The 60,948-nt window shown below is 40.0% G+C and overlaps 1 protein-coding gene across 2 annotated transcripts; it reads right to left on the reverse strand.

Annotated features, from left to right (window-relative positions):
- Nucleotides 1-20,192: 20,192 nt before the first annotated feature.
- Nucleotides 20,193-54,045, reverse strand: Abcg2 (ATP binding cassette subfamily G member 2 (Junior blood group)). Of its 2 annotated transcripts, none has more exons than XM_035448937.1 (15): nucleotides 53,849-54,045; nucleotides 47,352-47,411; nucleotides 46,159-46,273; nucleotides 45,479-45,631; nucleotides 42,625-42,782; nucleotides 39,752-39,903; nucleotides 37,910-38,014; nucleotides 35,271-35,509; nucleotides 31,859-31,941; nucleotides 28,494-28,583; nucleotides 27,430-27,554; nucleotides 26,251-26,405; nucleotides 22,934-23,023; nucleotides 22,034-22,128; nucleotides 20,193-20,370 (listed from the first exon to the last, which is right to left on the reverse strand). In XM_035448937.1, the coding sequence occupies exons 1-15, from the start codon at nucleotides 54,043-54,045 to the stop codon at nucleotides 20,223-20,225; spliced, it is 1,965 nt and encodes a 654-aa protein (XP_035304828.1). In that variant the 3' UTR covers nucleotides 20,193-20,222. The 2 variants fall into 2 exon arrangements, with proteins under 2 accessions (XP_035304828.1, XP_035304827.1); XM_035448936.1 differs by having other exon boundaries at nucleotides 35,271-35,524.
- Nucleotides 54,046-60,948: the final 6,903 nt, after the last annotated feature.

Here is a 60,948-nt window from a genome sequence, read left to right on the forward strand (position 1 = left end):
GTAGGCAGCTGAGTGGTGACTTGGACAGACTCTTGGAGTCCTTTGCCCCATCTGTAGAAAATCAAAGGAGGAGAGATAGAGAAGTTTTGAGTGAAGGTTGCCTTTTCCCTACCCTCATGCCTTACTCCACCAGATGGGTATTTCCTGTCTGTCAACAAGAAACAGCCAGGACACTCTAGTTTGTCCCTGGAGAAACCAGACTGAGTAGCGACATTTCCACACCTTACCTATGGTGCAATCCCCTACCACTCCCAAATACTTCCTTTAGTAAATCATACAATCTCTGAGAGAAACAAGAAGCTCTGTTTACCTATGTGATGGGTGCTGCTCTGCTCCAGCTGCACATGACCTAGTGGTCAGTCACAGAACCGGGGACAGAGCCAGATGCACAAAGGAGATGGCTAGACTTCAGCCTGTTAGCCTGTTTTACTAGGGGATGCCCAGGAGCCAGGAGGTACCCTGGCTTCATTCTGGGACCCATCCTCCTACCAGTTCAGAAACAGTCATTGTCAGAAATCAGTTGACAATTGAAACCAGCTCCCAAATATGATCACAGAAAACAAGTTTAAATATTGGGGATTCCCTCACAATCTTATAGCTATAAAAAGCTTGGGCAGCTCCACTTCTCTGGCTTTGCCCTCCAAGGCACACAAAACTTATCTCATAGACTCAGGCCAGCTCTGCCCCACAGCTGATATTGTCTTTGGCAGTTATCCCTCAGCCCTGGAATGTCTGCAGCTTTTATGGCACTCAAACCACTGCCATATGGAAGACTTTACATAGTACCATCTTTAGCTGTCCGTTAAACGTGTAGCCCTTTACTCCCTCTGGACCATAGCCCCTGTGTTGACTCTGAGGAATACATCTCAGATTCCAGAAGATTCATCTCAATGACATTGGTCTCATTAACACAGGTTTGCCTCTGATGCCCATCACTTTCCCTAAACTCCAGGGCCTACAGGGAACGGTGAGCAGGCCAAAGACCTTTGGAGGAGACAATTGCTGGCATACGTGTGACCTTTCCATGAATCTAGCATCACCCAGATGAAGAATGTTCATGTGCCCTTTCAGACTTTGGCAGCAAGGGTTCAAGTTCCTTCTGAGCCCGTTTTTATGTCACTGTTAGTTCTGCCTATTTTTCAACAGAAATTGGCTATTGATACCCACCTTTCCTATTACATCTCACTGCACAGTTAATACTGCAACAAGCAACACTTGAAGAACTAGATATCACACCCTTTGTAACCATAAAAAGAGAGAACCTAGAAGGAAAAATCACCCAGGTGTTCACAACACAAGCAGTCTGCTGAATTTCTATAACTAATGTTCTCCTTTGTTGCCTCTGGTAGCTTCACTGAAAGCAGTTCCTTTATGGCTATATACTTGATAGAAATTGACAAGTGTATAGGAAACACAGGGACCCACACCAGCAAGAAGCCAGTCCACCTAACAATCAACCCATGACAGAATCTGCTCACAGGTGAGGAGATATTCTACCTCTAATTGGTAGTTCCCACTAAAGGCTTTATATATATACTCCAGTTTATATGCAGGGCAGGTTTATATTCCTTTCTTTAGTCCTGTGGATAAAAGATCCCAATGGGTAAGAATGTAGTCTAGGGGAGCTTTTCCTGACAACTCCCCATCTGTAGGACAGAAGAAAATACAGTGGAACATCTTCTAAATCTTCTGCCTTCCTCTGCAGAGCATCCTCTGAGATGGGCATGGGTACCTGTATCCTCTCCTTTCTCATCAATAACCATGAAAAAAGGAAGAACCTGTAAAGAATATTTGGTTTATGAGACTCTCACTATCCTGTGAGCTTAATGACTTTCTAATCTTATCTCGACTATCTAATCTCCACCATTGAGTAGGGTCTCTGGAGGAAATTATCCCTTTGACCCTGTCCTCCAAATGTAGAAGCCATTATGATAAGTATTAATAGTAAATAATTACACATGTACTCACACACATACACTCGCAGAGGATATAGAATGACCTTTTACCTAACCCTACTTACGTCATAGGAACCAGAAAGTGAAAATATAAGTGCACTGGGAAAGAAACAAAAACAGTCAGAAGGGAGAACAACAGCCATGGAGATTCTGGGCAGAACGAGCAGGCCCCATGGAGCCCACATTTCCAGTCCCTCAGTCAAGTGGGGCAATCCTTCCTCGACTCTAGCTATTTACTGTCAGAAGCTTGTCTGGTACCTAGCTCAGGGATACTCAAATCGTGCCAGGGATGCAACCCAGGGCCTCTTGCATGTTTAGGAATGCTTCCTACTCCTGAATCTCACCCACAGCCCCACAGTCAGCATTTCCTCACCCCCTATCATCCCAGAGGTCTTCAGAGGCCAGCGTCTCCTGTAAATTGTCTCCAGCAGAGTGCTCTGCACATACAGCAGGGACAAGGGAGAGCCTGAACTGGAGAAGGAGTGTGTGCATGAAGGGCATTTGTCATTCATTCCAATCCAGCTAAGGGAGACCACTGCCTCAGAGTTCACATATGGTCACAACTCTTTGAGGCAAAACATTCATATCCTCTCCCCTTGACTGCTGTAAGAAAGAGCGAGGAAAAGCTTCCAGAAGCCACATAGCTTCTAGATAAACAGCTGAAGCTCCCCAGGGATGCCAGCCCCCAGGGAAGATGTTGTACAGAGATAGAACTTTCCCCCACTCTGGTAATTCATAGCTGCCTCCATTTGAATGTATGACACTTCTCATCTTGAATTCAGAACAAACTTGCTGTCACTTCCTTTGCTCTACACAGGAAGACTACTTTGGGTTTTGCCTGAATGCTAGAGTGGCTCAAGAAACAAAGCTGAGCAAGCCTTCCCTTCCCTGAGTAGACCTCCTGATTCCACACTTAGCTAATCACAATTCAAGGCTCAGATGTAGGGAAGGAAGCTATCGGGCAGAGGAATGGCTTTCTCATAGATCTTTCCCAGGTATACTGACTGAAAGTGTGTCGTCTCCTGTCCTTCCTCCTCAGAAAGATAATTGATCCTTGGGGCCTCTTCTTGGGGTTCTTGGAAACTACCACTTTGGTTCTCAAGGAGAAACTTTCCAGACATGAAAGATCAAATCACCCTGCTCCATCACAGCCTGAGATCCTGCTGTCCCTGCTCCCACTTGGGCTGGGTAGGCCATGATCAGTTGTTTTCTGAATTTTGACAAGCTGTGGCTTCCTATAATGGTCTCCATCTGCTGCCAAGAGAAGCTTATTTGAAGAAGTGTGAAAGATACCCACCTGTGGTTATAATAATAAGTATTTAGAATTTGGTTAGGAACTGTATTGGTTTGGTAAGATCCATGACCTCACTAGCCTCAGATAGTTGCCTAGTATCTAAGTTAGGGTTACTAAGACTGTGATAAAACACCATGGCTAAATGCAACTTAGGGAGGAAGGGGCTTACAATTCTTTCATCTTGCGATTCTTTTTTCTTCAATTTATTTATTCTTCTCTCATATCCTGACCACAGGTTTCCCTCCCTCCAGTCTTCCCAGTCCCTCCCCCTCACTGCCCCTCTCCCCCAGATCCACTCCTCCATTTCTCTTCAGAAAAGAGCAGGCCTCCCAGGAACATCAAAACATGACATAACAAGTTACAATAAGCCTAGGTATATAGCCCCATATCAAGGCTGGATTAGTAGGAGGAAAAGGGTCCCAAAGTCTGAGACAGCTCCTGCTCCCACTGTTAGGAGTCCCACAAGTACACCAAGCTCTACAACCATAACATTTGTGCAGACGACTTAGATCAGACCCATACAGTCTCCCAGATCTCTGTGAGCCCACTTGAGTCCTGGTCAGTTGACTCTGTGGGCCGTGTTCTTGTGGTATCCTTGACCCCTCTGGCTCCTCCAGTCCTTCCCCCCACTCCTCCACAGGACCCCCAGGGCTCTGCCTATTCCTAGGCTGTGGGACTGTGGATCTGCTCCCATCAGTTGCTCGATTAAATCTCTCTGGTCTCTCTGATGATCATTATGTCCCAGCACATCTGCAGGCATGACAAACTCTAGGATGGAGGCTTTGTGGTTTGGTGTTCCAATCTTTCCTCTTGAGGCTTTGTCTGTTTACAGAGGTGGCTGGTTTAGGTTCCAGATCTTCCATTACTAGGAATCTTCCCTAGTGTCACCCTCATAGGCTCCATGGAGTTTCTATTTTGCACCCCAAATGACACAAATTCCAGTCATCTCTCCCAGTGTTCTATCCCACCTGCCCCCATCTGATCCCACCTGTTCACATCCCCACCCTCCCCCAGTCCACCCAGGAGAACTCTATTTGCCCTTCCCAAGATGATTTCTAGCCCCTCCCTCCCGCCCCCCACCAGCACCTGTCCCAAGCCCTCTATGTTACTTAACCTCTCTGAGTCTGGGGATTGTAGCATGATTATCCTTTACTTTAAAGCTAATATCCACTTATAAGTGAGTACATACCATGTTTATCTTTTGGGGTCTGGGTTACCTCACTTGGGATGATTTTTAGTTCCATCCATTTGCCTGCAAATGTCATGATGACATTGTTTTAACAACTGAGTATTAGTCCATTGTGTGAATACAACACATTTTCTTTATCCATTTTTCTGTTGAGGGACATCTAGTTTGTTTCCAGGTTCTGGTTATTATGAGTAAAGCTGCTATGAACATAGTTGAGCAATGTTGGATGGGGTATATATTGGGGATATTCCCAGGAGTGGTATAGCTGAGTCTTGAGATCAATTTACAATTTTTGGAGGAATCACAATATTGATTTCCAAAGTGGCTGTACAAGTTTGCATTTCCACCACAATGGAGGCGTGTTCTCCTTGCTCCACATCATTGCCAGCATGAACTGTCACTGTTTTTTTTTTTTTTTTTATCTTAGTATTAAGATGGAATTTCAAAGTCACTTTGATTTGCATTTTCCTGGTGGCTACTGATGTTGAATATCTAAGTGTTTCTTGGCCATTTGAGATTCCTTTGTTGAGAAGTCTCTGTTTAGATCTGTACCCTATTTTTGAATTGACGTTAAGGCCCACTCAACAGACGAGAAATCATGCTGGGCACTGAAAACCTAGCCAGCTTCCCTGGGCTAGTGAGCTTATGGATGCTAGAAAAGAATCTACATATGCTACTTTGCAAGACAAATTCCTTACTACATTCTAAATCTTTTCCTTCTACACACAGATAAGCATAGCTGCCACCCAATCATCAAAGAAGCCTCTTTTTTTTTTTTTAAATAGCAAATGGACACCACACAGAGATCAGGGATAGTGGAGGGCCCACCGCCAACAGATACATCTATGTCTCTGCTCCTGTGTCTATGGCTCGGGAAAAATTGAGGAAGAGGGGTTTTAAAGACGGTCAGATCCAGAAGACCAGGAAGTCTGAAGTGAAACAATCTTTCCTAGAAACAGGTGAATAAGCAAGACCAGAACAGTGGCAATATCAAAGGACATACTAACATGAAATGGGGAAAATTTTATGGGGTGCCACACCTAGTCAAGAACCATAGGTAACTAATGATTGCTGGGAAAAAGGTCATTAGCCTCTTCCAGGGATGAGTCACTGTACTGGTTATCCATCACAGAGTAGTCAGCCTTGAGACCACATACACACAAATAACAAAAATGGACTAAACAGGCTGTATTAATTAATGTGTATACATACATAAAACACACACACACACATATATGTATGTAACAATAGCAATCAAAGCAAACAGGACTATCAACTTGGGAGTTAAGACATGGGAGAGGTTGGAAGAAAGAGAGGGAGGAAGTGATGTAATTCTATGCATTAAAAACATATTAAAAAGCAAAATTAAATAGCTCACTGATTTCCAAAAGGTTAAAAAATTACCCTTTGGAGAAAGTTTAATGTTATCAACTTAGTAAATAGCATTAAATGTATAATTCCATAAGGTGTCAAATTTTCATGAATATTCTATAATTTTTTCCTCAGGAACTGCTGATTCTTTTACCAACTACAGAAAATATTTCATGCTTTTGATAGACTCTACTGAGTATACATTAAAATAATTCATGATCTCTGATAATGCAATATAATTAAGAAGACTAGAACACCTCACCAAAACTGTGACAGCAGCTCCTGGAGCATACTGCATACTAAAGGAAGGAAAAGTTGAATGCACAGTACCTTTTGGCATTAACCTGTTAGATGGTCACCTGGTCTTCTAGGAAGGATCAAAATAAGAAATCTCTTTAAAATATGAGCTAACATTATATTTAAATGATTAAAAATATGAAACAGTTTCTTTGGTGAAGAGGACTGTAGGCTGGTAATCCTTTGCTCTATATCTAAAATTCATATATGAGTGAGTACATATCATGTTTGTCTTTTTGTGACTGGGTTACTTCACTCGGCATAGTTTCTTCTAGTTCCATCCATTTGCCTGTGAATTTCAAGATTCCATTGCTTTTTTCTGCTGAGTAGTACTCCATTGTGTAAATGTACCACAATTTCTCTATCCATTCTTTGGTTGAGGGGCATCTAGGTTGCTTCCAGGTTCTGGCTATTACAAATAATGCTGCTATGAACATCATTGAACAGATATCCTTGCTGTATGAATGTGCTTCTTTTGGGTATATGCCTAGGAGTGGAATTGTTGGATCTTGTGGTAGACTCATTCCCATTTTCTTGAGGAGTCACCATACTCATTTCCAGAGTGGCTGTACAAGTTGGCACTCCCACCAGCAGTGGAGGAGTGTTCTTCTTTCTCCACATCCTCTCCAGCATAAATTGTCATTGGTGTTTTTGATTTTGGCCATTCTGAAAGGAGTAAGATGGTATCTCAGAGTTGTTTTGATTTGCATTTCCCTGATGGCTAAGGATGTTGAACATTTTCTTATATGTCTTTCAGGCATTTTAGATTCCTCTATTGAGAATTGTCTATTTAGTTCTGTACCCCACTTTTTAATTGGATTGTTTGGTGTTTTGGAGACTAGCCTCTTTAGTTCTTTGTATGTTTTGGAGATCAGTCCTCTGTAAGATGTAGGGTTGGTGAATATTTTTTCCCAGTCCTTGGGCTGCCGTTTTGTCTTGCTGACTGTGTCCTTTGCCTTACAGAAGTTTCTTAGTTTCAGGAGGTCCCATTTATCAATTGTTGATCTCAGTGTCTGTGCTACTGGTGTAATGTTCAGGAAGCAGTCTCCTGTACCAATTAATTCAAGGGTATTTCCCACTTTATCTTCTAATAGGTTCAGTGTGGCTGGGTTATAGTTGAGGTCTTTGATCCATTTGACTTAAGTTTTGTGCAGGGTGAAAGGCTTGGGTCTATCTGTAGTCTCTACATGTTTGCATCCAGTTATGCCAGCACCATTTGTTGAAGATGTTCTCTTTGTTCCATCATATAAATTTGGATTGTTTGTCAAAAATCAGGTGTTCGTTGGTGTGTGGGTTAATATCAGGATTTTCAACTCTATTCCATTGGTCTACCTGTCTATTTTTGTGCCAATACCAAGGTGTTTTCAGGACTATAGCTCTGTAATAGACCTTGAAGTCAGGGACGGTGATGCCTCCAGAAGTTCTTTTATTGTATAGGGTTGTTTTGGCTATCCTGGGTCTTTTGTTTCTCCATATAAAGTTGAGAATTGTTCTTTCAATGTCAGTGAAGAATTGTGTTGGGATTTTGATGGGGACTGCATTGAATCTGTAGATTGTTTTTGGCAAGATTGCCATTTTTACTATGTTGATCCTACCTATCCAAGAGCATGGGAGATCTTTCCATTTTCTGGTATCTTAATTTCTTTCTTTAGAGACTCAAAATTCTTACGGTACAGGTCTTTCATTTTTTTGGTTAGTGTTATCCCAGGTATTTTATGTTGTTTGTGGCAATTGTAAAAGGTGATGTTTCTCTGATTTCTTTCTCCACCACTGTTCCATTGGTATATAGTAGGGCTACAGATTTTTTTTTTTTTTTGAGTTAATCTTGTATCCTGCCACTTTGCTAAAGGTGTTTATCAGCTGCCTGGGCCAGCATGGGACTGATCCAGACCCCTGAACATGGATGTTAATGAGGAGGCCTCTGCATTCCAAGGGGCCCCTGATAGTGGATTAGTATTTTTCCCTGATATAAGAAAGGACTTTGAGAGCCCATCCCATGTCTCAGCCTGGACACATGGGGGAGGGCCTAGGCCCAGCCCAGGATGATGTGGTGGACTTTAGGGAGCCCCTGTTGAGGGCCCTACCCAGCCTGGGGAGTGGAGGGTGGATGGAGTGGGGGACAAGTGGGAGGTGGGGGGAGGGGAGGAAGAGGGAGGAGGGATTGACATGTGAAGCAAGCTTGTTCCTAATTTGCACTAATAAAAAAATTACAAAAAAATATGAAACAGTTCGCAAAGAATAGCTTTGGGAAATGTAATATGCATTCTCTGGTGACTACCAGTACTCCCCAGAACCCCAAATGCCCATGAACCTTAACTCTAGAGATGTAGTGTGTGGTCAGTCAACATTGTTAATGCAACTTTTGATTATTTATCCTGACCACTGTCTTACATCTTTGGACAATGTGAATTCACCATGGAATTAAATATGCAGCAAGGGTATTTGTCTTTGTTTATTTATCACAGTCCGGTCTTTGAACTTGAGGACAAAACAAACCCAAAACACATACAAAATAAAATTTTCCACGCTTTATTTTATGCCAATTTGTTTTCTAACTTGATAAAACATTTGTTTTCCACTGGATCAAAGCCTAAGTTTAAAAGGTTTAAACCAATCTTCCAAGTCTCATGGTGAGTTCAAAATAAAAAATGCTTTATCAAGGCCAGGGCAAGGGCCTATTTGATTTTGATCTCTGGCCTTTGAACACGATCAAGTGAACTCTGCCCAACCTTTACACACACAAGAGTAACTCAGTAACTTTTCATCACCACCAGGATATCCTGTGCACAACTAATTTTTCATATATACAAATGGGGTGTGTGTGTATGCATGTTCCATATGTATGAGTACGCATATGTACACGTTTGGAGTCTGAGGTTGATGTTAGGTGTCTTCCCCAATCACTGGATACCTCTATACACTCAGGCGAGATTTGGCGAGTCTTGCTAGCCAGCTAGCCCCAGGGATTCTGTCTCTGCCTCTGGCCTGCTGGGATTACAGGCACTGCCATGACTGCCCAGCTTCTGTGAGGGTTCTAGGAATCCAAACTCTGGTCTTGCATAGGAAGCCCTTTATCAGTAGCGATATCCCCAGCCCAAATATTTATTATGTTTTGAAGTATGCTGTGTCATGATTCTCACACCAACCTGCAATAAATATGTGAGGCATTTTATCTTATCTATGACCACTTTATTTTCCTTTCCCTCTCAGGTTTATGCCCATTTCCCTCAGAATGACTCATTCCCATTGTGTTAATTTTCAATATATTAGAAATGTCTTTTGTTTGTTTTTATCTTTTTAAATTATTCTTCTCTCAAACATCTCAACCACACCCTCCTTTCCTCCACTCCTCCCAATCTCTCCACCACCACCCCTCTCCTCCAGTTCCACTGCTCCTTTCAGAAAAGAACAGGCCTCCCAGAGCTATCAACCACACATGGCGTAACAAGATGCAATAAGACTAGGCACAGACCCTCATATCAAGGCTGAATGAGGCAACCCAGCAGGAGGAAAAAGATCTCAGGGGTAGGCAAAAACGGTCAGAGACACCCCCATGCCTGCTAGGGGTTCCACAAAAACCCCAAGTATACTATATAAGCACACTTATATTAATACATAAAGACACTTTTCTCTTTAAGCTATAAAGGCAAATTTGTTCTTTATTACGTAGTTCTAATAAGGTACTCTGAAAATTGTGTTATATTTTATGGTATCAAGTTAATTATTTTACTTACCACTTCATCATTAAATAGTTGGTTGTAATACCTTTATTTCAAAAATAATTCCCATACTAACTTTTCACTATCCTTTCTCTGGGTTGTAAAAGTGATTGGAACATGTAGACATTGATAACGCAGCCCATCACAGTCAGGGAGAAACTCAAGCAGGGACAGAGGCTGGAACCATGGAGGAAAGCTATGTAAAAGCTTGCTTCTATCAGCTTCCTTTGTACATTTCCCAGGAGTACCTTCCTGGGACACGGGTGGTGCAGAGTAGGTTGAACACGACTAACAGTGGCCTGGGCCTTCCTACATCATCATAAATCAAGTCCTGCCCCCAGACAGTCCTATAACCCCATTTGATGGAGGAATCCCCTTGATGAATATTCCCTCCAAACCAGTGACTCTAGCTGGCACTCTAGCTTCCTGCTCAGGCTGCCATGTCCTAACTGCCCTGTGTTTATGGACACTCCGTCTAGAAACCAAAGCCAAAATGAATGTGCTCTTCTTCCAGTTGCCCTTGGTCATATTTCATCACAGCGATAACAAAGTAACTGATCCAAGTAGGATGAATGCTTTCATCCACTGCCTAGACTTCAATCAGGTTATGTTCTTTCTGTTGATTTTGAAGGTGTCTTTATGATTATGTGTTAATCCTACATCACTTTTGGACTCTTTTAGTATCTTTTATCCATCTGGTGAATTTGTCAATGCATCCTTCCTACATAATGCATATCTTACATAATAAAGTCCATCTAGTTTTTTGCCTTGTTGGGTTTTGGAGGGTAACATAGACCCACAGCAGATCACAAGGTTCACTTTCATCAGCTCATAGTTTTTATCTTTCACATTCCATTCACATGGGTATTTTTCTTCATACAATCAGCCAATTTTGCCACATTATTGAGTCAGTAACTTTCCTTAGTAGTTCATGGTGCCACTGCTGTGTATCACGTGTATGCACATTTGGTTGGACTTTGTCTTCATAATTGAACTATTGTTTCAAATAATAATTTTCATTATATAGCTTATGTAATTATCTCACAGTAAGGTGATACCTATCTTAGTCTAATGTTTGTTTTGGCTGTTTTTTTTCTTGTGTGTGTGTGAGTGTGTGAACCTGTTTTTCCATAAAATTGTTAGAACAAGTTTATGAGTTTCTGTAGAGGGGTGTTGGCCCATCAAAATTTAACTAGAATTATGTTAAATTATTGGTTTAGGAAAAGCTGACATCCCAAACACAACAGCTCTCTTACTCAAATTAGAAATTCTTACAAATCTTATACATTTGTTAATACAAGTGGTTTTAGTGTAATTAAGCTTTCAATACTATTTTATGATTCTGTGGATATGATGAGCATACTCGTGTCTTCCATGTTATTATAGTTGACTGTTGCTATTATTAAGAAAAAAAATCACAATTTTCTCATAAATTAACTATAAAACCAGCACATTTGTTGAGTGTCATAGCCATCTCTATGTTTTGACTGCTGAAGTAATCTGTAAAGCAACCCATCTGTATAGAAGGACAGCACTGTTAGGGATTAATAGTCATAGCAGACAAGTGTCTGAGTGGTCCTAGTGGGAATGTGTTTCAGCTTGTGTTCATTTGAGAGAATAGACAAAGCAAGGGTGTGGTTCATATGGAAGCTAACACTAGGAAACTGCAGTAAGAAAGAATGAGACAGGAAAGGAGGAAATGCCCAGGCATAGGTGAGCTGACATTGCCTTTATGGGCAGAAGGGGTCCCATTGCTAGTGACAGCAGGAAGGAATGCTTCAATAAGTTCCATCAGAAAAATATAAGGTTGAAACATGTTTTCCTGTCCCTGTTGGCTGGCAGGCATTAACCACTGCAGTTCCAGATTACAGTTTGAAAACTGAGTTATTTTTATCTTTGGAGAGCGCGTAAGTGTGGAGAAGTGGAGAGCTGTGCGGTATAGGCCCAAGGTGGGATGCTGTCAGGATGGTTTCAGCTCACATGGGACTCTCCACCACAACTGCAGCGAAAATATATAAGTAGACCCTTGCTTTTGCGGCTTTAGCATCTCTAATCTAGCAAAGCAAGAAAAGTATAAAAATTTCAAGAAATATTAATGGAAATGATAGTTGGATTCGTGGATCATACTATCCCAAACACTGAGGGCAGTGTTTGGATTAATATACGTTTTTTTTATGCGTTACACAAAGGAATAGAAAAAATACTTTAAGCTTTAAAGGTGGTAATTGTATTTGTCCCAACTCCTTTGGTATGAAGAGACAAAATTCAGCTTAGACAATCAATACAAACAATTTTCTGTGCAGTTAATGCCTCTGTTAGGACCTGCATCCCAAGACAGCAATAGCCTCTGCAGACACCAAGGGCAAACACGCACTGCACATTATCTGTATTGAGCTGTTCCAGGCCACACTGAGAGCTCAGCACAACCCTGCTGCTGACAGAGTTATCTGCTGACAGCCTCAGCTACAGAAGAAACATTTGTATCCTCCACCCCTTCCACCTTGATAACTCTGTTCTAGAGCCCAGTGAAATAGTCAAACAGCATCTCACAAATGAGTGATATTTCTCAAATGTGAGTACATGCTACTGATAATAATAAAGTTAAAACATGTACAATATTAAGGGTGGCTTCAAAGACAAGGGAAGAGGTACATACTATTCCTCATCAATGTCTCAGTTTCCCAAACACCCAGTTTTTCTTCCCCTTGTTTTTTCCTTCCCCAGTACACCATGGGACTTCCACAGCAACACCCTCACTTGATAAACCCAGAAGAGCAACTGGACTAAAAATGAAGAGTAACTAGCAAGCATTTATTCCTGTGGTTTCTTTTATGTAAAATTTACTTGTCCATCATTATAGACAAGTGCTAAAAGCCAAGAAGATAAGAATAAAACTACCAAAAATATATACAGTGAATTTCTCTAACATCTTGTTTTTTACTTTATAGAAATAGGCTCAAATTTTAAACTTCCATATTTACATCATGTGTTACTTACACCATTAAATAAAACTATACAATAGGCAACTATAGCATAGAAGTATAATAAGTTAGATTTGAATTCTGATTCCTTAAAAGAGTAACTTTGGTATTTGTACACTGCTGGAACAGAGGCAAAGAAGGGAGTTACAATATTGACAATTTTCAGTTTTTCTTGGTATTTATATTTTGTGTATAAAGTATAGACAAATATTTCTTTCTAAAATTTCTACCTTATTTATATTCAGGAAACTGTGGGCAACACATTATTACACACACAAAAAAATCAGGATATATTCCAAGCTGGAAAAATTGTTTGGTCTTGGTACTCATGTAGTAATCAGAAAAATGAGATGCCAAAATTATTGAAACATTCCTGGATGTTCAAAGACTAAAATACAGACCTCTGTCTCCAGAGTGAATATGATAACAATATGGCAGAATGTCAGTGATGAGTTAATAATCTTCCAACATGATCAAAGATTCAGGGGTTCTTCTCAAATGCATTTGCTTTTAAAAGGGTGAATTGTTAAGTGTGGGTCTACTTAGAAAGGAGACCAAGAAAAGTTGAGATCTCAAATTAACAACTTACTGATTCCCCTCTCCAGAAGCTAGAAGAGCAAGACAGTCCCAAACATAATGAATTGCAAGAAATAATAAAGATTAGGAAAGAAATCAATAAAAGAGAGACTAAAATAATAATATACAAAATCAATCAAAGAGTTGACTTTTTTGAAAAAGTAAGACTGACAAACCTTTCGCCAATCTGAAAAAAAATAAAGAGGGAGAAGACCCAAATAAATAAAATTGGGGCCAAAAATGAATATTATCACAATAGGCCCCAATGAAATCCAGAATATGATTAGAGAATTCTTCGAAAACTTAAGGTATAAAAAGCTAATTTCTAAATGCAGGTGGCACACTGAAAATAAAAACAAAAGGAATAAAGAACTCAAACTTATTACTAGCAATTAGGTCAAAGCTGTAATCAGTCTCCACACAAAGAAAAATCTGGAACCAGATAGATTCACTGCTGAATTCTAGTGAACGTTCAAAGAACTGATACAAATCTTTCCGAATTTGTTCCATAAACTATAAAGAGAAGGAACACTACTAAATTCATTCTATGAAGTCAGTGGTGTCCTGCTGCCCAAAACAAGACAGATACAACAACAACAACATAAAATTATAGAATAACATAGATACAAAAATTATAAACAAAGCACTTGAGGACCACATTTAGAAGATTATATATCATGACCAGGTGAGATTCATCCCAATGATACAAAGCTGGTTCAGTATATATAAATCCATAAATGTAAAATACCATATAAACAAATTCAAGGCAGAAAGTATACTACTATACCGATTGATACTGAAACAGTACTTAGTAAGTTCATCTTGCTAGCATGATAAAGAAGACATTAGGGACAGATTAATTACACCTCAAAATAATAAACACTATACTCAACAAATCTACCCCTAATATTGTACTAAGTGGAGATGAGCTGAGATCATTTCCATAAAAATCAAGAAAGAGACAGAGATGCCCACTCTCCCCTCTCCTATTGAACACACTGCTCCAAGTTTTAGCTATTATCAATTAAATAAGAAAAAGACTATTCATATAAAAATAGGAAAGGAAGGCAAATCATCCTTATTTGCAGATGACTTTCTTTTATTCCTAAAAGATCCTGTAGAATCTACTAGAACAGTCTTAGATCTAAAGAATACGTATAATAAAGTTGCAGGATCAATACAAAAATCAATATAAAGCCGGGCGTTGGTGGCACATGCCTTTAATCCCAGCACTCGGGAGGCAGAGGCAGGTGGATCTCTGTGAGTTCGAGGCCAGCCTGGTCTCCAGAGCGAGTACCAGGATAGGCTCCAAAGATACACAGAGAAACCCTGTCTTGAAAAAAAAAAATCAATATCAAAGGGATTAGCCCTCATATATACTAACAATGAACTCTCAGAGAAAAAAATTAGGTGAAATATCTTATTCATAGCAATTCTAAGAAAAATAAAGTATCCAGTAATAAACCTAACCAAAAAAAAAAAAAAAAAAGGGAATGATCTACAATGAAAACTTCAAGGCATGAAAAGGGAAACCAAAGCAAACAACAGATAATAGAAATACTTTCCATGCTTCTGGATTGGCTGAATTAGTATTGTGAATATGGCTGTATTAATAAAAATAATCTACAGATTCAATACAATACCCATCAAAATTTCAGCACCATACTTCCTAGATTGAGAAAAAACAATTCAAGAATTCACACAGAACCACAAAAGACCATGAATAGTCAGAGGCATTCTAAGGAGATTTAAAACAAAAATAAACAAACAACAACGAAACAGGTGGAGAGGTGTTAAAATACCTACCTCAAGTTAAGCTATAGAGCTATAGTGACCAAGAGAGTCTGGTATTGGCATAAAACAAAAAGACCAATCAAACAGATCAGGAGGCCTGTAAATAAACTGACAAGGGTAGGACATTGTGACAGGGGTGGCAAAAACATGCAGCAGAAAATACAATCCATTCAACAGTGTTTGCTATCTAAAGAAGAATAAAATTAGATCCGTACCTTCATCTTGCACAAAAATCAACTCAAAGTAGATTAAGGACCTCAATTCAAAAGCCCCAACTCTGAAACTGCTGGGGACATTATGGAACACTCTTTACGATTTTGGGGTAGGCAAAACCTTTCTGAGTAGAACTCCAATAGCCAGTAACTGGCCCCAAGAACTAATGGATGGGACTACATGAAATTTAAAGTTTCTCCACAACAAAAGAAACTATCAATAAACACAGTACAGGCTGGTAGAAAATCTTTACCAGCTCCACTTCAAACAAGGGGCTAATAGCTAGAATTTACAAAGAACTGCAAAAATTCACACCAAGGAAACAAAACTGACAGTCAACTTTAATTCCAGCACTCGAGAAGCAGAGGCAGGCAGACCTTTGTGAGGCCATCCTGGTCTACAGAATGAGTTCCAGGACAGCCAGGGCTACACAGAAAAACCCCATCTCAAAAAACTAAAAAGAAAAGAAACACAAATGGCTAATAAATATGTGTTATCCAACACCTCTAGATTTTAGGGAAAAACAAATTTACCCTAGTCAGAATGGCTATAATCAATAGAACAGACAATAAATGCTGGAACAGATATGGGGAAAGAGAAATCCTCATTCACTGCTAGTGGTAATGAAAATTAATCCAGCCATTAGGCAAATCAGTTTGGAAGTTCCTCACAATAACACAAATGGAACTACCACATGATACAGATATACCATTCCTGGGTAAATAATGAAAGAACTGCATACCTTGCTACAGAGATATTTGTACATCATGCTTACTATTGTCCTGTTCACGATGGCAAGGGAATGGAATGGGCCTAAGTGTCTATCAACAAATGAATGGATAATGAAGTTGTGTTACTTATACATAATATGGTATCATTCAGCTGTAATGAAAATGAAATTAGGAAATTAGCAAGACTATTGATGGAACTAGAATGGATACTATTAAGCAAGCAATCCAAACACAGAAAGAAAAACTTTGTGTTTTCTCTCACATGTGGACCCTGGCCTATAATGTGTTCATTTATGTAAACAGGTCTAAAAGTGGGTAAAGTTTAAAAATTTCAAGGGATCAAGAGAGGGTAATACTAGGTGATGAGCAAGGATGGGGTATGGGCAAAAGGACTCATTAAAGTGGATAGAAACCTATTTTTTTTTCTATTTTCAATTATGTAAGTTTTTTTCAATGATGGAGATATAACTCAAACTTTCTGTGTACTGAAGCAGAAACAACTCTTTTTGTATTCTAAAACAATTCAATATGTGTCATCCCTTTAACACAGTAACTGTGAAAGTTTAATTTTACTTCCTTTTAATTCCATTGCCCAATAAGAATTAGCCATGACTAGTCACTGAATATATCTGTCACACTGACACACTTTAAAAAGCAACTTTTAAAAAAATGTTGAGATTTGGATTGCTACAAACCACAAGATCACTCAGTAATTATACAGCCATCATCTCATGAGACAACCCATGAAAATTAAGAATTCTTTTTGAAGATTAAACCAATATGAGAGTTGTATTTGGCATTAGAGTCTTGTGAATAAAAGAGGCTGTTTCTTGCTGTAGATCCTTCTAGTAGCTTATTCCTTTCTATAACAAACTTGGGATTTACTTTCCATAGTTCAGCACTATCTGATCATATACAGGGCATCATTTCTCCTAGGCATTTGGGATTACTGATTATACTCCCTAGCTATGTGTGAAACCTGTTCTCCATTACCAGGTCTTAGTTTACTGATTATATTGCTTAGTTATGTGTGAGAGCTGTGTCCCATTATCAGGTCCTTGTTCCTTGCAATTTCAGAGATCTGCCTTCCTGCAATTATCCTTATTGACAGGCATTTGGTCAGGCAAAAGCATTCCATCCGAGACATTCCCAGATATCCAAGGACATAGAATAACTACATGCCCAAGTGATGCATAGTTGCCCAGATAGAAAAAAAAAATAAGCATGGCCTAGCTTTACCTCACTTGGCAGATAGAGAATAAATAACCTAACAACCTAAACTAACCCTGCACTAAAAGATTCTCAAACTTCTTGCATTTACTTCATCCCAGTTTGTTAACACAAGATCTTAGCTCAGAGATTTACTACTCCCTCCTGTTTCCCCATTTGCTCGTCCTCAGGAAAAAGTAAACTTTCCTGAAGGCCTGTGCCTCTGCTGAGGCCAGAACACTGGAAGGTGCCAGGTTCCTGTCTTGTGCAAATTAAACTTAGATCTTTTTTTTTTTTTTTGATTTACAGCCCCAAGCAATTGGTGTTAAAAGCTTCTCCTAGCAGTGCAGTTTATTGCTGTGTGTAAATCTTATCTGCCTTGCTGACCCTGAGAAACTCAAGCCTCATATTGTACTGCAAAAAGAATTACTGTTGCAAATGTGTATATATAGAGGTGCCCCCAAGAAATGCAGGAGAAGAGAAGAGATAGAAGAATAAATATGCAGAATGGCAATCTCAAGTGAGTCAGTTCTTTCCCTCAGACCCCCTTAGTTTTTTTCCCCCTCTCCAGCTATAGAGTCTTAACTGGACCCTCTAAGGGATCCCCAAAAGGGGGCTGGTAACCCATAACGGATCCTAATATTGGATGTAAGACCCTACTGCTGAAGACCCAGTGCACTTTGGAGACAGGACTTGAGGGTAGTCAGCTGCAACAGACATAGAAACCTGCTCCCTAACTAACGACTATCTCATAGTATCTCAAGGTATCCCCAAGGCAGGATTTAAGAGCCACTTAATAGAAGGGAATTCACACTTGATGTTCTAATCCTAGTCAACTACCTGCTGCTGATGAGGTCATGGAACCTAAAGGAGAATCCACTATTGCCGCATTATTAAACCAGTGGAATTCCCACCCTCATGAAAGAACTATTATTTTGCTGCAGATGGAGACTATTATATAAAGCCCCAAATGGTTGGAATGCAGAGGCTAACTGACTGTACACATCCCTAACTGATACATTTACAACACAAGCTCTACATCAAGTGATAAGGGGAGCACTGTAGAAGAGAGGGCAGGCAGACTTTAAGAGCGAGAGGACCGTGACATCTGCTATGATATTGTATCGTCTATATATGACAGGGAAGTTGAACCCTTGAAATCTCAACAATATGGTTGCCTAAACAAGACCCGCATGATGACACCACCAGTTGACACCATCATGGATAGGGAAAATCTGACAAGGCGCCATTTCTACATGAAGAAGTGTAGGCAATTAATGGCTACTAAAAGATAGACAAACAGCCTTCTGCAGGGATGAGCTCCCTAATAAATGGTCAACCCTAAATACATATGTATAGGAACAATACCAAATGGACAGCAGGTTACATTTGTGTAACTTTTTCAAAGGTCATAAGGTAGTGAGGGAGTAGAGGGGGCACGGGAGGACTCGGAGGAGGGGGGATGGAGTTGGAAATGATATAAGTATAGCACTCGTCATGTATGGAATTCTCAAAAAATAACAATGAAATGAATGCAAAAAAAAGTATTCAAGGGGATGGGTTTTGTGAACTTACATTTTCTCTTGCTTAAAATTACATCAAATCACTCTACTATAGTGTCATTTAACATGCAAATTATGTTATAGCAATAAAGTATGCTTAAATGAAAATAATGCAAATGCAAAGTAAGAAGGGAAGTTCCGCATGCGTGTGACCATGTGTGTACATAAAACTGAACTGCATGAATGTTCTGGTATGTAAGTGTTGGTACAGAAACAAGCCACGGAGACAGAGGAGGTGTGGCTGGCAGGAGGGCATGAGGAACTCCTGTGTTTTGACTGCATCCCATTTCCAGAGCAGTAACAGTGGCCGTGTGTATGTATGCAGTTTACGTGGTTCTCTGAACTGTACCTTGTGATACCTTGCTTTTTAATTAAAAGGAAATTAAAAAAACACTCATATTAATTGGTAAATACTTGCGTGGTACTGGTAAACGTTAGAATGACATAAAGCTCATTGGCATGCGATGAACAAGTGGGATGAACATGTACAGGAATGTATATAAATAGTTACTAAGTCATAGTCTATAATTTCCAGGGCTGGAAATGACTGGGAGTGGTGCGCTTTCTATGGAGCAGCAGGGCAGATGCAGGGCCTGGCATCTGTGTCTTGATAATGTTTCTCGGGAGACTCTGATGTTCAGATTATATCCATGAGCTAAACCAAAGATGGTAAGGGACCGTTCAGGACTACGATGTTCCAGAAATGACACAGGGCCGTATCATAAGACCTCTGCCGTCTACTACACCTATAGCTCAAAGCCCCCAGTCAGTTAAGGTAATTATGCATTCTACCAGTAAGTTTATCAAATACAGTGTTTTCTATGATCATTGACTTTCTCTAACCCTGGAGAAAAAAGGGTTTTCCTGACATAAATTTCAGAGTTCTAATACAGCTTTATTAGTTATCACATAGCAGACCATAAATTCACAGCCCACTAAAGGGCCACTGAACTCTCTGATTGTCTCTCTTACTGTTATTAGAATACAGGGTCCAAGCCTTGAATGACAACCCTGCTTCTGTGTACCAGGTGCCAGGGTTGGTTACCAGGGTGTGCCACCACGCCTGGCTTCTGCGTTATCACCTTTAAAGACTACATGAGTGGCATGTCAGCAGTATTTAGAATTCAACTCTCCTTTTTCAGGTCAGTAAATCTGACTGGATTTTCTCCTCATGATTACTATTTGATGAGCTCGATATGTAATAATAATGTCCTTAGCTTTCAGTGTTATTTTATGTACATCAAAATATCTGTGAAGAAAGAAACAAAGAACACTGGATACATCAAAATGCCCACATTTAATAAGGATACACTAGAACAGTAAAGGAGAATTTAAGAATACTTTTTAAGAAGTAACAATTTTACATAGGCAATTGTGAGGAAGATGATGATCATACAAGCCAGAGCCACATGATTCTTCCACAGTCCCCAAGGTGACAGCTCTATTCCCTGACTTTCCAAGTACGCATCACCAGTGCACCTGAAATTTCAACATACAAAAGCAATTAAGTTCATTCCCAGAACCTGTCAAGTACTAATCAGTATATTAAGTATTTTTGTCACAGAAAACCCATTGGTTAGCCAAATCAACACTCTCCCTTACAATTTACTAGATTCTATGCTCAGCAACTTGGATATAATTATGTTAAGTTGATCCCTAAAACGATCCAAAGGAGTGTAACTGTTAAGTAGCTTAACAAACTTGGTCAAGTTAACATGTTCTCACTATGAGCTAAGTTTCTTGCCTCCTCAGACTCATTTATTTTAAACCTATAACGCTGCTGTCTAGAAAGGGAAGAAACACTCATCGGGTGCCTGTTCATTTACTCATTACTCAGGCGAGCACCTCAGCTGTAGCTATGCCAGGTTCAGTCCTTCCCTTAGAGTTTGCTTGCCCACAAAGTAAAGGAAACAGGTCGGAAAGCTACACCCGGCAAGAGGGGAGCAACAGGTTTCAGGCAGAGTCACGCCTGGCAGCCTTCACACTGCAGACACTCAGCCAGAGACAGCCTTAGAGAGCAGGTAGGGCACAGCGGAAGGAGGGCCCTAGCAGCGGGCCCACCCGATGCCGCTCCAATTCCTGTGCAAGCTGCTTCCAAAACAGCCATTCCCTCCCTTTGCTTTATGAGCATGAGCCGTATGTGAGCATGATGCCTGCCATGGCTCCCCCTTCTGTGGCACCGCGTTTCCTGTCTACTCCCTCCTGACCAGTAGGCTGACTGGGGCTTTGTGTTAGAAAGATGCCACACCCAGCTCAAACCCAAATGAAGTGGGCAGGCAAAGAACAGCACTCAAGGGAAGACCCTTCCTTGGAAAGTTGTCCGTCAACAAGCCAAAATAGAAAATCATCCTATCGCTAGCAATTATTTTTACAACTGAACATTCAGGAGAGATTTGGGAGACTAGTATTCTTTGCTTTCATTAATCTTTAGATAAAAAAAAAATCAGACCATTAATAATTACCATAAAAGAATTAACATTTTAAAATAAGGTCATTTAATTTATTAGAACCCGAATTCCATTTTAATTCTTGAGTGCATCCTCTTATAGTGAGAGTTTCAATTTGGTTTAAAAGAGTATGCATGCACACACGCACACGCACACACACACACACACACACACACACACAGAGGCACACACACATGCACACAAGCCCACGTGCATGCAAACTGGCAGTCTTGAGTTACATAGTGTTCCCAAAGGCAGTGGGCAGAAAGTGGCACCAGGGTCAGAACGATCAGTAACTCCCTTCTTGGAATGATCTCACTGTCCTCCTGCTTACTGCTGTCTTCCACTCTGGGCTCTGGATAATAATCCATTCCAGCTCAAAGACCACAAGTCCCTTCTAAACTATCAAAGTAGCCCATTTACAACCCAAAAGTTCTGAAAAGCTAAGATTCAAACCCAATAAAAAAATAACAAAGGGATCTTTTAAAACATCTCAATCAATACACAGGAAACATTTTTTTTCACATTAAATATGGTTTTAATTGTTACAGATTATAGGAGCTGTTCAACATGGTCACATGAACTAGTATATGAGGGTTCCCTTTACAGACTCATCCCACCTCTAAGCCCAGCAGCTGTTTTACAGCACAGCACAGTAAGACACAAACATACTGTGACACTGAACACAAACTTACATTGTAAAGCCGCTATTATCACCACAGGTGTTATTGCCAGATCCGTTGGTTCCTGAACAGAAGTTTTGTCCCAAGAATTCATTATACTGCAAAGCCTAGAATACACACAAGATCATAGCAGTGTCAATAGTATTAAATTCCAAAATGTTTCCAAAAAATTATCCCAATCATATGCTCAAATTTAATCTTTATTGTTCTTTCTAAAAGCATTGCAAGCTGCACATGCACAAACTTCTTTCTTCTCTTTTTCAAACACCAAACCAGGCAATCAAGAAACTTAGGGTTGGGATGTAACTTCCAACTGGCCAAGAGGGACAACTCATGACTACCCCAGAGCACCCTCATCCCAATTTTATAATCCAGAAATCTATAATGAAAATGATATAATAATGCTCAGTGAACACTGTTTATTTTTAGTAACATTCTTTTCATAAAAAGCAATAATTATGGAAATCAGAAACGTCATTATTCTGAATTAAGACACAGCCATTTTCTTTGTATTTGATTCGTTGCTAAAGCCAATAGGGCTGCTGAGTATTACAGTCTATTTCTCTCTAGATTTCAGTTCCGATATAAACTATGGATTATAGTCCCCACCCTCTCCTATACTTCCTTACAATGTTTTTCATCAACTAGTTAACATTTCTCCTTTATGTGATCACTCCCCACTCTTCACACCCCTCCAATAATGGGGTGACTATGGAAAAGCCAAGATGACTCTTTGACCTTCCAATAACAAAGACTAATAGGAAATTATTACCCACCATTCCATTATTTATGGAAGGAAACTGGATGGGACAGGTTCATACTTGTGGCTAAGGGTATTACAAGGTTAGGCTTAATCCCACCATTCCTAGCTTAGGAATCCAGCACAATGACAGACAAGCAAGGGCAACTTACTGTGTAGCCGTATCGAGGAATGCTAAAGTACTGAAGCCAGGACAACCAAGCCGCAATGGTTTTGAGATTCACCAAAAGACCAGAAAAAATCTGTAAGATGCAAAACCTGTAAGTTAGAACCAGTCCAGTGATTTAGAGCTTTAAATAAGACCTCCTTTAAGGCCTTGCAAGTAGACAAGCATGATGGTGCATGCCTGTAATCAAACCTAGGGAGGCTGAGACAGAGGGATCACAAGTTCAAAGCCAGCCTGGGATACCTGGCACAACTACCTTAAAAACAAAAACAAAAAAAAACAAAAGCCTCCCCCACAAATAACCTGCATCTGCTAAACATCACTGCTAAGGCCAAGGCAGTATGAAAACTTTGCAGTTATTGTACCTCCTCAAAGTCTTGTTTAAGCATGTGAGTATAATACTTCTGTAGTGGCTATTAATGGCATTAAGGGAAGAATAATAAACATATAACTAGTATTATAGAGTTAATTTATTTGATGATTCCTAATGGTTTAGAATTTGTCTTCAACTTCTGTGTAACTGCAATGGAAGATCAGGAAACAGAATCATTCCTTGGTCTTCCATGGTTATTGATTGGATGGTTCCAGGCCGCCAACGCACAAACTAAATTCTGCAGATGCACATTTCTCTTATTTTTAAGATGACCCAGCATTTTAATATAACCTACACATGGCTTTTGTGCTTTTTAAAAGGATTTATTTGTTTTTATTTTATGTGACTATTTTGTCTGTATGTAAGTACACTGCATGCATGCCTGATCTCCACAGAGGCCAGAGAGGGTGTCAGATCTCCAGCAACTGAAATTGGTGACATTAGTGACAGATGTAAACCACCATGTGAGTGCTGGGCATCAAACCTAGATCTTCACCAAGAGCAGCCAGTGCTCTTAACTGCTAAACCATCTCTCCCGCCCAGCCTTTATACTCAAAACAGACACATCACAAATGTTCAAAGACCGTCTGCAGAGGGACTAAAATGTTTGCTACAACACAAATGCTAAATAAACAGCTGGTATACTCTATTATTTATGAATAAAGGAACGAATGGATGAAACGGTATCCCTATGTAGTTCTGGCTGGTCTAGAATTTCCTATGTAGATGAGGATGGCCTCAAACTTGGAGTAGTCCTCGACTCTGCCTCCTAAATGCTAGGATTATAGATACATGCTGCCATTCCGGGGTTATGCTGTTCTTTAAGGAATAATGGCATGGGGGAAGGTGACATGCATAGCCAAGAAAAATGTACCTTTTTTTTTTTCAGTTGCATCTTTTGATATGCACATGGGAGGCAGACTGTTCTATGATTCTAACTATGCCACCCATGTGCACACCTCCTAATAATCTTGAAAATACAGAACACACTAGAATTAATACAAAATGACATGTTGCTATACATCCAGATGAGATTTGTGACTTACAATGGATTATATGCTACAGTCAGGAGTTTAGGAACTATTTTAGGCTCAGAATACAGGTATAAAATAATCTCCAATTTAGAGCAGATAAGAGCATGATGTGGTGATGTGCAGCAGAAAACACAACTAATACCTCCATCTAAGCTTGCCTATGGGGCTAAGGATGGCTAAGTAGCCAAGAGCAATTACCTCTCTAGTAGAGGACTGAGTTTGGTTCTCAGCACCCGTATTAGGTGGCTAACAACCACAACTACTCTAGCTCCAGAGTGTCTGGCACTTGTCTTATGGCCTTTGAGGTCACTGCACTCATGTATATATTCCATACAGATACACATATGTATAGATAATTTAAAAAATCAAAATAAATTAAAAAAAAAAGTCTGACCCTAAAGCAGAACCTCAGTGGAGATGCCAGGAATTGACTGTTCAATATTAAAAATAGGCACAATGAGGTTCTCATGGAATGTGTTCTGTCATACTAAGAGAGCTGGGATATGTATGCAAGACAACGACAGTGCTGTTGTCTGTGTGTGCATATGTAGAACTGCACTAACCAAGTACTGATTATTTGATGTGCCATCTCTGAGTGAATACAGATTGACGATTGGCTTTAAAGTCCTATTTATAAACACTTACATAGTCACTAGTCCAAACAGAAATTAAAACATAATTTTGTACTTGTTTAAAGTACAATTTATTGGATGAGACTATAAACAAGGATGATCATTTTCTAAATAATAGATACACTGGTAGGTTCAAAATTCAAAAATGAAAGAACTAAAGCTTAGCAAGACTTCAGCTAATGATGTCTCACTGACAGACAGCCCCCTGTAGTGAAGAGGACTGTGCAGTCTATGTGCTAGCTCTTCCTACTTAGTGATGCAGGAGAAAAAACTCAGAAGTTGGTCCTCCTGATTTATCACTTCAGTGCAAAATTGAGACATAGACAAGACTAGGAGTGAGCAAACATTACACAAGCAATGTGAAGTAAGTAGGCAGCTACTAAAGGTAGGTAGACCTTAAAAGTTTCTTCCTTTTCTTCTTAAAGACATGGTCTCAGGTAGCCCAGGCTGCCCTCAAACTTACTATGTAGATAAAGATGACTTCTATTTCCTGATCTCTCTGCCTCTAAAATATCCCAAGGGCTGAGATTATGAACATACACTACCATGCTCTACTTTTGATGTTTTTACTATTTTTAAAGTAATATTCCAAATATAAGAGGGACCCAGGATAGACTCCTTCATGCACTGTTAGCCTTTTCACAAGCTTCACTTTCTCCTTTGTGGGAATTCAACCAAACCGTTTCTGGTTACTAAACGGTGGACATCTTGAAAGATAGGCTGCCATTTTTCAAGGCGTCAATGGCAATTCCTGTTTTCAATGTTCTATTTACCAAGGTTGTCTAACATCAAGAAGTTATTTTTTTTTCCATTTCTGTGACTGCCCCCCCCCCCCCCGCTTCTACGATGCCAGAGTTCACTGAATAACAATAAACTCATAAGGTCCAGTGGTTTCAATGCCAGCAATTTTGAGACAGGGTCTCACTGTATAGCTCAGGCTTGGCTCGAATGCATAGCCATACTCCTGAGTGCCATGATTACAGGCATAACCACCATACCTAGATAAAATTCATCTTTTAAAAGCTTATTAGTAAGGAAATGCTAGCAAAGTCACAGCAACATTAAGTAGCAATATAAGGGACTTGATAGAGGTTAGGAGGAAAGCCATTACTTCCCTAATAGTCACTTTATTGGAGCATCTGGTGTTCTGAACTTGTCACAGTCCCAACGGAAAGAACCCTCAAGGCAGATTTCTGTAGCAGATGGAAATGCAGAGGAAACAAGGCAAGGTGTGTCTGCTCAGAGATGCACAGTCTATACTCACCATCATAAACACAAAAGAGATTGTCATGAGAAGTGTTGCCACGGATACCACACTTTGGCCTGCAGCTATGGCCAGTGCCATGGAACTGGCTGTATAAGCCACCATTATAAGGCTGAACATCATGATGAAAAAGGCCCCCACATCCTGTTTCAATCCTTAGAAAGAAAAGAAGTAATCAGTACAGCTGCCTCACGTGCATTCAAATATCACTGTAGAAATCACTATCGGAACTAATGAGAAAAGGTCACCCGTTATCCAACGACTCCGGCCCACAATTTCATTGTTTTGTTCTGTGTCACCGCATCAAGTAACAGAGTTTCCTTTTCCTTGATTATTTTAAGAGTACTCTTTCAGACCACGTGGCTTTTTTTTTTTTACATATCAAGAGTACTTCTGAGCTCCTTAGATGGACACCTACAGGAAACATTCTGGGCCCATACTACCGCCATCTTCCACTATGGCAAGCTCACTAGCAGGAAACAGACATTTACCCAGACTTCCTGCATCTCTGTGTTTGCTGTAACTGCATTAGTGAAGAAACTTGGTTCACAATTACACAACCTCGGGGTGGTTTAATATACAAAGGGAGGGAGGGGTTTCTTCTATCTATGTCTCCCTAGACATAAAAAACAGGACTAAGTTATTGAAGTACTTTATAAACTATAACATAATACTATGTATATGATTATGTATATGTCATACAATCTGATGATTTTGAAACAGTGGCAAGAAAATAGATTAGGAATCTAAGGCTGTAGATAACATGTTATATTCTTTATGATCAACTTCATATATAAAATGGAAGCTTTAATCTCTATCAGTGGTTCTCCTACTACAGTGATTTGTAAAGCTAAAATTACCAGTGTGTATGCACGTGCACAAGTATCAGTGAAAAATATGGAAAATTTGATGCAGTGACCCTAAAGTTGGAGCCTGAGCATAATATAAAACTAAATCTGTCTGTATCTATTAATGATTTTTTTTTTTTAGTAAATAAACAACCTCCCAAACTCAACATGGTTTTCTTAATAGAGAATATGCATCAGAGTATGTGTAGTTACTAAATTTTTCTATCTTTTTATATAGACACACAGATAAAGGTAAACAAAAATATACACAGAGGAATTGGCTTCACTTCACATCTAAGACTAAAGGCACTTTGGTTTGGCCTGTACTTACCTAACATGAAGTATACTATACAAGTGAATATAACACTTGGGAAAAACCTCATGGGTAGTAAATCAGACATCAGCTTTCCAAAGAAGTAAGAAGATACTCTGTAATATCCACTGATATACTCATGTCTGTAAAACAACAGAGATCCCACATTAGTCTAGAAAGCACGGAACAGAAGATGGGGTAGCAGCTGCACTTCTCAGAAGGCATCCATCCAACATACTCCAGGCTGACACCCCAATGTCTTCGGCCATCTCAGGTGTCACCCTTCCTGGGCTCTCAGCTTCAGGAAGCTCATACATTGTGGCCATCTCTCAACACAGCACTTCCTCTGGCTGTTGTGAACTCTGGCATCAGAGCAAAACTTCTTCCTTCAATAGCCATACCTTCCAACCTTCCTTCCTTCCAGCTACCAAACCTAATCCCTCCTGTTCCTGACATCTTTCTCCACTTATTCCAAACTCTTCCTCCAGTGTCTCTGCTCTTTTGCTCTCCATTGATTCATTTTGCTGGTAAATAAAGCTGGGCAAATCTCTCCAACCTTTGAAAACCATGGGAGAAAAGCTAGTCAGTTCCCTGAAGTTGTCCTCTGGCTCTGTCCATGCTTCTACCCAGTAAGACTTGTATTTGCTCTTCCTTTGCCATCTTGATCTTACCACTTCTAGCTGCTGAACCACCTAATTGTTCTGAAATTGCTCAGGCTTCCTTTGCTGGAGTTATCAGCCAGTGATTAATCAAAACAAGATACCTTTTTTCAGCCTCACTGATGCTACTTTCTCTCACTGCACTAGGATTTCCTAACCTCAAACCAAACTTGGAAATCTCCTTTCTCTGGCTATCAGGCACCATGTACTCTTAATTTTCCACTCTTCCCCATGAATGCCTTTTCTTAATACTGCAATCCTATGCATTTTCAAAAATCCATATTGTATAACATAAATATATGCATGCAATTTATATTTACCAATTAAACAAATAAATAAAAGATACTGATAATATTAGGATACTATTTTGGCTCAGTTTTGGATGTGACCAGTTTGACACAGCTAGAATAGTGACTTACTCACATGAAGAGTTTCTTCTCCACTACGAAGAGCTCAACAGCTGACACACTGGAGAAACACTGGTTGGTGGTCAGGAAAAACAGTACCCCAGCTCTGCCAAGACAGAATGGGAACAGAAATACCATAGTCAACTTTGTGTAGTTAGGTTAGCAGTCTACAAAAGACATACCACTAACAGCCTTCTTTCTTTTTTAAGTAAAACTGTTCTGGTTAACATAGATAGAGCCCTAGGGAGATCAGTAGGTATAGGTGGCAAACTTAGTTCAATCCTCAGGGCACACACACACACACTCACACACACACACACACACACACACACACACACACACACACACACACACACACGGGCGCGCGCACGCGTGCCATTGGGTCTCGCTCTTATGCCTGTGTCTCTACAGTGGTGATTATTGACTCCAGTGATGTTAAAGCACATACTGAAATTCTTGGTCTGAAATTGTTGTGAACTGAATTGTGTTGTCCCTGTAAAGTTCCTGTTGAAGCAATGACCTCCAAATATGATGGTATCGGGAACCAGGTTCTCTTAGACATGCAGCAGAAAATGGCTCCCAGTGAAACCTGTACTGCTTAGTTTACTGTCAACTTCATACAACCTAGAATCGCCTGGGAAGAGTCTGAGCACGGAATTAGCTACAAGGCCTCTGGGTATGCTTGTGGTGGTAGGGGTGGGAGGGGATGGGGGATAGGGGTGGTGGGGGTGTAATGGGGGGTGTCTTGACTGTTAACTGAAGTAGAAACCTTGCCCTGAATGTGAACAGCATCATTTTATGGACTAGGCCCTGGAATGTTTAAGAAAAGAGAATGATAGCTGGGTCAAGCAGGCAAGGAAGGATCCATGTGTTCATCTCTCTGCTCTTGGCTGTGGGGCTGTGGACATACCACTTTAAGTTCTTGCCTTGACTTCCCCACAATAATAGACTTTACCCTAGAATTGAAATCTTTCTTCTCTAAGTTGCTTTTTGGTCAAAGTATTTTATAAGAGAGAGGGGGGGGAGGGAGGGAGGGAGGGAGGGAGGAAGAAAGAAAGAAAGAAAGACAGAAAAAGAAACAAACTAAGATAAAGCCCAACATAATTTGGAAATTTGCTTAAAACTGGAACTAAACTCAAGGCCCTAAAAGAGCAATATGTGCTCTTAACCTCTGAGCCATTGCTTTCGGCTCAGCTATTTCCCCAATACTACACAATGTACAGAGCCCACAGCCTCTAGTTCTTATGTATATGCTGTGTTAACTCAAGAAATAGCACCCCAGAAAACACTGATTACTAGCAATTTCGGAAATAGTCTTGTTATCTCAGCCTTCAAGGGAAGTAAAAACAATGATTAGAATACTACTAACTGACTCTGTGCAGAAAACTTATTTGACCTGAATGATATCCTTTTATACAGATTAAAAAAAAAAAAAAAAGAATCTGCCCTTTCCAGACATGAAACAAATTCAATAGTCCTCTACAGTAAAATGTCAATAATACCATCTACCCACACTGGGCTCTGGATGGTGCTGACCTGAGGCTGTGGATGCCAACCATGGAGTTCATATCCATTGCAAGCAGTGGTTCTCAATTTGTGAATCATGACATGGACTAGGACTCTGAGGTCAGTGCTATTACTGAGCACACATACTTACAGCACAACCAGCAATTAAAACACCACAGTGTAAAGCTAACTTCAGTAACAGCTACTAGGGAGGCGGAGGCAAGAACATCAATAACTTCAGATGAGGAGTTCAAGCCAGCCTGGGAATCATAGTAAAACTTCCATCTCAAAAAAACAAAAAAATTAAAATTCAGTCATTATGAAAACAAAATTGTCAAGGATGTGTGGGAGAGATATTTCAGTGGCTAAGAGCAGTGGCTGCTCTTCCAGAGGACCCACATGGTTGCTCACAAGCATCTGTAATTCCAGTTTTAAGCAATCTGACACCCTCTTCTGGCATCCTCAGGCACCAGGTACACACTATGGTGCACAGACACACATACAGGCAAAACCCCCAAACACACACAAGTCTTTAACTTTTTTTCAAGGACACAATTATTACTGAATCTACACCTTATCATATCAAAGAGTTAGTACTCAACTTTCAAGTCAAAGAAGTCATAACCTATATAGGGAAGTCGTCTCACAAGCAATAGACAAAAACAAATCATACCAAAATCAAAAGCATGCATGCATTAACAGATACTACCAACACACAGAGAAAACATTGTATAGAATTAGAGAAAATACTTATAAGACACTTATCTGATGAGGAAAATAGCCCCCCAAAAATAAAGGATTCTTAAAACCCAACAACAAATTAAAAAAATAGACAAAGAACTAAATGTAATATTTCTCAAAGATTACATTGATCTTTATTATTAAAAATAACTGAATCACCTGTGTGCTACAGCCAAGAATGCAAAATGGTACAGCTGTTATGGAAGACAAACTTGCCATTTCCTTAAAAAATTATCACAATTTAGCAATTCTACTGGTAAGGTTCCTGAGAGAACTGAAAGCAGGGATACAAAAGAAACTTGTAGAGTCATAACATCATTCACAACAATCAAATGGTGGAAGCAACACAAATTTTCAGGAACAGGTAACTGGATAAACCAACAAAATATATAGAGTGAATGTGAGCGAGCGCGCGCACACGCGCGCGCGCGCGCGCACACACACACACACACACACACACACACACACACACACACACACACCTAAATCAGCTTTAGAGAGGAAAATAATTCTGACTAAGCTGCAAAAAACAGAGCAACCATTAAAACATTATACTAAGCGAAATAATCAGTCATCAAAGGACACATACTTAGGACACCACATATAGCAAGCTTTTAGAGTAGTTACACTGAGAGACACAATGTAGGATGGTACATCTCAGGCAGTGAGGTGAGGCAGGCACTGAGTAATTACTTTAAAGGATTGAATTTAATGTATAAGGTGGATCATCTGGAGTTGGATGCTGTCAAGTGATACAACAGTGTGAATGTTCTTAATGCCACTGGACTACAAATACTTAAAACTGGTTAAAGGGATATATTTAATTTTTGTATGGTTACATCAAAACATACACATTTGTGTGATTTGTGTGTATGAAAAAGCCAAGTCACCAGTTCATTCCCACCCACAAAGAAACAGTGACATTTACCCTGAACTTGTATTAAGTTTAAACCCTTTATCAATATTCATAAGCTTAAAGAAAGAACTCTATCAAAACCAAGACCCAAATATGGTTGCTTTACTTCTGTACCTCTTTTCTAAAATGAACTTTCTACTTTCCTTTTGCTTAGGACTAATCCATGCTAATTTCTATCCTACAGAATGGGGGGGGGGGGGGAATCCGAATTTACTTACCTATTCTGGATTCCAGCGCGATCATGTTTCAGGTCAAAGTAAATGGCACCAATAACCAGTGACAGTATGATCGTGACAATTATCTTTTTGAAAATAAAAATGAAAAGAATTTCCATTAGAGGTTAAAATGCTTGCATATTATCTATTACTTTAAAATACAAATACAAAGTTCAATCTCATAAACACTTGGTTATGATAGGGTTCCTGGGAAAGTACAGAATAGAATATATTAGACTGTTTTCCAGAGTAAACTGGAACTCAAAGCATTTGCTGTCAGGGAACTGACAAGTCAACAGAATAGCCCCTAAGATTCCTTCCACTGCTCCACCCGTCAGTTCCAGGTTGGACACTGGAACCATGAATGGTACCTAGTATAACCTGAAGAGGTTGTTTCCAGAACAAACCAAAGTCCATGTGTCAATTTGTGCCAATGAACAAAGTTTCATGCAAGAAGTTTACGTGAAACAGGATGCCTTTTCTTTTAATGTTAAAGATAGAAATTCAATGCACACTCCTCCAAATTCTGACAATGGAATTTTGCATGCTAAAGAAATAGGAGTGAGCTGAGCTCACCCTGAAACCTCTGGAGAGTCTGTGCCTGCATGGGAATGTACAGTGTCACTGACAAACCAAACAAAACAAGCAAACAAACAAAAAACAAAACAAAAAAAGAAGACCAAAATCCCTTCTTTTTGTGGGACATGCATGGGCTTTCATTGTCTGTCTCCTCTCTCACCGTTTCTCCATCAAGGTCAGCAAGCTAGGCCTACTGTCAACACAACACACCTGAGCTACTCCCTCTGCACCCTCATGTATTCAAGTACCTTGGCCTAAACAAGCTGTGCAGACTGTGCCCAGGAAGAATGCACCAGCAGCACTTAGGGAAAAAGTTATTTTGAGAATGTTTCAAGCAGCTGGGCGTTGATGGCACATGCCTTTAATCCCAGTACTCGGGAGGCAGAGGCAGGCGCATCTCTGTGAGTTCGAGGCCAGCCTGGTCTCCAGAGCGAGTGCCAGGATAGGCTCCAAAGCTACACAGAGAAACCCTGTCTCGAAAAAAAAAAAAAAAAAAAAAAAAAAAAAAAAAAAAAAAAAAAAAAAAAAGAAAAAGAAAAAGAAATCTTTAACCCACAGAAACAGTTGGCCTGAATGAGGGGAAGCACATCAACCCCAGACTGCTGTCTGGGAGGCCAGTACAGGACTGATCCAGACCCCTGAACATGGATGTCAATGAGGAGGCCTCTGCACTCCAGGGGGCCCCTGGTAGTGGATTAGTATTTTTCTCTGGTGTAAGAAGGAACTTTGAGTGCCCATCCCATGTGAAGTGATGCACTCTTGGCCTGGACACATGGGGAAGGGCCTAGGTCCAGCCCAGGATGATGTGGTAGACTTTGGGGAGCCCCGTTGAGGGCCCTACCCTGCTGGGGAGTGGAGGGTGGATGGGGTGGGGGGTAGTTTGGGGGTGGGGGAGGATGGATGGGGGTGAGGGGAGGGAGAGGGAGAAGGGATTGATATGTGAAACAAGCTTGTTCCTAATTTGAACTAATAAAAATATAAAAAAATAAAAAAAAGAATGCTTCAAGCAGCAAGGGGTTAAAGGTTATATAATATTATTTATTAATATATTACAGGTAATTTTTTAAATGTAAGAAATGTTCATCTAAAGAAAATGAAATACTCATTTCTATAAGAATTTCAAAGCTCAAAAATTATTGATACTTTAACAGTATCAAAAAATAAGTACAGCATGAACAGAACTAAAATTGGTTATAAGCATACATTTAATATTCTAGATAGTTGCATCAATGCATAACATCTCTGTTTATGAAAAAGTCAACTCTTTTGAGGCCAGCCTGGTCTCCAGAGAGAGTGCCAGGATAGGCTCCAAAGCTCACAGAGAAACCCTGTTTCGAAAAACCAAAAAAAAAAAAAAAAAAAAAGAAAGAAAAAGCCAACTCTTTTGGTTCAAAACATGTGCACACACACACACACAAACACTAGTGCACATGACAGCGTGTGCCCAAGGAGGCCAGAGATGCCAGCTCCTATTGGAGCTAGAGTTATGAACGTTAGTCCTCTGCAAGAGAAGTATGTGCTCTTAACCGATGTATCTCTCCAGCCTATCATAAAGTAGTTTGTGAAGGCCATTTTTGGCAAGATGCAAGGTAAAGTAGGAAAACAGAATCATGACCTGTGAAGACTTGGAAATACCATATTCAGGAGAGAATTACAAATCTCTTTGCTATTAAGATAGAAATTTAGGATGGGGAAAGCCTATTACCCTGGCATATTCTTAAAAACCTTCTACTTTAATTAAGAGGCCAAGCTTATAATATAAATTCCGACAGCTCTATCAATTTGTAGTTTGAACACAGTCTTCAAGTACAACTTTAAGGAGCACTCACTATTCTAAATTACATATTTACATTGCTTCTTTTGCATTCAAACTTGCTATACTCACACTGCAAGTATCACCCTTAGCATGTTTCCTAAAAGCTTCTAGGTTCTAAAGCCAATTCTAGACATCTTTGAAACACACTGTCAAAAGAATTAACCTCTATGATCGTGTCCATCCTTTCCCAGGGGTACCTGTTATGGCAGCTAGTCTGGGTTGTCAACTTGACACTGAAGGGAAGATGGAACCTCCATTGGAGAACTGCCTTCATTAGAGTGGATTGTGGACATGTCTGGGGAGCATTTTCTTTATTGCTAACTTATGTAGGAAGGATCACCCACTTTGAGAAATGCTAATCCTGGGCAGGTGAGCCTGAGCTATATAAGAAAGCCATGGGAGACACGTCAAGTACTACAAGAGACTAACATTCTCTTCCAAGTGGATTTAATCAGAAAAAAAGTTAGCACATTAAACAGATGAAATATGTTTATTGCAAGTACCACATTCATTCTGAGATCTTCCAAATGCAACCACGTCTGGTTATTTGCTAAGTCTAAATCATGTAAATAACTAACTGGTTCAAGCCAAAGTTCACCTATTACAAACAGAAGAAAAGATTTGTCATCATAACACCATAAAACATTGTATCAACTCAATGCTCATGGAAATAAAGAACATGGATTATAAAAAACCAAGTCCTATACAAAGGTCAGTAAGCTGTGGCACAAATGTCAAACTGGGCCAACTATATATTCTTATACATTCATGAACTAAGAATGTCTTTCACCAAATTTTACTACCCAGGGGAGAGAAACACAAAGAAGAATGGTGTTTACAACTTGAAATTGAAACCAAATTCTGTTAATAAAGACACAGTGGAAATGACAGAAAAATAGAAGGATGACTAGAAAAGAAATAAAATCCTGAAGCAGACATAATAGTAGCAGGAGAAGAAGAATCGGGAACCAAGTTGTCCTCACCAGTACTTCACAGCACAGCGGGCATTTGTCGGGTTACCTGAGCTATAGAGGCCTGAGGATTCCCCAGCAAGTTTTTGAATGAACGCTTGGCAATCCACCTGAGCTGATGACAGAAGGAGGTAACGTATGTGGACTCTTTGAAGGTTGATGATATTCCTTTCTTTTTTTGATCCACTGGAAGTTGATCTAATTCAGTTTTTGTTTTTCTGTAGATGGAGGACTTGGCATAAAACTCAGCTAAGCATTCTATTATTGGCTTCTCTCTCTTGGAGGGTTCTTCAGTTTTGTTTGCTTTGGATAAATGTGGATACAGAAGTGAAATATTAACACATAACAACCAATTTAACTCATTTTTCTATGGTTCCATACTTCCCTTAATTCTACACTTGTGCATATTGGCTGGGCATGTGCTAGAACATGGTCCAGCAATGGAGTCATGTAAGAGAATTTTTTTTTTTTTTTTTTGGTTTTTCAAGACAGGGTTTCTCTGTGGCTTTGGAGGCTGTCCTGGAACTAGCTCTTGTAGACCTGGCTGGTCTCGAACTCACAGAGATCAGCCTGCCTCTGCCTCCTCCTCCCAAGTGCTAAGATTAAAGGCGTGCGCCACCACCGCCCGGCTGTAAAGAGAATTCTTAGTGCTTGTTGAGAACACTCCAAGAAAATGAGACAAGTGTCTTTTTGTGGTGGCTTGAATGAAAATGGCCCCATAGGCTCATAGGGACAGGCACTATTAGGAGGTATGTTCTTGTTGGAGTAAGTGTGGCTTTGTTGGAGAAAGTGTGTCACTGTGGCTTTGAGGTCTCAGATGCTCAAGCCAGGCTCAGTGTCTCACTGTCTCTTCCCACTGCCTGTGGATCCAGATGTGTCTGTAGAACTCTCAGCTCCTCTACAGCTCCGTGTCTGCCAGCATGCCCCATGTTTTCCATCATAATGGCAATGGACTGAATCCCTTAAATCAAAGCCAGACCCAATTAAATGCTTTCCTTTTAAGAGTCGCTGTGGTCATGGTGTCTCTTCACAGCAATAAAACCCTAACTAAGATACCTTCTGACCTCAGTTTCTTTAAAGCATGGAATGTTCTTAGAATGTGTTTTTGTGCTTGTCCCAGGTGTGGCAGATAGGAGTGAGTTTACATCAGAGTACTCATTATGGCTCCCTACTTTGTTTTTGTTTGCTGTGTTGTTGTTTTGCCACATGGGGCTTGTCCTTGTGATTGTGTTCAGCTTGAATGCATGAGAACTTCACCCAAGTGACTGTTCTTCGCCCTCAGAGTATAAATTGTCTGAGGCCCTGAATGAAGTTGGCAGTGCATGAGACTTCAATTCACCTCATTTATCAGCTCCATTCTCCCAGATCCCACTGCCTCTGGGGTGGTGACAGACATGGTGGCATGTGCCTTTAATCCCGGCATTGAGCAGGCAGAGGTAAATGGACCTCTGTGAATCTGAGGACAGTATGGTCTATATAATGAGGTCAAGGCTAGCCAGAGCTACATAGTAGTAAAACACTCTCAAAATAACAAAATTACGTACTCTGTTATTGATTTACATATGATAAAACAGCTAACTGATATGTACATGGCCACATCTTATGGATACAGAAAACTCACTGACCTTTTCTATCAGTTTAGACCCTAATTATTCAAATAGATATTATACTGTACAGAGTTAGAATTTTTTTTTTTTGCCTTCTACTATGCACAAATGCATAAAGTGCTATTTCTTGGGGATTTTGTTTTGTTTGTTTGTTTTGAGATAGGATATCATTATGTAGCCCTGGTTGGCCTGAAACTTGCTATCTAGACCAGGCTGGCCTTAAACTCACAGGCATCTGCCAGCCTCTGCCTCTCAAGTGCTGGTGTGCTGGGATTAAAAACATTAAGTCACCCTTAATGTTGGTTGGTTTATAAAATACTTGTGATGGTTATTCTTAATTGTCAAGTTGACTACATCTGGAATTAATTAAAGCTCAAGTTGCTGGGTACACCTGTGAGTGATTTTTTTCTTGGTTGACTAACTTGAGGTGAGAAGACCAACCCTAAATCTGGGCCATACTTCTTGGTGGCATCCTATATAAAATATATGCAAGAAGGAAGCTCTTGCTTCTTGCCTGCTTGTCCTCATTCTTCTGGCAAGTTCACACATCCTGCTGCTTGGCATTCCTTCACTGACATTAGAGACTACTTCTTCAAGATTACAAAATGTACTGAAGAGCAGGTGAGACAGCTATCCTTGTGGCCTGAACAACTACGGGATTCTTGAACTTTCTGTCAATAGACAGACATTTTTGAACAAGCTGAACCACAGCATGTAAGCCACTCTCATACATACATGCATACATACATATATAATCTATGAGATCTATTAATGTAGAGTACCCTGATTAATACTACAAAAATAACCATTTAAAAGTGGAAAGGTGCCTTACAACTGACACTTTCAGGAAAACACTCATTACAAATTAGATAAACACCCCAGTACTTACAGACAACAGTGTCTATTGACTCCTTTCACAACACTGAATTAACATGATTTTAAAAAGCATCTCTTTGTTTTGAAGCAGGCTCTCGTTGTGGAGTCCTGGCCGGCCTCCACAAGCATGTTTCAACGAGCCACCCTACTGTGGCTTAATCAAACCAACCGGACACTAATGTATGAATTGATAATAGTCACATACCTCCCTGCTCTTCTTCCTCTTTATTTAATATTACAGCGGAAGAATCTCCATTGATGACATCCAGGAAGAAATCTGCAGGGTTATTGTAGGGCTCACAGTGGTAACCTGGAAGAGAAGGCAATGGAAGGACACAAAACTGATGCTCTAGGAAAACACACAGGGGGAGGGAGGGGAGGCTTGGGAAGACAGAATCTAACAAGTTCTCCTTCTCACTCTTTCCTCTTCACTAATACACCGTTTTCTCTAAGATGCTTAACAAATATTCCCATAACTCAAAAGCAATTTTGGACACTTGAGAAGATCTTACATTGGTGTTTACCATAAATTATGATCTGCAAAAGGTACTGATATGCTCAGTACTTACTAGTCTTCCTTCCAAGATCTAAATCCAGGTCAGAAAACAAACAAAAAACAAAAACAAACAAACAAAAGCCAGTAGCTGTCCTTGTGCTCTCTGAATTCAGATCTGGGCATCACTATTGCTTCTTCAGCTAAGTGGAGAGGTTGTGTCATACTGCCACAGTCCAACAGAGTGCAAGTTTGGGCAGCACTCTTAAGAGAACACAGACAGTACTGCGCACTTTTAACTCTGATCTCAGCTTTACAGTCCTCTCAGACTGGCCTGAAGTCTGTCTCAAATACATACCCACTGAAGGCCCCAATCTCGGGCTACATTATTTTAGTTTTTTCTTCAAAAATCTTTTGTTTTAAATGTGTATGGGTGTTTTTCCTGAATGTATGTCTGTGTACCACATGTGGGCCTGGTGCCTGCAGAGCCAGAAGAGGATGTTCTCTGGGACTGGAATTACACACAGTTGGGAGTCATCCTCTGAGTGCTGGGAATCAAACCAGGGTCCCCTGGAAGAGAAGCCAGTGCTCTTAACCAAAGTATGCTCAATTATCTTAAATGACAGATTATGCTTTTAAAATATAAGAATGCAAAGAATATTTAAAATCTTGAGGTCATTAAGAATCATCTGTAATCTTAGCCAGGTATCTCTAAAATGAAAAAAAAAAAAAAGATTATACATACTGCATTTAAAAAGAAATCACAAGGCTGGAGAGATGGCTCAGCAGTTAAAAGCATGTGTTCTTGCAGAGGACCTAGGTTTGGCTCCTAGCACCCAAATGGCAGCTCAGAACCTTCTGTAACTCCAGTCCTAAGGAGATCCAATACTCTATTCTGACGTCTCATGGCACCAGCCCTACTTAGGTGCACATATATAACGTAAGCACTCATATACATAAAAATATAAAGTAAATAAATCTAAAAAGAAATCATGTAATTTAATCTGAAGTAGAAGAAAGCAACTCAGAAGTGTCAAAAATGCTGGCTCATCAAAGTGAGGTTTGAGACTCGGCACTCAAGACCACTCACAGACTAAACTGTCAACCTAATGTTGCTAGAAAGTTAAGCATCAGCCCATGAGCCCATAATAAAGCACAGCAAGATCACATGCCTGGTGACAACTGAAAAACTGAAATCTGCCCTGTAGTCAAGGAGACAACAATCCTAGGTCTTCCCCAAACTGTTCAACTGAGCAAAATGCTAACGGTGAGTCTACTGATAACTACCGCCCTTGCAGGGAAAGGCCACCAGGACTGGGAAACAGCAGTAGCATGGGCCCTTTAGCTAGATACACTCAGACACAAATGACACAAACAGCACAGGAAAAACGAAAGATCTACACAAGCAGGCACAAATTGAAGAAAAATACTAACACAAAGCTGAGCAAAGTATTTTCGAATGGAAGAAGCATGGTAAGTCTACATGAAGACTAAACAGCATTCCTGTGGACCCTCTGCTCTAGCCACATCCTGTGAAGGAACAACCAACCATACCTGCTGATGCAAAGTACTCCAAAGCCTCCTGTGCAGGCCCATGGAACATGAGTTTCCCTGAGGCCAATAAGGTGAGGCTGTCGAACAACTTAAAGATGGAATACCGAGGCTGGTGAATGGAGAAGATGATTGTTCGACCCTGTTTAGACATCCTAAGTTATAAGAAGCAAATAATGAGTTGTTAAGGTTCTCATCCTTACATCTAGTGTTAAAATAATGCTTTATTCCAGCTGTTAGAACATCTGTCCCAATTTTCAACTTGCTTTTCTCCTATACATACATTGTATCAGCTCATCTCAAGGTATCTGCTTGATTCCTAGGGAGATGAAACTTGATGGCCTTTATTAAAAACTAGACCAGCTGGGAGCACAGCTGTCTTGGAGATCAGTTGTAAATAAAGGGTTTAGCATGTGAGAGGCCTTGGACTTTATCCTTAAGCACAAACAAACAGAAACCCAAGACAAACAAATCCAGCCATGATTTCTTAAGAAAGGAGCCTGGGCAGAGCAGAGTCCACTAGAATGTTTATTGACAAATGCAGACACTGAGACAGTTTTCACAGATACTGAAACAGAATCTCTAGGAGAATGCATGTGCGCGCACATGCGCACACACTCGAACACACACACACATGCGTGAAAGACAAAGAAAGGCTTTTATTAAGGCGAGGAAACACATACAGCGGGCTCACAGAAAGAAGGACTGCTTAGGGTATGGTCACCAAACCCTGGCTTTTCACTGAGAACTGGGAGTTTTAAAGGATTTTTGATGTCCATTAGTTCAGGGTAAACCCATCCTGGTTTGGTCTTGAACTTGTCAGAATGGTCCACAGGCGTGGTGGTGTGGTGGAATGGGGTAGGTTTGTCTTAAGCCACCTGTCTTTTGTCTCAGGTCAGGAGGGCAGGAAAACGCTGGGCAATCTTGAAAGCTCATTATCTTGATAATCTAATCCCAGTCCCTCTCCCCATGTCTGCCTACCAGGGAGTTTGTCTAACTCCTAGGCCCTCACTTCCCTACTCGGAGCCTACCCTAATAGCTGTCAGGGGTTTTGAGGCAGAGTGCACTAAACGCTTTGGAGCTGGCATTAAGTGTGCCTTAGAGGAGGAGGGCTGCTGTAAGGGGCCATTCTAAAGCTTAACAGATGACAAAGATGCAGAACAGCAGGCAGCCCTGTGGTGACAGCATGCATCTACAGAATATGCTAACATCAGGCAGCCCTGTGGTGACAGCGTGCACCTACGGAATATGCTAACATCGAGTGTGGTAGCATCTTTAACACATCAAATGTGAGACTCAGTGCTACACTATATCTACCAGAGTGTAGTTAGGAAAATAGTTGGTACCCTTTTACCCTTATTAGAGGAAGAGAACAGGCAAGGAAACCAACCAAAGGGCCCTTAGTCCATATTTTTAACAAGCAGTCCAGGTAACCTGTAAGCTATTCAAGTTTGGGAAATGACTATGATCAAATATAAAGTGGGAAGCTCAGTCTGAAGTTTACCAAGTAGATTACCAAGGGCCTCATAGGAGTGACCTAAGGGAGACATGGTACTTAAGGTTGAAGAATACATTCAACAGAGTATAACATAAGAAGGTCTATTCAGGAAACCGTAGGTCAGTGTTACAGAGCAAGCACCAGTCTCTCTCTCTCTCTCTCTCTCTCTCTCTCTCTCTCTCTCTCTCTCTGTGTGTGTGTGTGTGTGTGTGTGTGGTGATAGTATTAGATGAAGAAACTAAGTAAAGGGAATGCAGAAAAAGTTACAGCACCAACCTAGGTGTTCAACAACATAGAAATGGATAAACAATGGGTAATATAATACGGCATTTGCAGGAAAGTAGATGTAACCAGAGAAAATCACATTGAATAAACTAAACCAGTTTCATAAAGACAAACATCCTATGTCTTCTCTCATCTGGAGTTCCTTAATTTTATAGATACATAATATCATGCATGTATTTATGATATAAAAGCAGAAGTGAAACTGTCTGGGGGACAAAAGAAACAGGAGTGAAAATGTGAACTGGGGGGATGAGGGAATATGGAGGGGTGTACTCAACATATAGTCTAGATTTGTGGGGAAATTGCCTTCTATACCATAGCACCATGGTACAATAAATATGTACAATGACATTTAACAATCAAAGGGGGGAAAGAGAGACTGAAGCAAGCAGATTCATGATCAACATTCACTCTGGAACTGTAAGAGCCAGAGGCAACAGGAGCTACCCGGAGGAGCAGAGCTGTGTGAGGCCTGGTCCTCGCAGTGGGACTCAAGGTCTAGGGCTATCAGAATGAGAATATCACTTAGGAGACCCCCCTGAAGGACTCTTGGAATCCACTGCAGACTTATGGAAGCATGATCATTTACCAGAGTGCAGGTGCTAAGTTCGCATAGCAGTACTTGAGAAGACTGGCTTCTGTTGTTAAGACACCAGTCTGTGTTGTTTTATTTCAACTGTAAACTACCTAATATGTACCACTCTAAGGTAACTAGGTTCTCATGTCTATTTAATGTTCCAGACATGTCATCAGGCATCTTCTGCCCTGGGGACACTGGTGGTTCCCTCCAGCCAGACTCTGTTGCTGGATACAGCCAGGTCTCACTCCCTCACTCCCATACTCCCAGGTCTAAGTCCATGTGCTAGATCCTCCTTGACCTTCCTGCTATTTAAAACAGCAACCCAGTCCCATGACAGCCATCAATCCCTACTCTTATTTAATCTTTCTTAGGATCACTGCTTTCCCTTTAACAAAGTAGGAAGAGATTCTGTTTACTTCTGACTCTCCTGCACAAAGAATACCAGCAACATATAAGTGACCAGATTTTGAAAAAAAAAAAAAAAAAAAATGGTCAGTGCTCTTGTAGCATTACCTTTTCAGGAGCAAAAGGACAGCATTTGCTGTGCTTGAGTCCAAACCAGTTGTGGGCTCATCCAGGAAGAGGATGGAAGGGTCAGTGATCAGCTCCATCCCTATGCTTGTCCGCTTTCTTTCTCCTCCAGAGACACCACGGGTAAACTGCGTCCCAACCTAAAGCAAGTGTCATCTTTATCAACACGAGTGAACACGGCCGCCATCATTTGGTAGAATGACCTATGCAGCCTTAATTGTCTCTGGACTGTCTCCAGAAGTCTCTTGCAAACACACCTGTCTCTTGTGGAGACACTTTATCTCATGATAATACTATTGGTTTACTAACAGCGAAAGACCTGGGAGACCAGTGTCTTTTTTACCAGATGAGTAAACTAGAGCTCTGGTTAGAGCCAAAAGGTGGGCCTGACTTGAAATGAAGCCCATGCATTTAACAGTTTCTTATTCCTCAGAAGCCATCCAATTTATTTTGTGAGACAGTGTTTCTCACTGACTCATCAAGTTGGTTAGGTTTCAGACTCCACCTGTCCCTGCCTCCCAGTGCTAAGGTTACAGTGTGCACCACCACCTGCGGGTTGTTAAACATGGACTCTGAGGACTGAAGTCAGGTAAGCGGGTTACCAACTGAGCTATTCCTTCAGCTCACACTTTGCTTTATGGTAGCAAATGAATGGGACCACTAAAAGAAAGAGTAACAGTTTAGTCTGATATAGGCAATAAAGAGGAAAAGAGAGCACACGAACAGTAACTCATTGATAATCTAGCACCTAAACGTTGCGCGCCCCCCCCCATGGTCCCTAAGTGGACTTAGACAGGGCGGAAGAGGAAAGTTCACATTCTACAACACTATGCTAAGTACTAATGTCTCCAATTTGATGCTGTCTATACATAAATTCACTGCAGAATCCTGACTTGCCCTTTCAGACAAATCCAGAAAGTGAGACATTTCACAGAAAACCTGGCTCAACCTTTTCAACCCCTTGCTGTCCTTAGGTGGGGAGGGCAGCAGGAAGGGTTGGGAGCAGGGATGCAGAAGGTGGGAAATGACTCTGAAGTCAAACAAATCCAAGGAGCTATAGGCAATGTTATTCATAAATCTTAACTGGGTCTCAATAAAAACTGAATTACAAGAGACCTTTGAAGAGAATTTAGCAAAAGAGAATGAATATATAATTTTTTTTCATTTTGTTAGTTGAAAACGGTATTGTGGAAAGTAGGTAAATATCCTCCTTTTGTACTTATTTATTCATTTTAAGTGCTAGTGATAGAATCTAGACCTTGCACATGCTAAGCACATGTTCTCTCACTGAGCAGCACTCCTAGTCTTATGTCTGGTTTTACAAGCATATAACAAATAATTTAAGGGTAAAGGACTATGAAGTTTTCTTTAAACTACTCCAGTAAGAAATAACTGAAGAGATTATGGCATAAGATGTTAACAACTGAGACATCTATAAGAATAGTATTAACAATTATATCATTTTTTTAGCTATCAATTTTAACATTATAGTAAACAGACTATTTTCCCTCTGTGTTTGTTATACTTAATGTTTTATGAAATAAAATAATTAGTAATTTATATTATACTAACTCTAAGAAATCAGTAAGTGTCTCCCTATATTTCTCCTGGAAACCCAAACAAGCAACTTACAGCAGTGGCTGCCTACAGGTAAAGAACAAGATGGAGGTACAGTCCAGTGATGCAGCACTTGCCTAGCATGAATGAGGCTCAAGGAACAGTAACCAGCACCACAAACACACAAAAAGAAGAAACAAAGACAGAGTGAAGAAAAAGTTGTTTTTAGGAAGACAAAATCAAACAGGTTAACAGGGCCATAGCAAAGCAAACACAGTAATTCAGATATAAAGTCAAATGGTGTCATCCTAAGGTCATTTTTTCCCAACAAAATACACAGCACAGGAAGGACTGTTAGCAAGTACCAAGAAGAGCGACAGTTCCCTGCAGTCACTATTACCCATTGCCTCTACAGAGGAAAATAATTCAGGGTTAAAGTACAGCTATTGCATTTTCACCCAATGCCCAAATGTCTGCTCATACTGACAGTAGATAAGGAAGGAAGGAGAGTTAGAAGGAAAAGAGGAGAAATTCAACTGTCAAAAGACAGACTACACAGAGAAGAGTAACTTAAAAAAAAAAATCAGACAAATAGTAAGTCCTAATGTGACCAACTACTAGTTTGGAAGGCAAATCACAGAAAAATGATGCATACAGAACGAGAACCTTTGGGTCATCTTTCTTGTTTAAGAGCTATTCCTCAACAAGTAGCAGAACAGTTAGTGCAGACACACAGTAAACTGTGACTTGAAGAATAGTGTCGCTCTGGCCCTGGACACATGGGGAAGGGCCCAGGCCCAGCACAGGAAGATTTGGTGGATTTTGCAGAGCCCCCGTTGAGGGCCTTACCCTGCCTGGGGAGTGGTGGGTGGATGGGGTCTGAGGTAGGTTGGGGGTGGGGGAGGAGGGATGGGGTGAGGGGAGGGAGAGAGAGAAGGGACTTACATGTGAAACAAGCTTGTCCCCTAACTTGAACTAATAAATAAATAAATAAAAAAGACACAATCTCACAACAAACTAAAAAAATAAGAATGGTGTTGGTGGAAGGACATACAGAAAAAGCCGTTTGAGGAACACTTTGCCCCGCTGGACCACACTCCATCCCCAGGAATCAGCTATTATTAGTTTTGTTTTGTTTTGTTTTCAACCATAATTTCTATCTATCTTATATACTCTCATCAGTTACTTTCTCATCATGCAGACATTAAACTTGTAGTTAAGGTTATATTGCCCACACAAGGCTATTTCCTGTCTGTGATGCTAGAAGGGATTTGCATACCTTGGAATCTGCTACTTTTTCCAGACCCAACTCTTTAATGACCATGTTAATCCGTTCATTTTTTTCTTGATTCTTCATAGTCTCTGGAAGCCGAAGGGCTGCTGAGAACTGTAAGTTTTCTCTCACTGTCAGGGTGCCCATCACAACGTCATCCTTAAAGCAAGGTGGCATTTTAGTGAGACATTTGAGTCTTTTCTATGACCATCATTTGAGTATATATAGTTCAATCCATACACAAAATTCATCCAGGGTAAAATTCTGGCAATGGCAAACTGCACATTCTCTCATGTTGCAGTAGCTACATATACAGACACCTACAAAGTTCAATGGTATCATTTTCATTGCCCAGCTGTACACCCAAAAAGGACACATGTAATATAACGAGTGCTACAAGACATTTCAAGGCTGCCTGGCAGAAGGATTTAGCAAAGACATCTACAATGGGACGAAAGAAGGTGAAGGAAAGATAAACTTTTTTTGGAAATTAGATAGCAGCCAGAACTGATACCACTGCCACACAGGGGCCATATTCCAGGTCCTCTCTGTCTTTCTCTTTAACACCACCCCCAATGTAATGGAAGATTATGAAAATCTGATGGAAATACATTGGTTCTATGAGCATGTTATACATTTAATTGGAAGCAAACTGAATTATAAGCACCCAATCTACTTATACTCACTTGAACCACATAGCCTGAAGTACATTTGAAATTGGCATGCTGAGGTGCGCCGTTTATCAGAACATCTCCAGATAATCCTTGTGGATCTTTCCTTGCAGCTAAGACATCTAATAATCTATAAAGGACATATACACAGTTAGTCTTTCCTTGTATACAGGCCATATTTGCTTAGCTGCTCTAAATGCAAATTCTGCTAATGTTCAAACTTACCTAGTTGATAAATTTATATTTTAACAACAAATTTATAGGCTGAGCATGATGGCACATGCCTTTCATCCCAGCACTAAGGAGGCATAAGTAGGATGATCTGTGTAAGTTCAAGGCCAACCTAGTCTACAGAGTGAGTTTCAGGTTAGCCAGGGCTACATAGCTGATCCTGTCTCAAAATCAAATAAGAAAAACAAAACAAAAAAATTGTTTACATGCTTTAAGTTCTCTGCTTCCTTTTCATCATGTGCTACAACAAACCCCCAAATATAAAAGCTAGAACACAATGCCTTAAATAGTAAGACTTCCCCCAGTGACCCAGAGATCACAACCCAGACAGCATGCTGTCTAACTAGTATTCATGACTTCTATGATACTTTCTCTACATGCCTTCATTTTAATATTACTTCGTTCTTTTACCTCCTCACTAATACATAATATGGTCTACCACTATATACCAATCACTTCATCAGGTGCTATTCCTAAAGCTGACCTAATAAGTCTTTCTGGTCCTTAGGACAAAATTATGAGACAGTACAACTCTATATTACCCATGGCACCTGAGACCAGACCAGATATATACTGCAAATGATCAGTCAACACCTGTGTATGTAAATGGGATATTTTATTTAAGCAGGGCATTGTGGTGCACACCTTTAATCCCAGCACTCAGGAGGCAGAGGCAGGCGGATCTCTGTGAGTTCGAGGCCAGCCTGGTCTCCAGACAGAGTGCCAGGATAGGCTCCAAAGCTACACAGAGAAACCCTGTCTCAAAAAAAGAAGAAGGAGGAGGAGGAGGAGGAGGAGGAGGAGGAGGAAGAAGGAAGAAGAAGAAGGAAGAAGAAGGAAGAAGAAGGAAGAAGGAAGAAGAAGGAAGAAGGAAGAAGAAGGAAGAAGAAGAAGAAGAAGAAGAAGAAGAAGAAGAAGAAGAAGAAGAAGAAGAAGAAGAAGAGAGAAGGCTTATTTATATGTTATGTTATACTCACGAAGACTTGCCTCCGCCTGTGGGTCCCAGAATGGCATTGAGGCCAGGTTTCATGATCCCACTAGAAACAAAACCGTATTGTTTTAATGTTATATTTTACATGAAGTTCTTTAAACTTAACATCTGCACTTCACACACTAATAAAAAAAGATGAAATTGCAACCAGCACAACCTCTTAATGATAAAGAATCACTGATGCTAGAAGTCTATTCTAAAGGCTACCAACCATGAGTCCCTATCAGAAATAGCTGGGTCCTTCTAAATTCCTTTCTTTTACTATCATTTTGTAACTTGCTCTTGAAACAACTTAGTCTTTTGGAAATGGTAGAGCCAATGTCTCAGGTTCCTGCTGCTGACAGTACTCAGTGGCACAGTCCATGCTAACCATGCATAAAGCCCTGGGCTCCATCCCAGGACAGCAACTGAAGTTCTTTTAAATAAGAAAGATTCTAATATAAGATTCTTAAAGTAATGGATTCCTGAAATAAGGAAGGAAGATTTGCAAAAACACTGCATTCCTCTTAATACCTTTAAAACAACATAAAGTACATAAAAGCTTTTGAGTAAAGCTAATGATTAGTATCTTATCACCTAGCCAAGTTCATAACAATCAATATTTTTAGAATACCAGTGAGTGATGCTCTCATTACTAAAATCTAATCAGATTAAAAGTCATAGTGTCTCTCTCTACGCGCACGCGTGCGCGCGCACACACACACACACACACACACACACACACACACACACACACACGAAAATTACTAATTCTACAGAGAATTAGTAACACACACTCTCAGAAGAAATTGCCACCTTCCCTGTGAAGTGTTTAATAACTTATACAATGCAAAGCCATCTGTTTCAAAAAACTAAAGGGATGTTTAGATTGACTAAGATGGAAAATTACAGCAATTACAGCAATGTTGACTGTGATGATATCTAAAATATGATTATATCCTAAAGGTGATAAGGAGGATGGTTGAAGAAAATGGACCAGAGAAAGGAGAATCAAGGGTAGGCCCATTACAGCTGCAAAGGAATGTCGAAGAGAGACCCACGCTGGCCTATCCAATGACCCTGGTATCATGCCCAGCCTCTAGAACTGTTAAGTAGGTAAAGATGTATTCCACAGAGAACATGGTATGTATTCCAAGTTGAAAGTCAGAACTGCCAACTGTTTCATTTAGATGATGACTAGAAATATCTTTCTTATGATTAAACATTATCGTGAGCAATGAACTCTCTAGTGTACCTGTCTCACTGCACTTAAACACAAGAGGAATTCACCACTAATTGTCTGCTATACCTGATGTGTCACAGTTATCCAATGGCTGGTGGAGGTTAAGGTGAAATGTACATCTTGCTTTACTTGTTAACTGATGGACCTCTCAGTGAAATATTGGACAAATATAGTAACAGGTCATTAAGCCTCAATCAAGTTGTAACATAGAAAAATCTCTTATTCTTTTATTGTGTTATCCCTCCAACATACTTGTCCTACATACAAACACAGAGATGCCTGGGTAAACTTTCAGTGTGTATCTGTTTATACCTCTTAATGTGTCTCCTTTACCAATAGCTTAAAAACGAAAAGAACCTTTTACTCAGTAAGTGTTCACTGCCACAAAGTCTCTCAGTATTTAAAAATGCATACTTATACAAAGGCTTAGAAATCCAGAATGTTTTAAGCAAAACTGAACATCAATGTGCTATGATAGTTTAATAGTTCTCTGAGGTTAGCTTATAATTTACACTAAATTCTAACATTAAAGAAAATAATAAAATTGGATCCCAAGAATTCTAATCTGGGGCAGTGGTTAATTCCAACACCACTCACTCACCATTATTTGATATATGCTATGGACACAGAGACCCTCTTGTAGGAGATGGAACAAGCTAAGAAAACAAGTATATAAACAAATCCAAAAATAAAGTCTGGGGCCTCCTGAATCAGCACACTTTAGCTGGCTACCTATTTCCTGTTTGCATCAATGGTGTGATTTGGATAGAACTATGCTTTCGGAGCTGTATCAGCTTCATGCCATAAAGCAGAGCTCAGTTACAGCACTGATATATGGCTCATAAAGCTGAAGCTATCTACTATCAGCCCCTTTCTAGAAAGTGTATGCCGATGACCTCTGCTCTACTGTGACCTACAATTTCCCAACTTCCTCACCCTACTTCCACCCTTCTGTCATCCACCTCAGCCATTCCCTACTCTTATTTATTGCTTTACAGCCTTTGCGTGTGTGGTCCTCCCTCAATAACATGTAAGATGCCTCCAGTAAGAACTGTGATACATAAAGACTTTGCTCTCTGAATTGTATAAAATGAAATCTTCTTGGAGGATCCCTGTCAATTTTATTGCATTTTAGTGAGCAATGGTTAATCCTTTTGTCATACTTTGTTTATAGACAAAGGCTGTGAATGTCAGTTTTGAAGGTGGGGTATTTCCCTATCCTCCTCAGACACACATGGACACGTGCGCACACACACTCAATATGATGCACCCATTCCTAATTCAGAGCAAACCACTTCAGCTGTATCTTTTCATCCTCTGCCAGAGCAGAAATTAACACAGTGGAAGTACTCCAGCTTCTAATTAAAATATAAAGTCTCCGAGAACTGAAAAAAATTGATATAATATCAAGAACCTAGCAGGCATTCAAAAATGATGGAATAATGGAATCTAAATTTTCACTATTGAGATTTTTGTTTGAGGCAGTTGCTCACACTATAGCCCAGGCTAGCCTAGAACTCACTATGTAGCCCCAATTGGTCTTCAACACAAAGAAATCTTCCTTTCTCAGCTTCCTGACTGGTGAGATTATAGCTTGGGACTTCTATGAAAAAAAATTTTTTTAAGCTAAAACAAAACAAACCAAGAATTAAGATAATCTTATTAGTAAATATCATCTTTATGTTATCATGTATCACTTAAACTAAGTTCTACTAATGAATTAAGAAATTAGAAACTACTTAGTGAAAATAAGTATCTGTCCACAAAACTTGAGTCTTATAATCTCATTTGTTATTTTTTATTCAAACAATCTTTTCAATTAGAGGGATTTGGTGGGCACACTTGTAATCCCAGAATCAGAGACATAGAGACAAGAAGATCAGGAATTCAAACCATTCTTTGTTTCATGGTGATTTTGAGGTCAATTTGGGATTCATTATACCTTGTTTTAAAAAGCCATAATTTGGCATTAACAACAAGAATTCCTAACCGCTTCTACTGGACTCCCTTCTCTCAGCAGGAAGACTGCATAAGTTCTACACAGCCAACACTAGCACCCAAGGAACTTCAAAGAGGGTGGGAAACAGAGAAGAGAAAGCCACAAGCTAGACAGGTTATTACTTATATGACTGACAGAATAAGAGTTCATCAGTAAGTACACTGAGAATAATGAAGACTGGAGATGTAGCTTTGTGACAGAATGATTGTCTAGCCTGTCCAGGGCCCTAGGTTTAATATCCAAGACAGTAGGAAGGAAAGAATGATAGCCAAATTTTATACATCTTCAGGAGAAAGAAAAATGCCAATGCAGAACAAATGTAAATTATATTAAAATTGATGTACTAATGAGGAATTATTTGTTATCTACATACAGAGAGCAATAGAAAAACACAGCTAGGAAAGTCCCTGTACAGGTGAGAGTAACTAAGTGCTCCTGTAACTAAGTACTCCTTCACCAGTGCCTCACGAATTACTAACCTCTCTCATTCTACCTAACAAGATCTATATGCATCTGAACAGGAGAGAAGATTTTTTTTCAAACAAAAGAACGTCTACGTGTCTATACATGCAGACACATATTACCTAGTTCTTTCCATTCAGAAAGCACAGAGGCAATGACACCACAACAGCAAAGAAAACTTCAAGTACCCAGATCCTGGTTGTAAAGACCATTTTCTAAAGAAACGAACCTCAGCGGAACCCAGGTCACAGGAAGGATAAGTAATCAGTGATTCTGGAATTTCTTCCAGTTATCAAAGAAATACTAAAAACGAGGAATAAAGCAAAGTAGTGAATGAGAAGTGCAAATTATGCTGAAGGTTTTCCTGCAACCAAATTGGGAACAAAAGGAGTACCAACACAAGTAACAATGATGTGTTATTGCTGAATGTTAGTGAAGAAAACAGAGATCCAGGAATGTACAATGTACAATGGTACAATGGCATGCATATTAGCAAAGGAGGAAGCAATTGTCTTAGTATCCCCTAGACTAATAAAGTGGAGACAAATCTTGGTTTTTTTTTTTTTTCTTACTTTTACTTAATTTTTATAGTTAAGGGGACAGCTAGGATTAGTATTCTCGCTCACTCACATCTGGCTTGGGTTTGCGTGAGAAAAGTCTTTCCTTTGCTTGCAGGGTTTGGTTACTCTTCTGTTGTTGTGATATAATGCCATGACCAAAAGCAACTTAAGAGTTTAGTTTGGCTTAGAGTTTTTTTGCTTTTTGCTTTTTTTTTTTTGTTGTTTGTTTGTTTTATTTAAGAGGGCTAAATGTCCACAGCATCTGGGAAGGCATAGAAGCAGAAACAGTAAACTGTGAGCGCACATATCAACTGCTTGTAGGAAACAGAGCATGTAGGAAGTGACGAGGGGATATAAACCTTCAAAGCCAGTCCACTTCTTCCAACAATGCCCCACCTCTGAAAGGTTCCATAACCTCTCCAAACAATGCCAACTGGGGACTAAGTTTTTGGATACATGAACCTATGGGGACAGTTCTCATTCAAACTACAACAGTAAATGAAAGAAGAGATGTGGGATGCAAACTATGAGATGGTGAACAGAAAATAACTCTCTGGCAGCTGTCAAAGTGGTAGCTGCACCCAAACTGGAGTCATCATGGAGACTGCAACTCACAGGTCACATTTAATGAGAAATAGGGATCTGGAAGAATGTCAGGAGACTCCCACGAAGGACCCATCAAGTAGGTTTCAACATTATGGTACAACCTGACAAACAGTAAAATTGGCAGGTAATCAATTTTAATATGGCAAGTGGATGGCACATCATGTTGGATGAGAGAGAAATATCAGGTTGGGAAAAATAGAACCATGGTAAGGGCAGGTATTCAACTATGAGTGCCTTTGCATGAGGTGACAATTCCCCCTGCCTGCTGCTGGCCAACTGAGTGATTACATTAGAGAAGGTCCTTCCTTCTAGACAACTTACACTGGGGGAATTTGGAGATAAAAAGAGTCTCAAGTGGATAGCCGAGTTTCAGAAAGGCAGTGATGACAGCAAAGTCAGTGAAGCATGACAGAGAAACTGGGGTGGGTGGGTGGGGGGAGGGCTGTTATGTTCCTACAAGTTTCATTCTGAAATGATCTCAAAACAATTTGCTTAACAATCTTTGCCAGAGTATAATGAATCCCTTCCTCCCCCTCCACCCCCATCCCCTGCCCTATTCTATGATAAACATATGTACTGGGATGGTGATTTCAGCATCAGGGAAGGAAAGCTCAGGTGTCAAGTATGGAGACAAAGTAAGTGTAAGGGAAAGTCCTTCTGCACCAGAGACTCTACTTATTTGAAGCCATTGGCAGGAGAAAGATTACAAACCCTGCAAGCAAAGGAAAGACTTTTCCCAAGCCAGATGTGAGTGAGCGAGAATACTAATCCTAGCTGTCCCCTTAACTATAAAAATTAAGTAAAAGTAAGAAAAAAAAACAAGATTTGTCTCCACTTTATTAGTCTAGGGGATACTAAGACAATTGCTTCCTCCTTTGCTAATATGCATGCCATTGTACCAATGTACTGTGAGACCAGGAACACACGATACACTCAGTCACTACCTTCTTGAAAAACATCACAAAGGATGGACAGTATGGTTCAGTGGGCGAACACGTGTCTAGCATGCTCAAAGTTCTAGGTTTAATCCTCAACATTACATGCACAACATGCGTACACACACTCAGAGTACCATCTCACAGTATGTACTGTACATCCATTTAAACAGTACTTACTCAAATACCATCTTTATTTTTCAATACAAATATACACAGGTGGTGTGTGTGTGTGTGTGTGTGTGTGTGTGTGTGTGTGTGTGTGTGTGTCTGTGTGTGTGTGTGTGTGCATGCGCTCGAGAGCGCACGAGTGCATGCAGGCCTTCCGTTTCATAGACTGGATGACTAAATCTGAGGTTACATCTTTACAATCAAAACACTGTAAATTGCAAAGTCAGACCTCTACCAAGCACTAAAACATGACTTACTAGTCATAACAACATGGTACATTAAAATGTTCAAAGAGATGAGACCTTTTTTTTTTTAAGTTTTGACAGTCCCTTTGCAAGTAAAATATATTCCTAACAAGCAATACAGGAATTTATGTCCTAGTTTAGACAAAAGAAATGAAAGGATGTGTCTATATACATAGGTACAAAGACATGAAGTGTTTACAACAACTTGTTGGTAACAGAAGTACTGTGAAGGTCATTCTAGGAAAAAAAAAAAAGCAGTCTTTTAAAGAGTTCATATACATACTTGATATCTGAGAGTATTTCTTTCTCAACAGTTTTCCGGATTAAAAAGCCACTCTTCAGTTTCACTCGGTAGGTGATGTGATGAAAACTTAACACATCTCCTGTAAGCGTCTTCGTGTCACTGGAGTTCATTCCAGGAAGGCCATTGGTGTTTCTCTGGGGCATTGGTACTAAAACATGGTCATTGCTGGAAGACATCTTTCAGATTTCTGCCTTTTTACAGAAAGAAAAGCAACAGTACATTAATAGTATGAATAAATGAGATCAACACAGATACAGTACTTTTAAAATAAGTCTTTAAAGTGCTCTGTAATTTGTAGATTCCTTTCAAATGGACATTCTTCTCACAGCACCGGGATAAGAACCACCTTACATCAGGTAACAAAGAACAGACATAATTTGGAGTACTTCTAGCAAATGCCTAAGAAATAAGACCTTAATTAGTCAGCTGAATATGAAAAGTACCCAAAACTAATCAAGCAGAAAAAAAGATGGGTAAGTTTTCATCTTGGCTAGCTGTAAAGGCATATAATACGACTTACATTCAGACTACATGATAAATACCTTGCCAGCTCATCTTATCACTGTTTGATCTTAGAGTTTACAATATTGTTATTAGCTGAGCAGTCACTCAGGAGAGTTCTCTCTGATGGGGGATGGCCTTCTGTATATATGTTTCTCATATTGGTTGTTGAATAAAACACTGTATGGCCAACAGAGGCAGGAAGATAGGAGGGACTAGGAGACAAGTTCTGGGAAAAGTAGGCAGAAAGAGACTTCGAAGAGATGCCCCCATGTAGAGACTGGGAAAATGGGATGCAACTAGGTGTTCTCCGGTAAGATAAGGCATGTAGAAATACATAGATTAGTAGTTATAGGTTAATAATTAAGAGAGAGCTAGCCACTAAGAAGCCCTAGCCACTGGCCAACAGTTTAATAATGTAAGTCTTTGTGTGTTTATTTGGGACAAGGCGGTTGCCGGACGAAGCTGGAAAGAAACTCCAGCAACATCTCTCTGTCATATTGTACACTCTGGATATTTTGTCTTCCCCAACCGTCTCCGGTAACAAAATCATAATAGCAAAATATATTAGGACTACTACAGGTTGTCCTCTGACCTCCAAGGAACTTCTCTACTGTGGCTCACATGCACAAATGCATACATGTACACAGGGACACAGGAAAATAAACACGTGCAAAAACAGGCAAATGAATTAAAAGCAAAATGAGAACTGGGGATATGGCTCAGTGCGTAAAGGGCTTGCTGTTAAATCTTGAGGACCTGAGTTTAATCCCCACCAACTATGTGAAAATGTCAGGGATGCCTGCAATCTCAGCATTAGGAAGGTGGAGACTAAATCGGCCAAATCAGCAAACTCAAAGTTCTGTGCAAGACTCCATCTCAAAACAATAAGAGCAACTGAGCAAGAGCCAACACCAATCTCTGACTTCCACACACATGTCTGCATGTGTATAGGCACACATATGAACATGGACATATACAAAATAGCAAAAGACCCAATTGGCAAAAGGAAAAATTTTATTATTTGTACATCTTCTACAATGAGTCTCAGCACTATGTATAGTCCTGGAACTAAATGAGGGGGATCACACAAAATTTGGCAACAGTAAAGGGTATCTAAATAAATGACCAAAAATAAATTCAAATTCAAAATCAAACACGTAATGAATTTATGGAATTTTTTGGCAGAGATTACCTATGTCTCATCACATAGCATATACCCTCAGAACTGTCTATGCCATCACCACACAACAGCAATAAATGTTGCACAAAATTCCTTGACTTAGATTTCACTACTATATGTTATGAACTGAAAAAAACCTCAAAAAACAAAAACAAACAAACAAAAACTGCACATTTTCTACTCTAAAGGAAACATAAAGGTGAGCTAGAGAGATGGCTCACAGGTTAAGAGCTCTGGTTTGCTATTCCAGAGGACCTAGGTTTGATTCCCAGCATCCACATAGAGGTTCACAACCATCTGTAACTCCAGTGCCAAGGGGGTCTTACACACTCTTCTGTTATCCTTAGGCAACAGATACACACCCATTGTGCAAAAACACCCAAACACATGAAAAAAAAATGAATCATTTTAAAAGAAGCATAATGATTTTTATTATAGAAAACAAGGTCATAATATTTTCCTATCACTATTCCTCATAAAATCTAATTAACATACCTTCTGGTAACTATATCTTGTGTTAATATATCTTGTGCTAAAATGTTTGTTTTTTTAAAATGCTGTTTAAGGTGCTGACTTGAATTCCATAAAAAGATGGTTATATGAATTTTGGCTTGAGCTTTGAACAGAATTTGCAACAAGCTCTGAAATAGCCATGAACATGCTACTGATATTTTGTATACATCTATGTGAAATGATATTTCTAGCACTATGGATTATAAAATTAAAATATTGATAATCCTGAATAATATTTAATTCATTTAAAATAAACAAGTATATCCCATTTCCTGTGCAAATTCGCTTTCGTCTTTAATAAGTGATAAAATCCTATGTATATTAAAGAATTGTTCTAAAATGGATTTATTTCCATAGTTGGCTGCACCTGTTTATAACAGCACCAGTATCAAAGGGCTCTCCTGGCCCTCATTTTCTTTTTTTTTTTTTCCATTTTTTTAATTTAAATTAGAAACAAGATTGTTTTACATGTCAGTCCCAGTTCCCTCTCCCTTCCCTCATCCCCTGCCCCCCACCCACACCCTACCTATCCCATACCCTTTCTGTTCCCCAGGGAGGGTGAGGCCTTCCATAGGGAGACCTTTAGAGTCTGTCATATCCTTTGGAATAGGGCCTAGGCCCTCCTCCTTGTGTCTAGGCTGAGGCAGTATCCTTCCAGGTGCAATGGGCTCCCAAAGTCCATTCCTATGCTAGGGATAAGTACTGATCTACTAGAAGAGGCCCCATAGATTGCCAAGGCTTCACTGACACCCATGTTCATGGGGTCTGGATCAGTCCCATGCTGGTTTCCCAGTGATCAGTCTGGAGGCCATGAGCTCTGCCTCGTTCAGGTCAGCTGTTGCCTGCCCCTCATTTTCAACAGCATCTCTTTTCTTGAACTCTGCCATTCTGCCTGGGGTAAAATGAAATCCTAAAGTACTGTTAATTTGCATTTCCCCAGTTGCTAAGGATGTTAAACACTGTTAAAGATATTCCTTGGTCATTTTACTTTTTTCTTTTGAAAATTCTCTGTTCAGTTGCATAGCCAACTTTTAACTGGGTTTTTGCCTTGATTCTTTGTTTTAGAGTTCTTTACATATTCTGGATATTAATCCTTTGTCAAATGTATGGTTGGCATACAAAAGATGCTATGATGGAATTCCATTCACACAACTGTGTTTCTTTTGCTGTACAGCAGCTTTTTAAGTTTTATATGGTCCTATTTGTCAATTGTTGGCCTGAATTCCTGAGCAAATGGAATCTTATTCAAGTCCCTTCCAAAACCTGCATCTTGAAGGGTATTGGCTGTGTTTTCTTCTAACTCTTTCAGCATTTTGGATTTCACATTAAGGTCTTTGATCCAGAGTCCTATTTGTCAGTTGCTGGCCTGAATTCCTGAGCAAATGGAATCTTATTCAGAAAGTCCTTTCCTACATCTGTGTTTTAGGGAGTACTGCCTGTGTTTTCTTCTAGTGGTTTCAGCATTTCAGTTTTCATATTTAAGTCTTTGATTCACTTGGAGCTGATTGTTTTGTGCATGGTAATAGACACTAGCTTAATTTCATTCTGCTACATGGACAACTTGTTTTCAGCACCATTTGTTGAAGGTGCTGTCTTCTGACATGCTTATTGTTTGCATCTCTAAGACCTATGCTTTAGGGATCATCCCAAATGATGGGATGGATGGACCATAAGAGCCAGAGAACCAGACACCTGGTGAGAGATAGTGTCTTCTATATTTGACAGGGAAGCTGCACCCATGAAATCTCACCAATATGGTAACCTAAACAAGACCTACATGACAACACCTGCCAATGTATATAGGGAAAATCTCACAAGGCCCATCACTAGATGAAGAAACTATAGGCAATTAATGGCTTCTGGGAGAAGGACAATCAGTTTTCTCCAGGGACAAGGCCCCTGAGTGATACGTTGTCTAATCTGAAGTGGTCAGTTCTAAACATGTATATATAGGAGCAACACTCAGTGTTTTCAGATGGTTTTATGTACACACACACACACACACACACACACACACACACACACACACACACATTAAAGAAATTAATTTGAGAGAGGACACACAAGAGGAGTTGGAGGGGGAGAAAGAGGGATGGAAATATTGTAAATATAGTACTGTGTATGAAATTCTCAAAATAAAGCATAAACACTAAAGTTAATTAGTTTTATTAATGTTTATTATCAGTAAATGTTGATTTGTACAGCCATAGAACCATATATCCTGCCAGGTGTTATATTAGAAGATTTCTCAGCTAAAAGGGCACTGGGTGGAAAAGTTGAAGGTTTGGTTTGCTCTACATAGGAATTTTACAAATGATTAAACACTGATACTATAGGAGAGGCCAGATGGTTGAGAACATTCTCCCTTCTCCAGTAAAAGGGAAGAGATTGGGGCTCTGGTCACTAGTTTGGATAGTTGAGGGCAAGAGAGCCAAGATGCGTAAGAGTTGTCTTTTCAAGAATGAGCCATCAAAGACAAGCATCTACAGAAATATCAACTCCATTTATAAATGTAAACTTACATTACAAAAATATGTATCTATATGCTTTGCACGTGAAGGGAAAAGTACAGTGTTTTACTACTGTACAAATACCACAAGAGCTGTGTTGTGGTGTGGGGTTTCCTGCAGCCTCCACAACAGATCTAGACTTAGTAAGGAATACAAGTAAGAGCTGCTGAACATCATCAGTAGACGAAGTTTAAAGTTCGGTAGCTAGAACAATTCCAGAGTCCATAAGAGAAAAGTCTGTTCTCTGTTCTAAGTGATCTTGCCTTCCTCACTAACCCAGTCAAGCATTCTCTCAACTTACCAATCTCTGAATGGGGACATTTTCCTTCACTCTTACTTTGCCAGCTCACTCCTTCCAGTTAGACATTCTGACCAACTTACACTACCTACTATTCTCAATCAATGAAATGTCTTGGCAGACACTCAGCAGCGATAAACTAGGTTGTCAAATGGGCCAGAGTTCACAGGAGAGGCCTGGACACACTCACAAGGAGTTAAGGCCTGAGGCCAAAGAGGGTTAGAAGGAAGACTGTAACTTTGAGCTTAAGGCACTCCCCAAATCTCCTAGCTGCCTGAAAGTAAAGCCTCCAAAAAAGAAGTCTTTCGTCATAAACCCTTTCTAAAAAAGGTAGGGGTGGGGGAAGTCATTCCATCTACTGTCCTGAAAAATATTTTATTACATTTATTTGTGTGCAGTATTGTGTATGTGTGGGCATGCACACATCCACTCATGTGGAGGTCAAAGACTAAATTAAGAGAGTCAGCTTTTCCCTTCTACCTTGTTGTTTCCTCCAACCCTACCCACACCCCATTTCACTATGAAAATTGTGAGTGGTGAAGGTGAAGCCTAGGACTGTTATCCCAGCATTCATCAGGCTTAGGCAGGAGGATCTCAGGAATTCAGATCAGGTTGGGTATGGTAGAACCCTGTCTCAAATAATAAGTAAATAAATGGGCCCCAATTCTAACCTGTACCTTTGATTTATAGTTTTCTCTCAATGTGTAGTAGTAATTTCCCTTATTGCTCTGGTTCTTTTCAGTTCAATCACATGTCTCCAAATAATCAACCTGAGATGGGAGAAGTTTTCCTCCACAACACTGTAGGCAAAGCCATCCAGGGACTGAGTCCTGATGCTGCATCTAAACTAAGGGCATCAGGAAGCACCAGCTACAGGCACACACTAGCCCAAGTTCAAAATTAGCGACTGTGAGCCAAGAACTTATATAAGAAATGACTTACCCAAACCCCAGTTCTTGATTCGAAACAGAGTCCACAGATAGAGTCTTTAAAGAAATGTGTTTTTAGTATTGCAGCTAAACACACAGAATCAGATTATAAACTACCTGTGCCCCAGCTCTGAGAGGGGAAGGGAACACAAGCCTCAACCATTAACCCAGAAGCTAACTCCAATGGATAACTGGTCACAAATGAAAAACTAGACCAGAGTGTCACTGGGGTTACAAACCAGCCCCATGTTCAGTATTAGATGTCAAACATAAAACAAACTCAGTGGTAATTCTCAGGTTTTGTTTCAGAATAGCTTGTCCAGGATTTTTTTTTTAACTTTACAAGTTCTTTGTTAATATATCATTGTTTCTGTTTTTTGTGTTATTATGGGATTTGTGTATGTGTGTGTGCCTGTGTCTATATGTGTTTCTTTTCTGCTGCTTGTTTGTTTTGTCCCATTCTGGTTTATTTTTTGTTTTCTCTAATTTTATTTTATTACCATTTTTTTTAGATGCCTGTTTGGATCCTAATGAGGGAAAGAAAGGTGATGGATGTGGGTAAGTAGGGCGGTGGGGAGGATCTAGGAAGAGATGTGTGAGGGAGAAACTGTAGTCAGAATATATTGTAACTTTTTAAAACCTATTTTCAATTAAAAATTGCCTGTGCAGCTGGAGAATCCCACAGAAACAGCTGACCTGAACAAGGGGTTGCTCATGGACCCCAGACTGATAGCTGGGAAACCAGCATAGGACTGTTCCAGACCCCCTGAAGGAGGGAGTCAGTTTAGAGGTCTGGACAATCCACAGTGCCACCGGTAGTAGATTAGTATTTACCCCTAGTACACAAATAAACTTTGGGAGCCCTTTCCTCTTAGAGGGATACTCTCCCAGCCTCTCCCTGCTCCAAATGAAGATCCCCCAAGGAAGGCCTCACCCTCCCTGGGGAGGAGGGGAGGGAGAGGGATCTGGGATTGATATGTAAAAGAAGCTTGTTTCTAATAATAATAAAACAAAAGAAAATTGCCTGTGCTTCTTTCCACTTCCTTTGTAAACAATCAGGAGACAGACTGTCCACCAGATACATTCACCTGATGTATATGGAGCATTTGAAACAGACAATTCGACTGACAAATTGACTTACTTAA

Source organism: Cricetulus griseus, chromosome 8 (genome assembly GCF_003668045.3).
Source record: "Cricetulus griseus strain 17A/GY chromosome 8, alternate assembly CriGri-PICRH-1.0, whole genome shotgun sequence".
Lineage (NCBI taxonomy): Eukaryota > Metazoa > Chordata > Mammalia > Rodentia > Cricetidae > Cricetulus > Cricetulus griseus.

Excerpts from the sequence above, each read along its gene's own strand:
- Abcg2 (XM_035448936.1), bottom strand. The coding sequence starts at position 54,045 with ATGTCTTCCAGCAATGACCATGTTTTAGTACCAATGCCCCAGAGAAAC. Across the intron at positions 42,783-45,478 it reads AAAAAGTAGCAGATTCCAAG|GTTGGGACGCAGTTTACCCG; the intron begins GTATGCAAATCC and ends CACTTGCTTTAG. Across the intron at positions 39,904-42,624 it reads GTCCTTTTGCTCCTGAAAAG|GATGTCTAAACAGGGTCGAA; the intron begins GTAATGCTACAA and ends CTTATAACTTAG.